Source organism: Morchella importuna (genome assembly GCF_003444635.1).
Source record: "Morchella importuna strain M04M26 chromosome Unknown Morimp01GS074, whole genome shotgun sequence".
Classification (NCBI taxonomy): Eukaryota; Fungi; Ascomycota; class Pezizomycetes; order Pezizales; family Morchellaceae; genus Morchella; species Morchella importuna.
The window spans coordinates 1-71,041 of record NW_025763470.1 but is presented as its reverse complement, the minus strand read 5'-3'; the positions used below and the strand labels follow the sequence as shown (position 1 = coordinate 71,041).

General features: G+C 47.4%; 11 protein-coding genes across 11 annotated transcripts; 7 read left to right on the top strand and 4 right to left on the bottom strand.

The window, feature by feature from the left end:
- Positions 1-4,716: 4,716 nt before the first annotated feature.
- LAJ45_11561 (uncharacterized protein) lies at positions 4,717-5,872 on the top strand (the record flags this gene model as incomplete). The annotated part of the gene is made up of 4 exons (XM_046121045.1): positions 4,717-4,781; positions 4,852-5,312; positions 5,423-5,626; positions 5,694-5,872. 4 exons carry the CDS (start codon positions 4,717-4,719, stop codon positions 5,870-5,872), a joined length of 909 nt encoding a protein of 302 aa, XP_045965766.1.
- A 14,646-nt stretch (positions 5,873-20,518) lies between these two features.
- LAJ45_11560 (uncharacterized protein) lies at positions 20,519-23,875 on the top strand (the record flags this gene model as incomplete). Its single annotated transcript, XM_046121044.1, has 3 exons — positions 20,519-21,327; positions 21,451-23,451; positions 23,656-23,875. 3 exons carry the CDS (start codon positions 20,519-20,521, stop codon positions 23,873-23,875), a joined length of 3,030 nt encoding a protein of 1,009 aa, XP_045965765.1.
- Positions 23,876-23,940: 65 nt separating this feature from the next.
- Positions 23,941-24,195, bottom strand: LAJ45_11559 (uncharacterized protein; the record flags this gene model as incomplete). Its single annotated transcript, XM_046121043.1, has 1 exon — positions 23,941-24,195. The coding sequence occupies one exon, from the start codon at positions 24,193-24,195 to the stop codon at positions 23,941-23,943; it is 255 nt and encodes an 84-aa protein (XP_045965764.1).
- A 13,200-nt stretch (positions 24,196-37,395) lies between these two features.
- Positions 37,396-38,262, top strand: LAJ45_11558 (uncharacterized protein; the record flags this gene model as incomplete). The annotated part of the gene is made up of 1 exon (XM_046121042.1): positions 37,396-38,262. One exon carries the CDS (start codon positions 37,396-37,398, stop codon positions 38,260-38,262), a length of 867 nt encoding a protein of 288 aa, XP_045965763.1.
- A 1,600-nt stretch (positions 38,263-39,862) lies between these two features.
- Positions 39,863-40,261, bottom strand: LAJ45_11557 (uncharacterized protein; the record flags this gene model as incomplete). The annotated part of the gene is made up of 1 exon (XM_046121041.1): positions 39,863-40,261. One exon carries the CDS (start codon positions 40,259-40,261, stop codon positions 39,863-39,865), a length of 399 nt encoding a protein of 132 aa, XP_045965762.1.
- Positions 40,262-42,298: 2,037 nt separating this feature from the next.
- Positions 42,299-42,787, bottom strand: LAJ45_11556 (uncharacterized protein; the record flags this gene model as incomplete). Its single annotated transcript, XM_046121040.1, has 1 exon — positions 42,299-42,787. The coding sequence occupies one exon, from the start codon at positions 42,785-42,787 to the stop codon at positions 42,299-42,301; it is 489 nt and encodes a 162-aa protein (XP_045965761.1).
- A 1,104-nt stretch (positions 42,788-43,891) lies between these two features.
- Positions 43,892-44,491, top strand: LAJ45_11555 (uncharacterized protein; the record flags this gene model as incomplete). Its single annotated transcript, XM_046121039.1, has 1 exon — positions 43,892-44,491. The coding sequence occupies one exon, from the start codon at positions 43,892-43,894 to the stop codon at positions 44,489-44,491; it is 600 nt and encodes a 199-aa protein (XP_045965760.1).
- A 479-nt stretch (positions 44,492-44,970) lies between these two features.
- Positions 44,971-45,321, top strand: LAJ45_11554 (uncharacterized protein; the record flags this gene model as incomplete). The annotated part of the gene is made up of 1 exon (XM_046121038.1): positions 44,971-45,321. One exon carries the CDS (start codon positions 44,971-44,973, stop codon positions 45,319-45,321), a length of 351 nt encoding a protein of 116 aa, XP_045965759.1.
- Positions 45,322-58,326: 13,005 nt separating this feature from the next.
- LAJ45_11553 (uncharacterized protein) lies at positions 58,327-59,481 on the bottom strand (the record flags this gene model as incomplete). Its single annotated transcript, XM_046121037.1, has 3 exons — positions 58,327-58,942; positions 59,001-59,204; positions 59,273-59,481. The coding sequence occupies 3 exons, from the start codon at positions 59,479-59,481 to the stop codon at positions 58,327-58,329; spliced, it is 1,029 nt and encodes a 342-aa protein (XP_045965758.1).
- Positions 59,482-62,250: 2,769 nt separating this feature from the next.
- On the top strand, positions 62,251-62,757 carry LAJ45_11552 (uncharacterized protein; the record flags this gene model as incomplete). Its single annotated transcript, XM_046121036.1, has 1 exon — positions 62,251-62,757. One exon carries the CDS (start codon positions 62,251-62,253, stop codon positions 62,755-62,757), a length of 507 nt encoding a protein of 168 aa, XP_045965757.1.
- Positions 62,758-63,518: 761 nt separating this feature from the next.
- Positions 63,519-63,959, top strand: LAJ45_11551 (uncharacterized protein; the record flags this gene model as incomplete). The annotated part of the gene is made up of 1 exon (XM_046121035.1): positions 63,519-63,959. One exon carries the CDS (start codon positions 63,519-63,521, stop codon positions 63,957-63,959), a length of 441 nt encoding a protein of 146 aa, XP_045965756.1.
- Positions 63,960-71,041: the final 7,082 nt, after the last annotated feature.

The window sequence follows — 71,041 nt, the reverse complement described above, 5'->3', positions numbered from 1 at the left end:
CGATCAGAGTTCTGAATCCGAACCACCAATTCCACCCAGAGTCAAAGAAAAACGTACATCAGAAAGTAGTCGACATCGATCGAACATTTCTACCATAAAATCAAAACACAAATCAACAGAAAATCAAACTTCCACTTCTAAATCAAAACCTACAGACTCGGATCACAAAAGACTTTCTTCATTATCTGATCGGTTAAATGCTCTTGATAATCATACTACACGAAAACGTTCATCGCATCAAAAATCAGATAATTATCAAGAATTTTCTTCATTCTCTATCGCAACGAGTAAGGTATTTTAATTCAATATCTATTATTGAAACTCAAAATTGATGTTTATTTTAGGATATTATTCGAGCCACCGATAATGTTCCTACAATTATATCGTCAAGGAGATCTACAACATTTAGTCCAATTTTAGGAGTCAGGCAGAATTTTTCAATAAACCCTGTTCCGGAAGAATTGCTGGAAAAAAATTCTGTCAATATTGTAGCAAACGGTTCACTGGAAAAAAATCAGGCGGTGGAAACCGAATATGAACCAAGCGAAGCAACAACAGAAATGTCGGTTAAACAAAAACGGAAAGCCAAAGATCAATCTCCAGAGATCTAACGTTTGCTTGAAATATGCGGAGACTGGATTGAAACCAACACAATACTTATGGACCCGTTTCCATATCCTGACAGATTGAATCTTATGATTACAAAGTTTTGGAATGAGACATTGGCAAGTGAAGTTATTAAAGTTCCGATGAACACTGTTCTTAATCTAATAGTAAGTGACAATTATATGAATTCAGTTTGGTATTAATAAGTTTATAGTTACGGAATACACATTCAAATGTGAAATCTCATCTTCTTGATAAAACCAAAAAGCTTTTTGCAAAAGGTCTTCTGTATTCGTTTGCAAATTATGATTCGATATCAGAAAAATCAGAAAGAATTCTATATTTGTTGGAGAACGACAGATTTATAACCGATGCAGAAAATTACGAGGTTTGGAATCTGATTATCTTAAATTATTATTAAAGATATATTAATATAAATAGACCGCTAGATGTCACTTCTGGGCACCTGAAATAGTATCGGTCATTCACGATAACTATTTTTCAGGAATAAAGACTAAAGGTGTTAAAGACTCGGAGTTTCTTGAGAAAATAACACCGATTTTTATCTTTTTAGTAACGACAGCAATTTGGCACACATTGACAGCGTGGAAGACTGTCGTATATATCAAACCGAAAAATTTCACATGTTCTAATCCGGATGTTATAAGTAAAAACTCTTACTGTTATAAGTTTTGAATTTCATTTACTAACAATACATTTTTACGAATGAAGAATACTTGGTTTCGTAGAAGTATAGCAAATCAAAACGGATTGCTCGAAATGATAGGTGATTCAATCAAAGATAAAGTAAGTAGAAATCTTTCAATATTGAAAGTAACTAACTTATTAATTTATAGATTGAATCGATACGAAATAATCAAAATGAAGTTAGTATACAAGGCTTCAGTGAAGATGATGACTTGTTGGCTCAAGCATTGTTAAACCGAAAACGTGCACGAATTACACAAAATCAAGTATAGTTCAAAATATTTGTTTTCTATTTCTTCATACTTTTGATTTTCTTTACCGTTTTTGTGTATTTTTGTTTTGTTTTACAATTTGTATTTGGGTATCTCCTAACCTTTTGAAACACTTTTTGTTTTTAAGAATTAACGAAATTACAGAATTACGAGCGTTAAATTCAAATTATTTCAAACCAATACTATTTGCTCCAGCCTTTTATACTCATTAACAGCTTCCAAATCAACTTTCACTGCTTTCGGATCAAACGAAATAATTTCAACATCCTCTAATCTTTTTGCTCGACTTAACGCTGTATACGCTTGACCGTTGGAAAAAATCGTTTCATCGAAATTGACGCAAATATGATTTAAAGACAATCCTTGTGTTTTGTGTACTGTAAGGGCGAAGGCATTTTGAATCGGCAGTTGGGTCCGAGAATATCTGATTCCATTGCTCCGAAAATATGATGTTTCGGGTTTGACCTCTACCATCTATTTCAAATTAGAACTCGAGTATTGTTTGCTTTATGGATATGGAGATAAATACTTACCCTAATTCCGTCAGAGGTCGGGAATGCAATGTTCGGGTATCCATCTTCCATTAAAGATACAATAACACTGCATGTACCGTTAGATATACCCAGCGATATCATAGTGTTATTCAAAAACATCACTTTAGCACCACTTACACAAACAACTTTCGAAGGTAAATTGGTGCCGGTTTTAAATGTTCGTGAGTTTTCCATCGAGTCCAAAACCTGTCCTTCTTCCCGATCAATTGCGATATGAGTTTTACTTTCTGTTATTGGTAGGGTATCCAAAAATAAATCGTTGATTTGGTTTGCTGTTTTGCGAAAAGATACGAGAAATGTTGTCAAATATGTATTGCGGTTGATATTGTAAGATTCAACTTTCTTTTGTAATATTTGGGAACTTTCGACAGAAATTTTTCCGAACCTTAAATCGTTTAAAAGGTTGAAAAATTTCAGATCGCTTTGCTGACGCATTGCTTCCTTTAGGAAAATTGGAATGAACAAACGCCATATGGAGGAATAAAAAACTTTGTGACCAGATACAGGTGATAGCTGGAGGAGATCTCCCAAACAAATAACATGTATGTTTCCAAATGGTTTAACTGAATCATGAATACGTGCAAACAATCCGGAGACAAAATCAAAAAGTTCGGAACTGACCATTGATACTTCATCAATAATTATAATTTGAATTTGTCTTAACTGATTTAGCCTTTCGGGTAGTTGTGGAACATTTGAACAAAAGTTCGAACTGTTTTCGCCTCCTCCGATGTTCAAAGCGGAATGTATTGTTTGTCCCGATATATTATTCGCTGCAATTCCGGTAGAAGCGAGTTTTAAATATTGAAACCGACGAGTTTTAAACCAATTTTCCAAACAATTCAGAAGAAATGACTTTCCAGTACCAGCAGATCCCGTTATGAAATATTTCAGAGAATATCCAACAGCTTGGTACGTGTCAAATGATTGCACAATCTGATTATATGCTCTATATTGATCGTCATTTAATCGAAATACCAAATCTGATCCTGAAATGGAAGGTGCTAAATTTTGCATCTCGCAGAGTTGATTTCGAACAATTTCCCTGATCGAACATTCAGCAATATTTGTGACTGCTTGAACCAATTCCTCATATATATTTGAAAAGTATAAATGAGAATCCCGCGATGCTTGCATATATGATAACTGTAGCTGACGATATATATCCGGATATATCGTGAGTACATGATCTCGGTATGTTGAGAAACCACTCAAAACCTCCTCGTCAGATCTCCAATGCTGTATTTCAAGCAATTTATTGAAGAAAAAGCTTTCGCCATCTGATAATCTTCGAAAACATGTCCGTATCAAAACAGCCTATAAAGGAGATAAGATGTTAACTGAGAAAATATTTCGAATAGAGTTTAATAAAAACGGACCTTCTTCCTTTCATATACGTAATTGCCGTATCCATCAAAATTACAATGAGAGAAGTTCGAACGATTACGACGTTGAATCTTATATAATGAATGGTATTTGAAATAAGTGAGATATTCAAATTCTTCAGATTGAGGGCGTTTATAATATTTTTCAATCGCATCGGCATAGAATATATCCTCCGAATCTGGATTCGATACCAATAACCAAGATGGCTTTACCACCGCTGCTCTATCGGATGGAATTGAAGTTGGTAGGTATAAAGTTGAACTTGACATCTGAAAAATTGGAAAACTTAATAACAACACCATGTTTTCCATCGAACCCATTCTACGGGCTAGTATATGATCACTGATTTTCTTTGTACTGTTCGGAGTAACAATTGATTTAGGTTCCGATTTCGTAACATATTTGGTAATATATTTTGCTAGCCCGCCGTTGGTGCAATATTGTACATTGCAATGTGCTTTCCATAATAATAACAAACGTGGACTATATGGAACAACAAATCGATCAGCCTCTTTTAATCGTCGATACGTGTATCGAATTTCATTTGGCTTCCGAAAAGTATACATCGATATATCGGCTGGAAAACCCTTTCGACAAATTTCATTCATATTGGAATCTCCTTTACCACAGAGGTTGACTGAACAACGATGAATCTGATTCTCTGTAACCAATTGTAACGGCAATATTATAGTTCGGCTAAGGTGATAGATTGGGTTGTGAAGAGAAGGAATCGCGCAGTTGGACTATGATTTGTAATGGGTTTTCTGTTATGTTCTTTCAGTTTCCGTTACGCAAGATATTAGTCATCAACGGACTAGGAGTTGGATATATAAGGGGGTGTTGTCTCGTGCTTTTTCATGTTTTCCTTCCTCTTCTCTTCTCTTCACGGAACCTCTTGTACTTACTCCACGAATACTACTTTGTTCTACGCCTCGTCATAGGGCTCAACTAGCTAGTCGTACTAGGCAGAGCCACTCCATAGTCCACAGTCTCGAATACCTGTTGCTACGTCTTTACCTCGGTTGTATTCCTTGGCATCATAGTCCCTACGTCCATAGACCCCCGTTACACCAGGTTCCGTCCTCTATTGCCAACCAATACAACACCATAGTCTACCATGGCAACACATCTCCTATTGATTATCAACAGCTAAGCGACGCCCTTCAGACCTTTTTCAAGAACACCCAGAGATGGATGGCAATGTTGGAATAGAAGCCTATGCACTTCTTCAACGGGCACAACATGGCCTTGCTCAGTATGCAACGGACTTACAGGAGGTGGAAAGGGAGGCTGGAAATGCGAGAGAAATTTTGAACGAGATCTAGCCGCTGCCAGGGCCACCGAGTCGCTGTTGAGGTCGTTGCCCCTGATGAAGAACCAATCGGAGAGATAATGCCCCACCGGTACCTCCAGTTCCACCTGTTCCAGTGGTACCCAACGGTTGGAAAAACTCCCAGACCCGAAGTATTTAGGGGGAGATCGCGATCGAGAAAGACTACACCTATTGAAGCAAGAGATGAAATCAAGCTATTGGGAAATGCCGACCGCTTCCCCACACTACAGTCCAAATTATCCTATGCATTCAGCCGATTGGAGGGTGTCGCCGCCAATCAGTTCTTACAATATGTCGGAGAAGAAGGCATCGCTTTGCCTTCCATGTTACGGTTTTATGAAATCTTAGATACTGCTTTGGGGATCCTGATAGAATGCGTACGGCTAGGAGGAACCTTAGGAACATCCGCCAATGAAACCGAACCTTTGCTGATTACTTCGCCGAATTCCAACGGTATGCTGCCGAGTCAGAGATGGATGAAGTCTCTCGGATTGAGGTTTTGATGGAGGGTATTAATGCGGAACTCGATGAATCGATGATACACCATGAAACTCCTGTGACAGTAGATGCCTGCGCGACACTTTTGCAACGGTTAGATAATCGACAACGAGCGGCAGAAGCTAAGCGAGGAAATAAAAAGCCTTGGAATGCTACTGCTGCTCCGACACCTCACCCCCCACCAGGGAATCCTGCCCCTATTCCTCGCGCTGCCGCGCCAGCTGTCAATGCATCTGTCCCTGAGAACCATCCCTCATTCCGCCAGGGAGGTGATGTACCGATGGATCTGTCCGGGGGACGTCGCGCCCCACCCCACCGAAAGAAATGCCCGCTTAGCTGATGCCGATGTTTCTATTGCGGAGGAGTCGGACATATGGTTAGGGATTGTCCCCAAGCAAGGGCAATGGAAATCAACCAAGGAGACCAGTGATGATGGGAGCGGCGTTGAGGGTGAGGAAATTGACGGAAGCGATAACGAGTCGGCAAAAGATTTGTCCCTGCACAAAGTGGCTTAGCCCAGGGACCATTTATGGATTTTTCTAGGATGCATATTTCTGGGTTTTCGGTATCTGAGGAGGAAATGGATGGGAACCAATTTGTAGTAACTTGTTCAATTTCACAGAATAAAAATACTTTCGTACCCACCTACGCCCTTATTGATACCGGAGCATCAGGATATGCTTTCATCGATAAATCTTTTGCACGCCATGTAACGGGGACAGTCTTTCCACGTATCGCTAGAATCCGATAGAAAGATGTGGCCGTGCAAGATAGAAATCAGGTGCAGATTTATTCAAAGATACTATCGCTTAGAACTCAATAATCTTTAAGGGCTCTGCTACCGATAATGGTCTGCTCGAAGATGAGGATCAGGTCAGTTGGGCGGGAATGATCCTGAGTACTTATACTCCAAAGGATTCTATTCTCTGCTCCTACTTCCTTACTAAGTTCCGGTGCTGCCTCCTAGTGGAAGGGAAGCAATACCATCGCTACCCCGCTTCTCTCTAAGCGTCAGCGAGTGCTTCCGATTCCGAAGGCAACCACCCTTAGTCAAAGCCTTTGTAACACCTGTAGCCTTTGTTGCCACACAACTAGGGGCCTGCATGAATGAGCTGCCGCTCAGGTGTAAGCTTAATCATTGCTGTAGAGCTTCCGCTTATTGTAGACTTCCCAGGCATAGTCTCTTCCACTGCTGGCGGACTTCCAATGCTCAGAGGATGTGGAGGATCGCTGAGCACTCAGAGCTTCACTCTGGCTAGCCTTCTAATCATTGGCGAGGCACAGACTCGTCAGTCATTGCTCCCATGAGTAGATCCTCTTCCTAGCGCTCAGAATGTAGTTACTCTGACAGTTGGTAGCTAACCACACTGCCGGTACTTGCATGTCACTGTGCAACTGGCTTCTAACAATAACTCTCAACATGTAACCGGGCCCTGTGTGTACTCATACACCAGACAGTTGAAATGGCTCCGTTACACTACTCCCCTCTTCCAGGATCTTGGTCTCCGAGATCTATAATCTGTATCTATTTATCTATGCAATACTATATGACAAGGAAACTCCTTTGGTGTGGAAGGGGACGAGAATGTTAAAGGAAATGCTACTGGCCTAGAGCCCTCTTATCTCTGGGCTTCTTAGGGTACCTCATATGGAAATCCCGGAGGGCTTCTTCAGCACTCTTCCTGAGATGTTCCCAGGGTTCCCATGTAGCGTCCTCATTCTCATATCCTTCCCACAGCACCAGGTATTCCACCCTTCTCCTCTTCTTATTGACTCGGCTATCAGCTACTTCCCGGACGATCCAGTTCTGTTCTCCTGCAATTTCCTCAGGTTCCGGCGGGGGAACTCTTCTCTCAGGGTCTATTGGCGCTCTATAGGGTTCTAGGAGAGAAACATGGAAGACAGGATGGATTCCCATTTGCGGGGGAAGAGAGAGCTTGTAGGCACGGGTACCAATAGCTTCCAGGACCTTGAAGGGTCCCATTTTCTTCTGATCCAATTTTCCCAATGGCCGCTTTGTTTGCACATTGCGCCGGTCTAGCATGACTTCGTCTCCAGGCTTGATTTCAGACGGTGCCAGGGCATGTGCATCATACCACCGGGCCATCCTTAATCTAGCCTTTCCTAAGCTTGCATTCATAGCCTGCCAGATAGATTCCCATTGAGATACCATGACCTCGCTTGCTGAATTGTTCCATTCAACAACTTCCTTTGGGGCCGGCCAATTGGTCCTGGGTTCATATCCATAGTTGGCATAGAAAGCCGATACTTTGGTAGACTCAGAGACCGCCGAGTTATATGCGTACTCTGCCAAAGGCAAGAGGTCCGCCCAGTCATCCTGTTGATATGAACAATAACTCCGCAAGTAATGTTCCAGGGTCTGGTTAACTCTTTCTGTCTGGCGTCCGTTTGGGGATGGAAAGAAGTGGACATCTTCAGCTTCACATTGAGGAGGCTCATGAGAGATTGCCAAAAGTGAGAGATGAACCTGCTATCTCTGTCCGAGACTATGTCATCAGGTAACCCATGGAGTCTCCAGACTTCCTTCAAGAACACCCTGACCAAATCTTCCGTCTGGTTGAGTGTAGGAAGTGGGATGTAGTGTGCCATCTTTGAAAAGCGGTCCACTATTACCCAAATCCTTGTAAACCCATTTGACTCCGGTAATCCCACAATGAAGTCCATAGAGATGGAGGTCCATGGCCGATAAGGTATCTCCAGCGGTTGGAGCATACCAAACTTCTTATGTCTTGAGGTCTTAGTCCTCTGGCAGCTGTCGCAGCTCCGGACATATTCCTCAACATCCTTATCCATGTTGGGCCAAAAGAATTTATTTTTCACCCGCTCTAATGTCTTGAACTGGCCGAAATGGCCTGCCACTTTAGAGTCATGGGTGTCGGTCAGGATATCCATCTGCAGCTTCTTGTCTCTCGGAATATACCATCGATTCTTATAGAAGATGAGGCCGTCCTTGACAGACAAGTTCTGGTCCAAGTTTGGTTTCCTTTCAACCAGGGAGCAGTGCAGTTCCTGCCAGATTCCATCCTCTTTAGCTGCCGCAGATAGGCGCTCTAAGAATGTATTCTGCAATTGGTTCACTCTGACAGCCGCTAGCTTAACAGGATCCAAAATCAATTGACCTGGCCTAAAAAACATCTGTGGCTCCGGCCGCAAGGTTTCACTCCCCTCTTCAGGGCGGTTATCCCAACGCCTTGATACCACATCAGGTTTGCCATTCCTTTCTCCCGGTCTGTAGACAACTTTGAAATTGTAGCCTGCTAGGTCCTCAGACCATCTAGCTTGCCGCCTAGTGAGAACCTTGGTAGAGTTGAAGTACTCTAAATTCTTGTGGTCTGTGAAAACCGTGATCTCCTGCTCGCAACTCTTGAGCATATGCTCCCATTCCCGGAAAGATGCTACAATAGCTCTCATTTCCTTATCATGAATGTCATAGTTGATCTCAGCCGGGGAGAACTTCTTAGAATAGAAAGCTACCGGGTGTAGTTTCCCATCTTCCCCATACTGAGAGAGCACCGCTCCTTTGGCAAAGTCACTGGCATCAGTTTCGACCACAGTTCTTCTGCTAGGGTCAAAATGGAGAAGGATTGGAGCGCTTGTGAATAGCCTCTTGAGTTCCTCAAATGCTTGTTCACAGGCTGCGGTCCAATACCATTTCTTGTCATTTTGCAAGAGGTCGGTCAATGGTTTGCAAACTTTACTGAAGCCTTCAATAAAGCGGCGATAGAAGTTTGCAAATCCCAGGAAACCTTGCACTCCCTTAATATTTCGGGGTACTGGCCATTTCTGAACCGCCTCTACCTTGTCCTCTGACATAGATACTCCCCTTTCCGAGATGTGGTAGCCAAGATATTCTACTTCTCGGACATGGAAGGATGTCTTGCTGATGGAGGCACACAGTTTTGCTTCTCTGAGCTTCTGTAGAACCTTCTCAACCAGCCTTTCATGCTCTTCCTCAGTCTCTGAGTAGATGAGGATGTCGTCGATATAGACAACCACTCCTTCATCCAGTAGTTCCTTTAGCACATCATTGATCATTGCCTGGAAGGCGGAAGGGGCGTTGCATAGACCGAATGGCATCACATTGTACTGATACAGTCCATAGCGGGTTCTGAAAGCGGTTTTCCACTCATGACCTTCTGCTATCCTGATCAAATTGAAGTCATTCTTCAGGTCTATCTTTGTGAAGATCTTGGCCTTGAACAACCTATCCCTGAGCTCGCTCATGATAGGCAGCGGGTACTTGTCCTTGACAGTGACCTTGTTCAACCCTCTGTAATCAACACAAATTCGCCATGTCCCATCCTTCTTAGGTATGAACAATATGGGCGCCGCTGCTGGGCTGCTAGATCTAGAGATCTTTCCTAAAGACAACTCTTTGTCCAGGTACTCTCGGAGGGCTTTCAGCTCTGGAGCGGAACATGGGTATAGTGGGCCAAATGGGGGAGCGGTACCAGGCAAGAGGTTGATCTTCAGATCATTTCGGGAGTGTGGGGGTAGCTCCTGTATCTTCTCTTGACTGAATACGTCGGCCCATTCCCTATAGCGGAGAGGTATCCTTTCAGAGATATCTCCTCCATCCTCATCATGCCATACTGAAGCGGCCAGTTGATACACTACATCTTCTTCTTCCATCAGTTGGTATGAAGAGATGAGTTCAAACTTGATCGCTGCTGGGAGACAGTTCTGCTTGCAGTAGTCACTTCGCCAGCTTATGGTATTGAGTTCCCAATTGATATCCGGGTTGTGCTTCCTTGCCCATGCAATTGGCAGGTAACCTGATATTCCTTCTTCCAAAGTAGCCACTTCCCATCGGAGTGTCTCCTTATGATCTCCCATGTTCATGTGGACTGGGTGAGTGTAATACTCTCCTCCGCCCATCATGACATCTCCTTGAGCATCATACATTGTCAGAGGTTGATCTCGCCGCACTAAGGGAACTCCATGCTTCCTGACAAAACTCTGGTTGAGGATTGCTCCTGTACAACCGGTGTCAAAGAGGAATGTCCCTTGGGCGTCTTCAACTTTGTTCTTGACCGTCCATGACAGTTCTGCTTTCAGTATTGGCCTCTTGCCATGTACTGGTAAGGATGGAAGCTTCTGTTCCATTCTTCTTCGCTTCTGTGCGGGTTCTGGGCTTGATTCTCTTTGTCTTTTCTCCATTGCTAATAGCTGCGGGCACTACTAAGATCAAAGATCCTTTGGTTCTATTCCCAAGCAATAATATAGCAAGTGTATTGTGTGGAAGTCTGGTAGCGGGCTGGAAGTGTCTTGTAGCAAATGTAACTTTGGCAGAGCACTTACAGACCAGCTGTTTCGGGTCATAAACCCATCCTCAGAGTGCTTGGAAACAATCAAATAGGCGAAAAACACAAAAATTTATTCAAGAGAAACAAAGAAATCGAGACCCAAAAGAAAACTAGTAAACATAGACTCTAAACAGACATTTCTACCAGATGATTTCATTGTCCGAGTCTTGCTCAGGCTGAAAGACGAAATCTTCTGTCACCTCTGGGAGTACAACAAGTGGTTCCTCTGCTACAACCGCAGCCACTTTAGCTTTCTTCTGAGGATTGGTCTTGCCATTTCCTCGTTTCCGCTTTTGTACCCTCACTGCTGCCACTCGGACTACAGTAGGTTCCCTGGACCAACAGTCGGTCCATTTGTGTCTGGACTTGCCGCACTATTGCACAAGTCAGTCTATGTACTCTACCAATAGGGAGTACCGGAAGGTCATACCTTCAAGCATACTTCTGCTTTCCTTCTTTCTTCTAGGATATCCCCCGGGATACCCTTCAGCTCCACCGCTTTGTCCTTGGAACTGGTTTCCTTCTGAGGTTTGGAGGAGCTTGCAGCTTCTCTCTTCCTCTTGGGATGCCGTTCCTTCTCAGCAGGGGGATCTCTCTTGGTCCTGGCGGGTGCTTTCTCAGCGGCTACCGTCTGGTACCTCTCATGGGTGTGTCCTAGCTCTCTTAGAGCAGCTATCCGCTCCATCAAGGACTTGGGCTTGGGGGTAAAGAGAGCCCAACTCATGCCTAGGTCCGGAAGGAGGGAACTAAGGATCTTATCATCCACTAACTGACCCTCGTAGCCAGTCTTCCACATCAGCTGAATAATGCTATTCAGGAAGGAGTCTATTCCTCCCTTAGCTGTGTGGGTAAGGGTGTTCCATTGGGCTACCGCATCATCCCTAGAGATGGCTTCACCAAAGGCTGCTCTGAGAGCATCCACAAAGGAATCCCAGCGCTTCCATCTCTCATCCAACACCACAGGCATCCCAGCTACCCGGTTGGCAGAAGCTTGGTCGATAGAGTTGTGGTAAGCTTCATACCACTTGACCGGAGCATCTCCTTCCATCAGGTTGCCAGCATATCGGATCCTGACCTCTTCAGAGGTAAAGGACTGGCCCTCAATGGAGAAGACGTTCTCACATTGCCGGATGAAGGTCTCCACGTTGTCTGCTTTGCCATTGAACTTGGCCGGAGGGGGTGCTTTGGGTTCTCGGGCCCTAGAGGCAGCGGAGGGTTGTGAGGGGGCCGGAGGTCTCATGAACTGTGCCATGGAGGCCAGGAGTTCTTTCTGTTGCCTCTCCAACTTCTTCCTGAGGTACCTTCGCCATCCTCTCCTGTCACCATCCTCAGGCTCCGAGTCTGAACTGTCTGAGTCCCCTCCTGGGTTGGGAGCGCCGCCAACTGGGGGGACAATTCCATCTCCTCCACCATTACCCGCTGGTTCTGGGTTCTGGTTTTCTCCACCAGGGTTTCCTTCTGGCTGGAGGTTCCTCCTAGGTGACTCCGGGGGTGGTGAGCCTCTGTGGGATTCTGGGGATAACCCCTGGCGAACCCAGGCTGGAGGGAGCCCGGAGGGACCACTCCTGACCGGTGTCTGGGAGTAGTAATCGTCGTCTCCTATAGGTTGTCGGGGGGGCCTTGCTAGGCCGCCTGCCAACGGGCTTGATGGGGCTCTCTGAGGAGGTAAAGGTGAGCCTCCAATGGCCGCTGGCATCATCAGGGGAAGTGTCCTCTGCCTGATAGACCTGACTGGAAACGCTGCAAAGGGGTTCACCCTTTGGTGGAAGGTTCTCAGGGCCGCTCTGGATGAGGCCCTGGAGTTTTGCGGAGGTGCGGGATTGGGGCAGGTGCTGGTGTAGGCATCCTGGCGATGGAGAGCCTTCCTTCATTAATGGCTCTCTGGATGTCTTCCAGGAAGTTAGGGGGCATCGCCGGGTTTGTCCATTCAATGTCCTCCATCTCATCCGCTCCTAAGTCATCTCTCTGAGCATAACTCTGGAGTTGTGCCTGGACTGAGGAGACTTGTTCTTGCATATAGCCGAAAGCATTCCGGAGCAGGACTGCCTCAGCTTCTTGTCTTTCTTGCACCAAGGCTAGCGCATTGCCGGCCTTGATGACTTCCTGTTGCAGGCTGTGTTTCAGGTAGCGCTGCAATTCCGCAAAGAAGTCCTGTAGGGTGACTTCGTCGGTATCTTGCCAGGTGGGCTCACATCCGGGGATGTAGGACTGGAGCGCCGTCCTGGGCTTGTGGATCAACTGTGTCTGTCCCTCTTGGAATTCTAAAGCTGCCGGTTGCCATTCAATCTGAAGAGGCGCTTGGGGAGCCGGGAGGGCGGACATGTTGTGAGAGGAAAGAATAATCTGAAGGTGATTTGAGCACTAAAGATTATCTGTAACGGGGACAGTCTTTCCACGTATCGCTAGAATCCGATAGAAAGATGTGGCCGTGCAAGATAGAAATCAGGTGCAGATTTATTCAAAGATACTATCGCTTAGAACTCAATAATCTTTAAGGGCTCTGCTACCGATAATGGTCTGCTCGAAGATGAGGATCAGGTCAGTTGGGCGGGAATGATCCTGAGTACTTATACTCCAAAGGATTCTATTCTCTGCTCCTACTTCCTTACTAAGTTCCGGTGCTGCCTCCTAGTGGAAGGGAAGCAATACCATCGCTACCCCGCTTCTCTCTAAGCGTCAGCGAGTGCTTCCGATTCCGAAGGCAACCACCCTTAGTCAAAGCCTTTGTAACACCTGCAGCCTTTGTTGCCACACAACTAGGGGCCTGCATGAATGAGCTGCCGCTCAGGTGTAAGCTTAATCATTGCTGTAGAGCTTCCGCTTATTGTAGACTTCCCAGGCATAGTCTCTTCCACTGCTGGCGGACTTCCAATGCTCAGAGGATGTGGAGGATCGCTGAGCACTCAGAGCTTCACTCTGGCTAGCCTTCTAATCATTGGCGAGGCACAGACTCGTCAGTCATTGCTCCCATGAGTAGATCCTCTTCCTAGCGCTCAGAATGTAGTTACTCTGACAGTTGGTAGCTAACCACACTGCCGGTACTTGCATGTCACTGTGCAACTGGCTTCTAACAATAACTCTCAACATGTAACCGGGCCCTGTGTGTACTCATACACCAGACAGTTGAAATGGCTCCGTTACACGCCACAACAATCTCACCATGACCCCACTCAAAATACCCCGGCATGTAGACGTTTTAGACGGCAGACCTATCAAGTCAGGAAAGATTACCCATATTGTGAATGTCTCGCTAGACATTCATGGCCATCGAGAGACTGCGTCATGTTTTGTGACAAAGTTGGGACATTATCCGATTGTGATGAGAATACCTTGGATGCGACGCCATGACGTTACGATTCGACCAAAGGAGAATTTGCTTATTTTTGACTCTCGAAGCTGCTGTCAATATTGCTCGCTCAGTGGAACCGCAATTACAGTTTATGGTATATCGACTCCCTTACCGGAAACCCATACCGTTACCATCTCAGCAATCGAGAAACCTACTATCGACATTAAACAACTGATACCGAAGGAGTTCCACCGCTATGTCCACATGTTTGAAGAATATGATGCTTCAGCGCTTCCGCCACATCGACCGTTCCATGATATGAAGATAGTATTAGAAGAAGGCAAACAACCACCATGGGGACCAATATATGCTTTATCCCAAACAGAGTTGAAGGCACTTTGGGACTACCTTCAAGAGAACCTACCTAAGGGAATTATCCGTCATAGTGAATCACCAGTGGGGGCACCTATCCTATTCGTCAAGAAAGTCGATGGAACCCTTCGTTTTTGTGTCGACTATCGGGGCCTCAATGCAATTACGATTAAGAATCGTTATCCATTACCGTTATTGAAGGAAACTTTGGCTAAATTGTCAAGAGCAAAATACCACACCAAGTTAGATTTACGTTGGGGGTACAATCAAATCAGAATAGCGGAAGGAGATGAATGGAAAACGGCATTCCGGACTCGATACGGACATTTTGAATATACGGTGATGCCCTTTGGATTAGCGAATGCTCCTGCTACGTTCCAACATTGGATCAATGATATCCTACGTCCCTATCTGGATCAATTCGTGACAGCTTATTTGGATGACGTTCTTATCTATTCCGAGTCTCTTATAGAACATAAGGATCATATTCGAAAGGTTCTAAAAGTACTTGATGAAAATCATGTTCATCTGAAACCCGAAAAATGCGAATTCATGGTTCAAGAAACAAAATACCTGGGCCTGATCCTCACTCCGAATGGTAACTGAATGGATCCGAAGAAAGTTATCGATGTTTTAGAATGGTCCACACCGACGAATCTCCATGATGTTCAGGTAATTTTGGGATTTGCAAACTTTTATGGACGGTTTATCTTAGGATATTCAAAGATTGTTGCCCCACTTACAGCCCTAACAAAGAAAAATGTTAAATTCGAATGGACGGATGAAAGGGAGGAAGCATTTCAAACCTTGAAAAAGATGTTCACAACAGCACCTATACTAGTTCATTTCGACCCGGATTGAAAGATTGTGGTGGAAACCGATGCATCTGATTATGTTTCAGCAGGAATCCTTTCACAACGCGATGATGAAGGAATTTTACATCCAGTCGCTTTCTTTTCCAAGAAACATTCCCCTGCGGAATGTAACTATGAAATCTATGATAAAGAACTTCTAGCGATTGTTCGATGCTTTGAAGAATGGCGACATCATCTAGAAGGAGCACAATTCCCCATTGAGGTTTTCAGCGATCATCGAAACCTGGAATATTTCATGACGACAAAATTATTAAATCGTCGACAAGCCCGTTGGTCTGAATTTCTTTCACGTTTTGATTTATTATACAATTTCGACCGGGAAAACAAGGAGCAAAACCCGATGCATTAACTAGAAGGTCAGGTGACCTACCTAAAGAGGGGGATGAAAGGTTGACGCATCAGAGCCAAGTGGTTCTGAAGCGAAAAAATTTGGATACAAAGCTAAGTTTGTTCGCGGGTTCTTTATCAATGAATCCGCTGAAGGAATGTCTACTGTGGAGGAGTTATTTTCAAAAGCTTACCAAGTTGATAGTTTCCCAAACGAGATTCTTGTTATGCTCCGGAGCGACGTTCGACATTCAAACAAAATTTCACTTGCCGAATGTACGGAAGACAACAACGGTCGGCTACTTTATCGAGGTGCACTCTACGTACCAAATGACAGTGACCTCCGGCTGAGACTCCTAAAAGAATATCACGATAAACCATCAGCAGGCCATCCGGGTAGAGCAAAGACATTGGAACTCTTAAGTCGGGAGTATTATTGGCCACAAATGCGAAAGTACGTCGATCGATATGTCAGGAATTGTAATGTGTGTGTCCGTAGCAAGGCACCACGCAATGCGCCCTATGGAGTTCTTCGCCCAATGCCAATACCCGATGGACCATGGACAGATGTCTCGATGGATTTTGTTACCGACCTCCCTGCGAGTGATGGTTATAATGCGATCCTAGTTGTTGTTGATAGGTTAACCAAAATGCGACATCTGATACCAACGACTAAAGAGGTGGATTCGAAGAAGGTAGCGATGTTGTATATCGATAACGTGTGGAAGCTACATGGACTACCCGATACTGTCGTGTCCGATAAAGGAACACAATTCGTTGCGGAATTTTGGAAATCACTTTGCAAACGCCTGGAAATATCCCCACGATTCTCCACCGCCTTCCACCCTCAGACAGATGGACAAACCGAAAGGATCAATGCCGTAATGGACCAGTATCTTCGAAGTTATGTCACTTATCAACAAGATGATTGGACCCGACTATTGGCAATGGCTGAGTTTGCAGCAAACAATCATGTGTCAGAAACAACCAAGGTTTCTCCTTTCTATGCCAACTCGGGAAGAAATCCCAGGATGACTTTTGGTCCCTTGGAACATGGCAAAACGACAGCGGAAGATCAAGCCAACAGTATTGCAAAAGAGATGAAGGACATGGTGGAGTTTCTGAAGAGCGAAATGTTTCGGGCGCAAAGGATACAAGAGGAGTCGGCTAACCTAAATCGTTCTCCTGCCCCTCGTTATCGTATAGGAGATAAAGTTTTCCTGTCGACCCACCATGTTCTAACAAAGCGACCCTCCAAGAAGTTTGATTGGAAACGGATTGGTCCTTATAGCATCAAACGAATCGTCAACCCCTATGCTTATGAGCTAGAACTTCCCCGCGCCATGAAGATCCATCCAGTATTCCACGTTTCATTGTTGTCACCTGAAGCGGGTAACCCATTACCTGGACAACAACAGTCACCACCACCTCCGGTTGAGATCGAAGGAGAGGAAGAATGGGAAGTCGAGGATATTGTGGACTCTAGGAAACGAAAGAGTGGCTTCGAGTACCTGGTACGATACACTGGATATGATGATGCCTCTTGGCAACCGCTATCGGACCTTGAGCATTCACCTGATATTGCTCGACGGTTCCATGAACGCTATCCACGGAAACCTAAGCCTACCAGGAGGTAGGCCTTAGAGGGGGGCGTAATCTGTAATGGCAATATTGTATTTCGGCTAAGGTGATAGATTGGATTGTGCAGAGAAGGTATTGCGCGGTTGAACTATGATTTGTAATGGGGCTTCTGTTATGTTCTTTCAGTTTCCGTTACGCAGGGCATTAGTCATCAACAGACTAGGAGTTGGATATATAAGGGGGCGTTGTCTCGTGCCTTTTGATGTTTTCCTTCCTTTCCTCTTCTTCTCACGGAACCTCTTGTATTTACTCCACGAATATTACTTTGTTCTACGACTCGTCATAGGGTCCAACTACTTTGTCATACTAGGTAGAGCCACTCGATAGTCCATAGTCTCAATTACCTATTGCTACGTCTTCGCCTCGGTTGTATTCCTTGGCACCATAGTTCCTACGCCCATAGACCCCCGTTACAATCCCTAGAGATGGCTTCACCAAAGGCTGCTCTGAGAGCATCCACAAAGGAATCCCAGCGCTTCCATCTCTCGTCCAACACCACAGGCATTCCGGCTATCCGGTTGGCAGAAGCTTGGTCAATGGAGTTGTGATAGGCTTCATACCATTTGACCGGAGCATCTCCTTCCATCAGGTTGCCAGCATAACGGATCCTAACCTCTTCGGAGGTAAAGGACTGGCTTTCAATGGAGAAAACATTCTCACATTGCCGGATGAAGGTCTCCACATTGTCTGCTTTGCCATTGAACTTGGCCGGAGGGGGTGCCTTGGGTTCTCGGACCCTGGAGGCAGCGGAGGGGTGTGAGGGGGCCGGAGGTCTCATGAATTGTGCCATGGAGACCAGGAGTTCTTTCTGTTGATTCTCCAACTTCTTCCTGAGGTATCTCCGCCATCCTCTTCTATCTCCATCCTCCGGCTCCGAGTCTGAACTGTCTGAGTCCCCTCCTGGGTTGGGAGCGCCGCCAACTGGGGGGACAATTCCATCTCCTCCACCATTACCTGCTGGTTCTGGGTTCTGGTATTCTCCACCAGGGTTTGCCTCTGGCTGGAGGTTCCTCCTAGGTGACTCCGGGGGTGGTGAGCCTCTGTGGGATTCTGGGGATAACCCCTGGCGAACCCAGGCTGGAGGAAGCCCAGAGGGACCACCTCTAACTGGTGTCTGGGAGTAGTAGTCATCGTCTCCTATCGGCTGTCGGGGGGGCCTGGCTAGGCCACCTGCCAAAGGGCTTGCTGGAGCTCTTTGAGGAGGCAGAGGTGAGCCTCCAATGGCCGCTGGCATCATCAGGGGGAGTGTCCTCTGCCTGATAGACCTGACCGGAAACGCTGCAAAGGGGTTCACCCTTTGGTGGAAGGTTCTCAGGGCTGCTCTGGATGAGGCCCTGGAGTTCTGCGGAGGAGCGGGGTTGGGGACAGGTGCTGGTGTGGGCATCCGGGCTATGGAGAGCCTTCCTTCATTGATGGCTCTTTGGATGTCTTCTAGGAAGTTTGGGGGCATCGCCAGGTTTGTCGATTCAATGTCCTCCATCTCATCCGCTCCTAAGTCATCTCTCTGAGCATAACTCTGAAGTTGTGCTTGGACTGAGGAGACTTGTTGCTGCATGTAGCCAAAGGCATCCCTGAGCAGGACTGCCTCAACTTCTTGTCTTTCTTGAATCAAGGCTAGCGCATTGCCCGCCTTGATGACTTCCTGTTGCAGGCTGTGTTTAAGGTAGCGCTGCAACTCCGCAAAGAAGTCCTGTAGGGTGACTTTATCGGTATCTTGCCAGGTGGGCTCACATCCGGGAATGTAGGACTGGAGCGCCGTCCTGGGCTTGTGGATCAACTGTGTCTGACTCTCTTGGAATTCTAAGGCTGCCGGTTGCCATTCGATCTGAAGAGGCACTTGGGGAGCCGGGAGGGCGGACATGTTGTAGGAGGAAGAATAATCTGAAGGTGATTTGAGCACTAAAGATTATCTGTAACGGGGGCAGCCTATCTATGTATCGCTAGAATCCAATAGAATAGATGCGGCCGTGCAAGATAGAAATCAGGTGCAGATTTATTCAAAGATACTATCGCTAGAACTCAATAATCTTTAAGGGCTCTGCTACCGATAATTCTAGGTAAAGATGAGGATCCGGACAGTTGGGCGGGAATGATCCTGAGTACTTATACTCCCAAGGACTATATTCTCTGCTCCTACTTCCTTACTAAGTTCCAGTGCTGCCTTCTAGCGGAAGGGAAGCAATACTATCGCTACCCCGCTTCTCTCTAAGCGTCAGCGAGTGCTTCCGGTTCCGAAGGCAACCACCCTTAGTCAAAGCCTTTGTAACACCTGCAGCCTTTGTTGCCACACAACTGGGGCCTGCATGAATGAGCTGCCGCTCAGGTGTAAGCTTAATCATTGCTGTAGAGCTTTCGCTTATTGTAGGCTTCCCAGGCATAATCCCTTCCGTTACCGGCGGACTTCCAATGCTCAGAGGATGTAGAGGATCGCCGAACACTCAGAGCTTCACTCTGGCTGGCCTTCTAATCATTGGCGAGGCACAGACTCGTCAGTCATTGCTCCCATGAGTAGATCCTCTTCCTAGCGCTCAGAATGTAGTTACTCTGACAGCTGGTAGCTAACCACACTGCCGGTACTTGCATGTCACTGTGCAACTGGCTTCTAACAATAACTCTCAGCATGTAACCGGGCCCTGTATGTACTCATACACCAGACAGTTGAAGTGGCTCCGTTACAGGGTGCTCTTATACCGAGTACGATCAGCTTTTTTCTTGAGCTTATCACGCTTCCGGGAGCACCCACGAATGCTCTAGAAGCACTCGAGGGTGCTCGTACTCACTGTTTGCTTCAATATATGACGTTGATCTAAATGCTACAGGCGCACTCGGGGATGCTCTGACGGTATCAATGGTGACGTCGATAACATTCTGGTGTTGGGGTTGGTGCTTGTGTTCTTGTTGGTGTTGGTACTCTGTCCTCTAGGAAGCTGATTCGGAGAGAATGTATTCTTTGAGCTCGTAGTCGATATTAGTGTTGAATTTGGCGCTGAGAACACTGTCTCGATCTGAAGAGACTCCGCGAGTGCTCAGGGAGAGAGTGCAGATGCTCAGGGCGATAGAATCTAGCATAACTGACCGCCTGATTGGGGTGGTGGGTGTTTCTTCGTGTTGGTGTTGATGTTTGTATTAGGTTGGTGATGTATGACATCAGACTCATATTGAAAATCAGCCTTGCCGACCGGGGTGCAGGTGAGAGGAGCCTCATTGGCTGACAAATCAAATCATTCAAGCACTCTGCAGCAGCACCTGCAGGAAAGAGCCTCCTCGGCCTTGCTAGAAACCAAATTTTTAGAGCACTCAGGAGTGCTTTGCTAGCATCATGAGACTTCAATGAAATCGTCTTGCCCCTTTTGCAGCAAGCGGTACAGCTCCTCCGCGAACTTCGATAAACATCTTCGAACTACACATCCATTTGAAACAGATGAATGGCTGGGAAACCAATTTTTACTCCTGGAGCGCAATCAAGAGGCACCCGATGACACTCACGACAGCCCGGAAGGCATTCACGATTCCTATTCAGATGCCAATGACGACTCGGATAGTTCGGAGAGCAACAGTATCAATTATCATGATCAAGATCCCGATAATAATTCTGATCTGGAATCCGAATCATATTTTATGATGGAAGAGACAGATGGAGATGCAAATAGGCATGAGGCAGTGACAACGATTTACGAGGGTGCTGGGGAGCGTCTCTACCGCTCGGAGGACCACGACGAATGCTCACAAAACCTTCTCCGATACCCGTGGCACCCATTCAACTCAGCATACGAGTTTAGAATGGCACGTTATTTCATACTGTTGAAGGCCTCACAAGGAAATATCGACAGTTTCTTTCTACACGCTCTGTCAAGCAGTGGCGAATGCTCCTACAGGACTGGGCGAGGTTTTATAAAGAGGTTGTATGAAATGAATGACATATTGGGAAAGGCTAGCTGGCATCATTCGGAGGTGGATATTGGGGGAGAGAAAATCCCTTACTATTACCGGGATCCAATGGTAATTGTGCGATATCTTCTAAGCCAACGGGCCTTTCGGGAGTCATTGGTGTACGCGCCAGTGGTAGAGCATAATGAATCCGGCGAGAGAATGTACGGAGAAATGCATATGGGAGATTGGTGGTGGGAGACGCAGGTCTGGTAAGCCTCACAAGTGCTCTAGAGGCAGTCGCTAATACTTTCTGGACAGAATACCTTACCGGAGGGGTCGACTGTGGTACCAATTATATGCGCGTCAGATGGCACACATTTGACAAATTTTAGTGGGGACAAGAAAGCCTGGCCAATCTATCTTACCATCGGGAACATCAAGCCATCGGCCCGGAGCAAGCCCACCGGGCATTCGTTAATTCTCCTGGGGCTACTGCCAGTCCCATCTAAGCTCGGGAAGAACTCACTCGCTAATTCCGCTTTACGACGTCAGAGTCAAATGGCGCTGCATCGCGCCCTTGGTGAGATCTTTCAGAGCATTCGGGAGTGCTCTCAGGAAGGCGAGCTAATCGTATGCGCCGACGGGTACGAACATCTATGCTTTCCGGTGTTGTCGGGTTGGATCGCTGATCAACCTGAGCATTCAAACTTACAAAATATTAGTACTAGCTCTTGTCCAAGATGCGAGGTGGAATTCCACAGTCTTGGGAGCACTCGCCGGAGCCCTACGCGCGATCACGAGGATTACCGGGAGAGGGTAAAGCTATTCAGGGAGAACCCGGGAAACCTGGGACCGGTGGAATACCTTGTCGCGAGATCAGTAAAGACACTCTTCAATGCTTTCTGGGGTATGCCGAGGGTTAATTCATACGATCTCAACAAACCGGACATTCTGCACAATATCTACCTAGGGATGTTGAAGCACATGATGGAGTGGGTTCAGGCTTTCTTGAAGAAGCACAATCGATTGGAGGAATTTGACAAGGCTTGGGCCTCGATTGCGCCTTACCCTGGACTGGCAGTACCGAACAAGACATATCGTGTCACAACCCAATGGCAAGGGAAGGAGATGAGAAATCTGGGGCGGGTCGTTCTTGGAGCACTCGCGGCTGCTTTGAGAAACCCGGGGGTGGCTGTCAGGGGCGACTTCGCAAAGGCATTGAAATGTGTACGAGGCTTAATCGACTTCCACTTAATGGCGCAGTATGGGAGTCATACGACGAGCACACTGAATTATATGGAGAGCTATCTCGAGGATTTCCATAAGCACAAGGATATCTTTTTAGAATTCCGGGCGTACAAGAGGACGGTTAAGGATGCGAGAGATCGGACAAAAGCTGTGAAGACCTCAGGCTCCCAGAGCGCTCAGCGAGGTTTGGAGGAGATTCGCGAGATACGGGAAAGGTCTCACTTCAACTTCATCAAATTGCACGTGTTAACGCACTATCGGGAACATGTCGAGCGCTTTGGGAGCATTCCCCAGTACTCCACCGACATCAGCGAACTCGCCCATGTACGTCAGATAAAAGAGGCATACGGAGCATCCAACAAGGTCGATGCTGCAACGCAGATACTGGACTATGGGGGGCGGCGGTTGGCGTTAGAGATTCGAATGCTGAATCTGAAAGACATTGTTGGAGGTCCTGAGAGCACTGACGACATCTTTTGGAGCCATCGAGATAACCTGAAGGAGTTACTTGAGATTTTTAAAATCGAAGACCGGAAAAAAACACCAAATGAACGATCCATAGTAGAAGGCCGACTGCCTCTAAGGCGTCTTTGCAACCCCTCCACGAAATCGGAAAGACTTTTCAATATTGCGGATGGACTGCAAATAAGCCATACCACGTTATATCGCCTGATAAAGGAGTATGCAGAGGATGCGGGATGCTCTCAAAGCTTTGCCGGAAGCTCTGAGAGCATTTTAGAGCGCCGGGTGGAGATGTTCACATGTTTGCAGGTTCCGATACCAATCTTCCAAAGACCTGAGGTGTACGAGGTTCACAATATCAGGTGTACGGGAAACGCGGCTTTTAGGAAAGGGAAAATAAGAAAGGATTGGGTATGGGTGTCGGTAGCGTCCTCAGAGGAGTGGGGAGTGTTTCGGGGACGCTTACCAGGACGTGTCGAGGCTTTGTTCAAGCTGCGGGACAGTGGGGGGCGAGCACATAGACTATGTATAGTGGAGCTACTCGAGGCAAAGGATCGTGGTATCGCTGATAGCTCACATGGGCTCCTGAAGGTTTGTAGGAGGAGGAGGAAGAGGATGTGGGTCGTTAATATTCGGAGTATATTGGGAATGGCCCATTTGTTTGAGGTGGAGACTGGTAATTGGTTGGTAAATACTAGGATAGACTTGCGTACGTGGAATGAATTTAGTTGAATACTTGTAAAGCCGTGAGGGCATTCTTGAGTGCTCTAGGAACGTTAGACCCAATTGGACTCTCTAATTCAAAATTCGTGTCGTTCTGCTATGCATGCGGATTGAAAGAAGGAGGTAAAGTTTCGGCCACTCAGTATCTGAGTCTGGCTATCCAGCAAGCTCCCTCCAGGAGGTCAATGCCAGTCCATGTTTGCTGCTTATGCATGGACATTGAGCTTTTCAGACGAGCCGTACCATGGCCTCAACCTCAAGGCTAATTATGCCTTTCACGAATCGACAGAAACATACACGTCCGTCAAAGGTTGGGTAGAAATCACCAGTATACAGGACAGTGCTCGTATCAGTATCCCGCGACTGACCGTACAGCGGCGTTAAGGGTACCCACGTTAAATATCTTTTGAGGGACTGGTGCGGCCTTCCTATCCTTTGAGGACGGTGTATCAATCCAAAGGAGCCCAAATGAGGGTTGCCTCACCTTGAGTGGGTATGACGAATGCCTCAGCTCTGTGAGCATTGGTGAGTGCTCTGGGAGCACTTGTGGAAGCCCTCGCGGGAGCGTTCGCGGGAACATTCGCGAGAGCATTCGCGGGAGCATTCGCGGTGCCGTGAGAGCATTCGCGGTGCCATGAGACCATTCGCCGTACCGTGAGAGCATTCGCCGTGCCGTGAGAGTATTCGTCTTGCCGTGAGAGCATTCAAGAAAACTGTGAGAGCATTGGGAAGTGCTCGCGTGTACTACTGACGTAATCAAAAGAAGCAAAAGTACCCAGGTGCTGTGGGCGGAGTCACTCCATCCTAGCGTCTACGGAGGGGGAGAGAATCTCATGGCGGCCCAGGCGACCAGAGCATTGGCGAGTGCCCTCCGGACGTGAGCCACATCTCCTGGCGGTCCCAGAGAGTGGGACGGTCCTGCGGCGGAGCCTGGCGCGAAGGTTGTACTCTGGCGGTGCCGGACGCGCTGGACGCTCGTGGCGCAGAATACCCGCCAGGACGTAGGGGCTGCGCCCTGGGTAATAGGCGGGCTTGCTGATGCACCTGTTCATTTGTAGCTAATATTGGGTCGGGTACCGAATAAACAGTGCCCAAAATGCTCTTTAGATTTACTACCCATATATCGTCAGGTTAGTTATAGCAACACAATACCCTTGTCCACCCGTGGTCAACGTTGTGGTTTCCATTTGTAACGGGGGCAGCTTATCTATGTATCGCTAGAATCCGATAGAATAGCTGCGGCCGTGCAAGATAGAAATCAGGTGCAGATTTATTCAAAGATACTATCACTAGAACTCAATAATCTTTAATGGCTCTGCTACCGATAATAGGAGATGATTCTCATAATGAATATGATGATCAGTACCGTTGGGAGGGAATGATCCTGAGTACTTATACTCCAAAGGACTCTATTCTCTGCTCCTACTTCCTTACTAAGTTCCGGTGCTGCCTCCTAGCGGAAGGGAAGCAATACCATCGCTACCCCGCTTCTCTCTAAGCGTCAGCGAGTGCTCCTGGTTCCGAAGGCAACCACTCTTAGTCAAAGCCTTTGTAACACCTGCAGCCTTTGTTGCCACACAACTGGGACCCGCATGAATGAGTTGCCGCTCAGGTGTAAGCTTAATCTCTGCTGTAGAGCTTTCGCTTATTGTAGACTTCCCAGGCATAGTCCATTCCATTACTGGCGGACTTCCAATGCTCAGAGGATGTAGAGAATCGCAGAGCACTTAGAGCTTCACTCTGGCTGACCTTCTACTCATTGGCGAGGTATAGGTTCGTTAGTCGTTGCTCCCATGAGTAGATCCTTTTCCTAGCGCTCAGAATGTAGTTACTCTGACAGCTGGTAGCTAACCACACTGCCGGTACTTGCATGTCACCGTGCAACTGGCTTCTAACAATAACTCTCAGCATGTAACCGGGCCCTGTGTGTACTCATACATCAGACAGTTGAAATGGCTCCGTTACACTAGGCCCCTCTTCCAGGATCTTGGTCTCCGAGATCTATGATCTGTAACTGTTTTATTATCTGAAATGTTATATGACAAGAAACTCCCTTTGGTGTGGAAAGGAACGAGAATCTGAAGGAACTGCTACTGGCCTAGAGCCCTCTTGTCTCTGGGCATCTTAGGATACCTCATATGGAAATCCCGGAGGGCTTCTTCAGCACTCTTGCTGAGATGTTCCCAGGGCTCCCATTTAGCGTCCTCATTCTCATATCCTTCCCATAGCACCAAGTATTCCACCATTCCCCTCTTTTTGTTGACTCGGCTATCAGCTACTTCCCGGACGATCGAGTTCTGTTCTCCTGCAATTTCCTCGGGTGCCGGTGGGGGAACTCTTCTCTCAGGGTCTACTGGCGCTCTATAGGGTTCCAGGAGAGAGACATGAAAGACCGGGTGGATTCCCATTTGGGGAGGAAGGGAAAGCTTGTAGGCACAGGTACCAATGGCTTCTAAGACCTTGAAGGGTCCCATTTTCCTCTGATCCAATTTTCCCAATGGCCGCTTTGTTTGCACATTGCGCCGGTCTAGCATGACTTCATCTCCAGGCTTGATTTCAGGCGGTGCCAGGGCATGTGAAACATACCACCGGGCCATCCTTAGTCTAGCCTTTCCCAAGCTTGCATCCATAGCCTGCCAGATAGATTCCCATTGAGATACCATCACCTCGCTTGCTGGATTGTTCCATCCAACACCTTCCTTTGGGGCCGGCCAGTTGGTCCTGGGTTCATAACCATAGTTGGAATAGAAAGCCGATACTTTGGTAGACTCAGAGACCACCGAGCTATATGCATACTCTGCCAAAGGCAAGAGGTCCGCCCAGTCATCCTGTTGGTATGAACAATAACTCCGCAAGTAATGCTCCAGGGTCTGGTTGACTCTTTCTGTCTGGCGTCCGTTTGGGGATGGAAAGAAGTAGACATCTTCAGCTTCACATTGAGGAGGGTCATGAGAGATTGCCAAAAGTGAGAGATGAACCTGCTATCTCTGTCCGAGACTATGTCATCAGGTAGCCCGTGGAGTCTCCAGACTTCCTTCAAGAACAACTTAGCCAGATCTTCCGTTTTATTGAGTGTAGGAAGTGGGATGTAATGTGCCATCTTTGAGAAGCGGTCCACTATTACCCAGATCTTAGTAAACCCATTTGACTCCGGTAATCCCACAATAAAGTCCATAGAGATGGAAGTCCATGGCCGATAAGGTATCTCCAGTGGTTGGAGCATACCAAACTTCTTGTGTCTTGAGGTCTTATTCCTCTGGCAGCTGTCACAGCTCCGGACATATTCCTCAACATCCTTATCCATGTTGGGCCAAAAGAAGTTGTTTTTCACCCGTTCTAATGTCTTGAACTGGCTGAAATGGCCTGCCACTTTAGAGTCATGGGTATCGGTCAGGATATCCATCTGAAGCGTCTTGTCTTTGGGAATATACCATCCATTCTTGTAGAAGATGAGGCCGTCCTTGACAGACAAGTTCTGGTCCAAGTTTGGTTTCCTTTCAACCAGGGAGCGGTGCAGTTCCTGCCAGATTCCATCCTCTTTAGCTGCCGCAGATAGGCGCTCTAAGAATGTATTCTGCAATTGGTTCACTCTGACAGCCGCTAGCTTAACAGGATCCAAAACCAATTGACCTGGCCTAAAAAACATCTGTGGCTCTGGCCGCAGGGTTTCACTACCCTCTTCAGGGCGGTGATCCCAACGCCTTGATAGCACATCAGGTTTGCCATTCTTTTCTCCAGGTCTGCAGACAACTTTGAAATTGTAGCCTGCTAGGTCTTCGGACCATCTAGCTTGCCCCCTAGTGAGAACCTTGGTAGTGTTGAAGTACTCTAAGTTCTTGTGGTCTGTGAAAACCGTGATCTCATGCTCGCAACTTTTGAGCATATGCTCCCATTCCCAGAAAGAGGCTACAATAGCTCGCATTTCCTTATCATGGATATCATAGTTAATCTCAGCCGGGGAGAATTTCTTAGAATAGAAAGCTACCGGGTGTAGTTTCCCATCTTCCCCATACTGAGAGAGCACCGCTCCTTTGGCAAAGTCACTGGCATCAGTTTCAACCACAGTTCTTCTGCTAGGGTCGAAATGGAGAAGGTTTGGAGCGCTTGTGAATAGCCTCTTCAGTTCCTCAAATGCTTGTTCACAGGCTGCGGTCCAATACCATTTCTTCTCATTTTGCATGAGGTCGGTCAATGGTTTGCAAACTTTACTGAAGCCTTCAATGAAGCGGCGATAGAAGTTTGCAAATCCCAGGAAACCTTGCACTCCCTTAATGTTTCGGGGTACTGGCCATTCCTGAACTGCCTCCACCTTGTCCTCTGACATAGATACTCCCCTTTCCGAGATGTGATAGCCAAGGTATTCCACTTCTCGGACATGGAAGGATGTCTTGCTGATGGAGGCACACAGTTTTGCTTCTCTGAGCTTCTGTAGGACCTTCTCAACCAGCCTTTCATGCTCTTCCTCGGTCTCTGAGTAGATGAGGATGTCATCAATGTAGACAACAACTCCTTCATCCAGTAGTTCCTTTAGCACATCATTGATCATTGCCTGGAAGGCGGAAGGAGCGTTGCATAGACCAAATGACATCACATTATACTAATACAGTCCATAGCGGGTTCTGAAAGCAGTTTTCCACTCATGACCTTCTGCTATCCTGATCAAATTGAAGCCATTCTTCAGGTCTATCTTGGTGAAGATTTTGGCCTTAAACAACCTATCCCTGAGCTCGCTCATGATAGGCAGCGGGTACTTGTCCATGACAGTGACCTTGTTCAATCCTCTGTAATCAACACAAATTCGCCATGTCCCATCCTTCTTAGGTATGAACCATATGGGCGCCGCAGCTGGGCTGCTAGATCTGGAGATCTTTCCTAAAGACAACTCTTTGTCTAGGTACTCCCGGAGGGCCTTCAACTCTGGAGTGGAACATGGGTAAAGCGGGCCAAATGGGGGAGCGGTACCAGGCAAGAGATTGATCTTCAAATCATTCCGGGAGTGCGGAGGCAACTCCTGTATCTTCTCTTGACTGAATACATCAGCCCATTCCCTATAGCGGAGAGGTATCCTTTCAGCGATATCCTCTCCATCCTCATCATGCCATACTGAAGCGGCCAGTTGATATACTACATCTTCTTCTTCCATCATTTGGTATGAAGAGATGAGTTCAAACTTGATCGCCGCTGGGAGACAGCTCTGCTTGCAGTAGTCACTTCGCCAGCTTATAGTATTGAGTTCCCAATTGATGTCCGGGTTGTGTTTCCTTGCCCATGCAATTGGCAGGTAACCTGATATTCCTTCTTCCAAAGTAGCTGTAACGGAGCCATTTCAACCGTCTGGTGTATGAGTACACACCGGGCCCGCTTACATGCTGAGAGTTATTGTTAGAAGCCAGTTGCACAGTGACATGCAAGTACCGGCAGTGTGGTTGGCTACCAGCTGTCAGAGTAACTACATTCTGAGCGCTAGGAAGAGGATCTACTCATGGGAGCAATGACTGACGAGTCTGTGCCTCGCCAATGATTAGAAGGCCAGCCAGAGTGAAGCCCTGAGTGCTCGGCGATCCTCTACATCCTCTGAGCATTGGAAGTCCACCGGTAACGGAAGGGGTTATGCCTGGGAAGTCTACAATAAGCGAAAGCTCTACAGCAATAATTGAGCTTACACCTGAGCGGCAGGTCATTCATGCGGGTCCCAGTTGTGTGGCAACAAAGGCTGCACATGTTACAAAGGCTTTGACTAAGGGTGGTTGCCTTCGGAACCGGAAGCACTCGCTGACGCTTAGAGGGAAGTGGGGTAGCAATGGTATTGCTTCCCTTCCGCTAGAAGGCAGCACCGGAACTTAGTAAGGAAGTAGGAGCAGAGAATAGAGTCCTTTGGAGTATAAGTACTCAGGATGATTCCCGCCCTACTGTCCTGATCTTGATCTTTACCTAAAATTATCGGTAGCAGAGACCTTAAATATTATTGAGTTCTAGCGATAGTATCTTTGAATAAATCTGCACCTGATTTCTATCTTGCACGGCCGCATCTACTCTATTGGATTCTAGCGATACATAGATAGTGTGCCCCCGTTACAGATAATCTTTAGTGCTCAAATCACTTTCAGATTATTCTTCCTCCTACAACATGTCCGCCCTCCCGGCCCCCCAAGTGCCTCTTCAGATCGAATGGCAACCGGTAGCCTTAGAATTCCGAGAGGGTCAAGCACAGTTGATTCACAAGCCCAGGACGGCGCTCCAGTCCTACATCCCCGGATGTGAGCCCACCTGGCAAGACACCGATAAAGTCACCTTACAGGACTTTTTTGCTGAGTTGCAGCGCTATCTTAAGCACAGCCTGTAACAGGAAGTCATCAAGGCGGGCAATGCGCTAGCTTTGGTTCAAGAAAGACAAGAAGCTGAGGCAGTCTTGCTCAGGGATGCCTTTGGTTACATGCAGCAACAAGTCTCCTCAGTCCAAGCACAACTCCAGAGTTATGCTCAGAGAGATGACTTAGGAGCGGATGAGATGGAGGACATTGAATGGACAAACCCGGCGATGCCCCCAAACTTCCTGGAAGATATCCAGAGAGCCATCAATGGAGGAAGGCTCTCCATCGCCAGGATGCCCACACCAGTACCTGTCCCAAACCCCGCACCTCCACAGAACTCCAGGGCCTCGCCCAGAGCGGCCCTGAGAACCTTCCACCAAAGGGTGAACCCTTTTGCAGCATTTCCAGTCAGGTCCATCAGGCAGAGAACTCTTCCCCTGATGATGCCATCGGCCATTGGAGGCTCACCTCTGCCCCCCCAGAGAGCTCCAGCAAGCCCGCTGGCAGGTGGCCTAGCTAGGCCCCCCGACAACCTATAGGAGATGATGACTACTACTCCCAGACACCGGTTAGAGCTGGTCCCTCTGGGCTTCCTCCAGCCTGGGTGCGCCTGGGGTTATCCCCAGAATCCCACAGAGGCTCACCACCCCCGGAGTCACCTAGGAGGAACCTCCAGCCAGAGGGAAACCCTGGTGGAGAAAACCAGAACCCAGAACCAGTGGGTAATGGTGGAGGAGATGGAATTGTCCCCCCGGTTGGTGGCGCTCCCAACTCAGGAGGGGACTCAGATAGTTCAGACTCGGAGCCAGAGGATGGAGACAGAAGAGGATGGCGGAGGTACCTCAGGAAGAAGTTGGAGAAACAGCAGAAAGAGCTTCTGGCCTCTATTGCCCAGTTCATGAGACCTCCGGCCCCCTCACACCTCTCTGCTGCCTCCAGGGCCCGAGCACCCAAGGCACCCCCTCCGGCCAAGTTCAATGGCAAAGCAGACAATGTGGAGACCTTCATCCGGCAATGTGAGAACGTCTTCTCCATTGAGGGCCAGTCCTTTACCTCTGAAGAGGTCAGGATCCGATATGCTGGCAACCTGATGGAAGGAGATGCTCCGGTCAAGTGGTATGAAGCCTACCACAACTCCATTGACCAAGCCTCTGCCAACCGGATAGCTGGAATGCCTGTGGTGTTGGATGAGAGATGGAAGCGCTGGGATTCCTTTGTGGATGCTCTCAGAGCAGCCTTTGGTGAAGCCATCTCTAGGGATGATGCGGTAGCCCAATGGAACACCCTTACCCACACAGCCAAGGGAGGAATAGACTCCTTCTTGAATAGCATTATTCAGCTGATGCGGAAGACTGGCTATGAGAGTCAGTTAGTGGATGATAAGATCTTTAGTTCCCTCCTTCCAGACCTAGGCATGAGTTGGGCCCTCTTTACCCCCAAGCCGAAGTCCTTGATGGAGCGGATAGCTGCTCTAAGGGAGCTAGGACACACCCATGAGAGGTACCAGACGGTAGTAGCTGAGAAAGCACCCGCCAGGACCAAGAAGGATCCTCCTGCTGAGAAAGAACGGCACCCCAAGAGGAAGAGAGAAGCTGCAAGCTCCTCCAAACCTCAGAAGGAAGCCAGTTCTAAAGACAAAGCGGTGGAACTAAAGGGTATCCCGGGGGATATTCTAGAAGAAAGAAGGAAAGCAGAAGTATGCTTGAAGGTATGACCTTCCGGTACTCCCTATTGGTAGAGTGCATAGACTGACTTGTGCAATTGTGCGGCAAGTCCAGGCACAAATGGACCGATTGTTGGTCCAGGGAACCTACTGTAGTCCGAGTGGCAGCAGTGAGGGTACAAAAGCGGAAAAGAGGAATTGGCAAGCCCAATCCTCAGAAGAAGGCTAAAGTGACTGCTGTTGTAGCAGAGGAACCACTTGTTGTACTCCCAGAGATTACAGGAGATTTCGTTTTCCAGCCTGAGCAAGACTCGGACAATGAAATCATCTGGTAGAAAGTGTGTCTGTCTAGAGTCTAGTTTTACTAGTTTTCTTTTGGGTCTTGTTTCCTTATTTTCTTGAATAAATTATTGTGTTTTCCGCCTATTTGATTGTTTCCAAGCACTTTGAGGATGGGTTTATGACCCGAAACAGCTGGTCTGTAAATGCTCTGTCAAAGTTACATTTGCTACAAGACACTGCCGAACCGCTACCAGACTACCACACAATAAACTTGCTTTATCACCCCTTGGGAATAGAACCAAAGGATCTTTTGATCTGAGTAGTGCCCGTAGCTATTAGCAATGGAGAAAAGACAAAGAGAATCAAGCCCAGAATCCGCAAAGAAGCGAAGAAGGTTAGAAGAAAAGCTTCCATCCTTACCAGTACATGGCAAGAGGCCAATACTGAAATCAGGACTGTCATGGACGGTCAAGAATAAAGTTGAAGACGCCCAAGGAACATTCCTCTTTGACACCGGTTGTGCAGGAGCAATCCTCAGCTAGAGTTTTGTCAGGAAGCATGGACTCCCCTTAGTGCGGCGAGATCAACCCCTGACAATGTATGATGCTCAAGGAGATGTCATGATGGGCGGAGGAGAGTATTACACTCACCCAGTCCACATGAGCATGGGAGATCACAAGGAGACACTCCGATGGGAGGTGGCTACTTTGGAAGAAGGAATATCAGGTTACCTGCCAAATCCATGGGCGAGGAAGCACAACCCGGATATTAACTGGTAACTCAATACTATAAGCTGGAGAAGTGACTACTGCAAGCAGAACTGTCTCTCAGCGGCGATCAAGTTTGAACTCATCTCTTCATACCAAATGATGGAAGAAGAAGATGTAGTATATCAACTGGCCGCTTCAGTATGGCATGATGAGGATGGAGGGGATATCGCTGAAAGGATACCTCTCCGCTATAGGGAATGGGCTGATGTATTCAGTCAAGAGAAGATACCGGAGTTGCCTCCGCACTCCCGGAATGATTTGAAGATCAATCTCTTGCCTGGTACCGCTCCCCCATTTGGCCCGCTTTACCCATGTTCCACTCCAGAGTTGAAGGCCCTCCGGGAGTACCTAGACAAAGAGTTGTCTTTAGGAAAGATCCCCAGATCTAGCAGCCCAGCTGCGGCGCCCATATTGTTCATACCTAAGAAGGATGGGACATGGCGAATTTGTGTTGATTACAGAGGATTGAACAAGGTCACTGTCAAGGACAAGTACCCGCTGCCTATCATGAGCGAGCTCAGGGATAGGTTGTTTAAGGCCAAAATCTTCACCAAGATAGACCTGAAGAATGGCTTCAATTTGATCAGGATAGCAGAAGGTCATGAGTGGAAAACCACTTTCAGAACCCGCTATGGACTGTATCAGTATAATGTGATGCCATTTGGTATATGCAACGCCCCTTCCGCCTTCCAGGCAATGATCAATGATGTGCTAAAAGAGCTACTGGATGAAGGAGTTGTTGTCTATATTGACGACATCCTCATCTACTCAGAGACCGAGGAAGACCATGAAAGGCTGGTTGAGAAGGTCCTACAGAAGCTCAGAGAAGCAAAACTGTGTGCCTCCATCAGCAAGACATCCTTCCATGTCCGAGAAGTGGAATACCTTGGCTATCACATCTCGGAAAGGGGAGTATCTATGTCAGAGGACAAGGTGGAGGCAGTTCAGGAATGGCCAGTACCCCGAAACATTAAGGGAGTGCAAGGTTTCCTGGGATTTGCAAACTTCTATCGCCGCTTCATTGAAGGCTTCAGTAAAGTTTGCAAACCATTGACCGACCTCATGCAAAATGAGAAGAAATGGTATTGGACCGCAGCCTGTGAACAAGCATTTGAGGAACTGAAGAGGCTATTCACAAGCGCTCCAAACCTTCTCCATTTCGACCCTAGCAGAAGAACTGTGGTTGAAACTGATGCCAGTGACTTTGCCAAAGGAGCGGTGCTCTCTCAGTATGGGGAAGATGGGAAACTACACCCGGTAGCTTTCTATTCTAAGAAATTCTCCCCGGCTGAGATCAACTATGATATCCATGATAAGGAAATGCGAGCTATTGTAGCCTCTTTCTGGGAATGGGAGCATATGCTCAAAAGTTGCGAGCATGAGATCACGGTTTTCACAGACCACAAGAACTTAGAGTACTTCAACACTACCAAGGTTCTCACTAGGCGGCAAGCTAGATGGTCCGAAGACCTAGCAGGCTACAATTTCAAAGTTGTCTGCAGACCTGGAGAAAAGAATGGCAAACCTGATGTGCTATCAAGGCGTTGGGATCACCGCCCTGAAGAGGGTAGTGAAACCCTGCGGCCAGAGCCACAGATGTTTTTTAGGCCAGGTCAATTGGTTTTGGATCCTGTTAAGCTAGCGGCTGTCAGAGTGAACCAATTGCAGAATACATTCTTAGAGCGCCTATCTGCGGCAGCTAAAGAGGATGGAATCTGGCAGGAACTGCACCGCTCCCTGGTTGAAAGGAAACCAAACTTGGACCAGAACTTGTCTGTCAAGGACGGCCTCATCTTCTACAAGAATGGATGGTATATTCCCAAAGACAAGACGCTTCAGATGGATATCCTGACCGATACCCATGACTCTAAAGTGGCAGGCCATTTCAGCCAGTTCAAGACATTAGAACGGGTGAAAAACAACTTCTTTTGGCCCAACATGGATAAGGATGTTGAGGAATATGTCCGGAGCTGTGACAGCTGCCAGAGGAATAAGACCTCAAGACACAAGAAGTTTGGTATGCTCCAACCACTGGAGATACCTTATCGGCCATGGACTTCCATCTCTATGGACTTTATTGTGGGATTACCGGAGTCAAATGGGTTTACTAAGATCTGGGTAATAGTGGACCGCTTCTCAAAGATGGCACATTACATCCCACTTCCTACACTCAACAAGACGGAAGATTTGGTCAGGTTGTTCTTGAAGGAAGTCTGGAGACTCCATGGGTTACCTGATGACATAGTCTCGGACAGAGATAGCAGATTCATCTCTTACTTTTGGCAATCTCTCATGAGCCTCCTCAATGTGAAGCTGAAGATGTCCACTTCCTTCCATCCCCAAACGGACGGCCAGACAGAAAGAGTTAACCAGACCCTGGAACATTACTTGCGGAGTTATTGTTCATATCAACAGGATGACTGGGCGGACCTCTTGCCTTTGGCAGAGTACGCATATAACTCGGCGGTCTCTGAGTCTACCAAAGTATCGGCTTTCTATGCCAACTATGGATATGAACCCAGGACCAATTGGCCGGCCCCAAAGGAAGGTGTTGAATGGAACAATCCAGCAAGCGAGGTCATGGTATCTCAATGGGAATCTATCTGGCAGGCTATGAATGCAAGCTTAGGAAAGGCTAGATTAAGGATGGCCCGGTGGTATGATGCACATGCCCTGGCACCATCTGAAATCAAGCCTGGAGACGAAGTCATGCTAGACCGGCGCAATGTGCAAACAAAGCGGCCATTGGGAAAATTGGATCAGAAGAAAATGGGACCCTTCAAGGTCCTGGAAGCTATTGGTACCCGTGCCTACAAGCTCTCTCTTCCCCCGCAAATGGGAATCCATCCTGTCTTCCATGTTTCTCTCCTAGAACCCTATAGAGCGCCAATAGACCCTGAGAGAAGAGTTCCCCCGCCGGAACCTGAGGAAATTGCAGGAGAACAGAACTGGATCGTCCGAGAGGTAACTGATAGCCGAGTCAATAAGAAGAGGAGAAGGGTGGAATACTTGGTGCTATGGGAAGATTATGAGAATGAGGACATTACATGGGAACACTGGGAACATCTCAGGAAGAGTGCTGAAGAAGCCCTCCGGGACTTCCATATGAGTTATCCTAAAAAGCCCAGAGACCAGAGAGCTCTTGGCCAGTAGCGATTCCTTCAGATTCTCGTCCCCCTCCCTCACCAGAAGAAGCTTTTCTTTGTCACATAGCATAAGCAATAGATATAGGTTATAGATCTCGGAGACCAAGATCCTGGAAGAGGGGAGTAGTGTAACGGAGCCATTTCAACTGTCTGGTGTATGTGTACAGACTGGGCCCGCTTACATGCTGAGAGTTATTGTTAGAAGCCAGTTGCACAGTGACATGCAAGTACCGGCAGTGTGGTTAGCTACCAGCTGTCAGAGTAACTGTAACGGGGGCGGCCTATCTATGTATCGCTAGAATCCAATAGAACAGATGCGGCCGTGCAAGATAGAAATCAGGTGCAGAATTATTCAAAGACACTATCACTGGAACTCAATAATCTTTAAGGGCTCTGCTACCGATAAAATTCTAGGTCAAGATCAAGATCAGGATTTTGGACAGTTGGGCGGGAATGATCCTGAGTACTTATACTCCAAAGGACTCTATTCTCTGCTCCTACTTCCTTACTAAGTTCTAGTGCTGCCTTCTAGCGGAAGGGAAGCAATATCATCGCTACCCCGCTTCTCTCTAAGCGTCAGCGAGTGCTTCGGGTTCCGAAGGCAACCACCCTTAGTCAAAGCCTTTGTAACACCTGCAGCCTTTGTTGCCACACAACTGGGGCCTGCATGAATGAGCTGCCGCTCAGGTGTAAGCTTAATCATTGCTGTAAAGCTTTCGCTTATTGTAGACTTCCCAGGTATAGTCCCTTCCTGTAACGGCGGACTTCTAATGCTCAGAGGATGTAGAGGATCGCCGAGCCCTCAGAGCTTCACTCTGGCTGGCCTTCTAATCATTGGCGAGGCACAGACTCGTCAGTCATTGCTCCCATGAGTAGATCCTCTTCCTAGCGCTCAGAATGTAGTTACTCTGACAGCTGGTAGCCAACCACACTGCCGGTACTTGCATGTCACTGTGCAACTGGCTTCTAACAATAACTCTCAGCATGTAAACGGGCCCTGTGTGTACACATACACCAGACAGTTGAAGTGGCTCCGTTACAGTAACTACATTCTGCGCGCTAGGAAGAGGATCTACTCATGGGAGCAATGACTGACGAGTCTGTGCCTCGCCAATGATTAGAAGGCCAGCCAGAGTGAAGCCCTGAGTGCTCGGCGATCCTCTACATCCTCTGAGCATTGGAAGTCCGCCAGTAACGGAAGTGGTTATGCCTGGGAAGTCTACAATAAGCGAAAGCTCTACAGCAATGATTGAGCTTACACCTGAGCGGCAGCTCATTCATGCAGGCCCCAGTTGTGTGGCAACAAAGGCTGCAGGTGTTACAAAGGCTTTGACTAAGGGTGGTTGCCTTCGGAATCGGAAGCACTCGCTGACGCTTAGAGAGAAGCGGGGTAGCGATGGTATTGCTTCCCTTGCGCTAGAAGGCAGCACCGGAACTTAGCAAGGAAGTAGGAGCAGAGAATGGAGTCCTTTGGAGTATAAGTACTCAGGATCATTCCCGCCCAACTGTCCTGGCCCGGAATCTTCATCATTAGAATCATCTCCTATTATCGGTAGCAGAGCCCTTAAAGATTATTGAGTTCTAGCGATAGTATCTTTGAATAAATCTGCACCTGATTTCTATCTTGCACGGCCGAATCTATTCTATTGGATTCTAGCGATACATAGATAGTCGGCCCCCATTACACCAACTGAAGATACCATATCGTCGGAGCAACCGCGTCAATCCCGCGATGCAGATACTCCGGACGTTCAACCAAGATTTTATCTTCGACATGCACGGGTTGAATATTCTTCAGATTGCCCGGGACGGATTCTCCACATCGGATCTTGTGGGAACTCTCAAGGTATTGGAGCCGAATCTAAAGAGGAGCCTGCACCGCGCAAGGCGCGAGCTGGCCAATTCCCAGGACGATCCGGCAATTCGACTGGGGCTGATCGCACCCATGGGATATTTCCCAAAGGGGGAGCCTGTGGAGAAGCGCTTGGTCAAAACCCAGATAGATTTGACGGTCGTCAGAAACGTCGATATCCCGGGCAGCAGCAAATCTCTCGAGTTTTACATCCGGAGATACTTCATGAGGGAACTCAGGCGGGATTTTGATGAGATTCCCGAGGATATTGATTTCTGGCCTGTGACGACGTTCAGGCAGCTCAAGGTGCCCGTCCTTTTGCACAGCGCGAGCGACGAAACGACGGTGCACACTCTTCACACAACGGGAACGGCAAATTACAGGAGAGGGGAGGCCAGGAATGATTGGATCTGGTTCCGTCAAAAACCCGCTAACCTGGAGCCATTGCAGGGCCTTTGCCCGGCAACTCTACTGGCGGTGTTGAAGCTGACAGATCCGGGACGGAGAGAGGCAAGGCTGTTGGCGGCGATTTTCCCGCTGAAGCCCGACTTGAACGGTACGCCCAACGCCCACCACGGCTTGATAAGGGTATCTCGCTACATCAACGCTTTTGACGATATATGGGTGGTCAATATCAAGAGCATCCTGGGTGCCGCTCATTTTGTTCCCGAATCTACCTCACCTACAAATAACCGGTGGTTTATCAACACTACAATTGACCTGTCAACTTACGGGTCAATTTACTAACCTCGCTGGCATTTGACGATGGGCATTTGACGCTGGGCATTTGACGAGGGGCATTTGACGATGGGCATTAGACGATGGGCATTAGTCGGTGTTTGTTCAGATATTTGCCTAATGTACAGTTGAATTGACGCAGATAAAATCAAAGTTCCAGTTCAATGATGTTTTCATACAACTTAAACACTTCATTTATCTCAGTCGATAATACCATATCAACTCGGGGTAGGGAAGTGGGTGGGGTAGAGCACCGAGAAACGTTTCATGCACCGATTATGCGCCAAGAATGTTTCGTTTCGGGCCTGCGGGTGCGGAGGATCACTTTAACGCGTGGTAATATTCCCAATTTATGATCCTCTGTCGTTTTGACCGGGAGTCTATCTCCGCCATACCGAATATCATTACTCAATGGGGGAATTATGCTGTGTAAAATGACGAGACTTTTTTCGTCAACTTCCCAGGCAGTTTGACGGACAGCTTTGCTTTGAGGAACAACGAAAATGCAGAGCATCGTCGTCAACTTCCTAGGCAAAATGACTGAAAGTTTTACGTTGGGGAATGACGAGAGGGCTTCCTCGTCAACTTCTCGGGCAAATTAACGGGTAGTTTTACTTGGTAGAAACTTTACTTTGTAGGATAATTAGTAATTTATATTGGCTATATAAGACGGATTACATGTGTCGAGAACGTGAATACAGTGAAATGGGCTTTTTAGTGAGAAGGGGAGCCATCAAAATGCCCGGAAAAAAGACGAGCGCTCAAAATGCCCAGGAAAAAGACAGGGATTTTTTGTCAACAGACGAAACGCTCAAAACGCCCGGGAAAAAGACGAGCCGTGAAAATGACCGGAATAAGACGGGGAATTTGACGGGCCGGGTGCCAATTTTGACGGGAAAGACGACACATTTTGCCCAAAAGACGAATCTGTATGTCTGGACGTACAATTCGTCTTGGAGGACTTTTTTTTTGCTGATGTATGTCTAAGAACTCCCGTCTAATTCCCGTTCGTCTTCCCCGTTCACGATAATTCACCCTGCCCAGAACCTATCGTCAGATCTCCACCTGTCTGAGATCTCTTGTCTGGTGTTAATGTCGTCAGTATCATTATAAAAAACTCAGTACGATGTCCAACCTTGCTTCGGTAGGTTGATCCGTATGTCGATAGATCGATCGTACTATTGAAAGACAATCTATTATTCGTAGATGACGTCGTCCCAGGCACCAAATGAGTGGGGCCCAAAATGCTTTTTATGTTTACTACCCATATGTCGTCAGGAGAGCTTGAGCAGCGTGATACCCTTATTAGCCCGTAGTCGACTTTGGGGTTTTCATTGAAGTCTGGCTTCAAAGATCGTATTGCAGCCAGAAGTCTGGGCCCCGTACGTCCCGAGTCCCTGAGATTAAAGACAGCAAGCAGTCTTGCTGGGCATAAACCCTGCAAAGCCTCTAGGCCAGCTGGCTTTTGATGAAACCAGACCCAATCGTTACGCACATTTCCCAGTCTGTAACCTGACGTTCCCGTCGTACGAAGTGTGTGAATTGTCTTCTCATCACCCTCGCAGTGCAAAATGACGGGTACGTTGAGTTGCTTGAATGTGTTTACCCACTAGCTATCGATGTCTTCGGGAATATCTTCGTATCCAAGGCATAGCTCACTCCTGAAATACCACCGGATGTAATACCCTAATCTCTTTGTAGCACCTACGATATCTACACTACCGACATTTTTTAATTTGACCGGGCATTGGACCCACCTCTTCTGCAATCTGATGTCGCTTGGTAAATGGACCAATGGCGCGATACCCTGCGCTTGAAACGCCGGGTCGTCCTGAGTGTCTCTAAGATCCCATCTTGCAGCTTGCATCCTCCTCCTCAGACGTGGCTCTAAGACGTCCAGATTGCCGACAAGGCCAGTGGTCAAAAAACCATCCCGGGCAATTTGTAGAAGATTTAATTCGCAAATGGAAAACGTATAATCACTGTTAGACGTCCGAAGTATCTGCATCGCGGGATCGAAGTGATTGCTCTGACGATACAGTATTTTGATCTGATCCCTGTGTGCTGACTCGCAAGACTCCGTCGGATAGTCCGGAATGTTCCCGAATTGTAACGGGGGCGGACTATCTATGTATCGCTAGAATCCAATAGAGTAGATGCGGCCGTGCAAGATAGAAATCAGGTGCAGATTTATTCAAAGATACTATTGCTAGAACTCAATAATCTTTAAGGGCTCTGCTACCGATAATTCTAGGTAAAGATGAAGATGAGGATTCGGACAGTTGGGCCGGAATGATCCTGAGTACCTATACTCCAAAGGACTCTATTCCCTGCTCCTACTTCCTTACTAAGTTCCGGTGTTGCCTCCTAGCGGAAAGAAAGCAATACCATCGCTACCCCGCTTCTCTCTAAGCGTCAGCGAATGCTTCCGGTTCCGAAGGCAACCACCCTTAGTTAAAGCCTTTGTAACACCTGCAGCCTTTGTTGCCACACAACTGGGGCCTGCGTGAATGAGCTGCCGCTCAGGTGTAAGCTTAATCATTGCTGTAGAGCTTTCGCTTATTGTAGACTTCCCAGGCATAATCCCTTCCGTTACCGGCGGACTTCCAATGCTCAGAGGATGTAGAGGATCGCCGAGCACTCAGAGCTTCACTCTGGCTGGCCTTCTAATCATTGGCGAGGCACCGACTCGTCAGTCATTGCTCCCATGAGTAGATCCTCTTCCTAGCGCTCAGAATGTAGTTACTCTGACAGCTGGTAGCTAACCACACCGCCGGTACTTGCATGTCACTGTGCAACTGGCTTCTAACAATAACTCTCAGCATGTAACCGGGCCCTGTATGTACTCATACACCAGACAGTTGAAATGGCTCCGTTACACGAATTCATGAATGTGCTCTGCAAAATGGTCCATGAGGTTTATTTTAGGGAAGTTGAAGTGGGATTCTGCTCGCAAGATCTCATCGGTTTCCGCCTGGACATTTAGCCTTTGGTTTGTGATAACCCTTCGTCTTTGACCTAAAGACTCGTTTAGGCCTGCTAACTGTAACGGGGGTGCTATGATGGTGCACGACCGTGACTTCGATCAGGTAGAAATGATAAAAAGGGAATGACAAGTTATGATTGGACTCGTTCGATGGAAAGATAGAGTTTATTGGTTTGATCGTTATTTGTAGTCTAGAAACTTAATAACTTTAAGGGGTCTCTTCGCTAGTCAAGATTCCCTTACCCCCAAAGGCCAACCTGGGGCAACCGAGTTCTTTTATCGAAGTTCCGCGCCCTTATTCAGGTTCTCCTTCTCCCTGGCCCTCCGCCTCTCCATAGTCAGGAACACAGCTACTATTTTCTATTAGGGGGGAGAGAAGAGTTGCTGCCGCACCGCGGGCGAATTTTCGTCCAAGTCAAATCATGCAATCTCTGCCAAGAACGGGTCGGGATTCTAGGAACTAGCGGAAACAGCTGATCAGACAGCAATTGCTTATTCAGAGTATTTAGAATAGATTTGGGTATTTGTAAAGCGAAGGTTTGCTTTGGTAGCTTGGGTCGTACTCTTACTCCCCCCAAAGATAGACCGGGCTGAAACAGGAGGGTTCCGGCGGTTCGACGCTCCGGAGATTATTTTTGGGGGTCTAAAACGTGTTTATTTTGTAGTGTTTCCTCAACTCCGTAATGCGTTGATTCAACCACCTCAAATGGACTGGAGCATCGTCAGTATCCTTTCTGACGTGGCAAAGCGTATTTTCCGGGCATCAGTTGCAAAGTTATTGCACCTCAAAGGTTGACTGCCAAGATAGGGTAACTTATGTTTGGGGTTACCCTTTCTTATTTGGCAGGCTCGTCCTTCTGCTCTAGTTTTGGTCCAGTCGCATAGAGTGACTTGTAAGACTTCTTGCTCTCCAGGATCCCTACCCTCCATACCAATAGAGATAGGGTCTCATCTGCACTTGTCTTCACCCATCGATGAAGAACAAGCTACGGTTACCCTAGGGCCGTATGGCTTGACTGGTAGTACAGGTACTCTTGTAACAGCGCTACTGAGGCCCTGTTACACCAACTCAATATCATATTCCTCGCGCAATTCCCTCCGTCGTTCTGCCACAAGTCTGTCAGTCTCTCTAGTCGCGCGATATTTCCTGAAGATATCCTTCAAGTTCGTCCTATGGAAAGCAATGAGATAGCTTTCCAACATGTCTATCATCAACTCGTTATGAGACCCATATTGGATGACTAGTCCCCAGTCGACCAATGCCCGTACGCATTGAAATGTTTTCTTGAATGGCTCTGCCTGGGTAGAAGAAAGATTTCTGAGGGCAGACACCAGGGCTGGTAGGATTGTTTTCTGAAAGTTGGGCATCTCTTTCCCCTGACATTGACTGACCGCTTGATAAGGCTTCGTCGGTGGGGTAAATCTTGGGTAAGGTGGCATGCTCGTCCATAAGGCGTTGAATTCATCCAACCGACTATGGTCCTTGAGGAAGTCCCCCAGCCACTCAATAAGATTTTTCAGGATTCCCAAGTATACAACGTGCTTCATGTGTGCCTTATATATGTGGTAGGCTCATCAGCAAGCTAGCATCCACCTCCGGGGGATTGTCCCTTTTTCCAGAGGTTGATGCCAAGACAACTAGTCTCCCTACCCCTCCTATATCTCCTCACCACCTCGCCTAACCCGTTGAGCCTGCGGAGTAACCTGGCACTCTCTGGAGAACTCTCCGCCTCAATTTCTCCTCTTGAGTCTCTCCCGCTTCCTCTTTAACCAGGCTTCTCGAGTGTAACAGAGCCATTTCAACTGTCTGGTGTATGTGTACATACAGGGCCCGGTTACATTCTAAGAGTTATTGATAGAACCCAGTTGCATAGTGACATGCAAGTGCCGGCAGTGTAGTTAGCTACCAGCTGTCAGAGTAACTACATTCTGAGCGCTAGGAAGAGGATCTATTCATGGGAGTAATGACTGACGAGTCTATGCCTCGCCAATGACTAGAAGGCCAGCCAGAGTGAAGCTCTGAGTGCTCAGTGATCCTCTACATCCTCTGAGAATTGGAAGTCCGCCGGTAGTGGAAGGGACTATGCCTGGGAAGTCTACAATAAGTGAAAGCTGTACAGCAATGATTGAGCTTACACCTGAGCGGCAGCTCATTCATGCAGGCCCCAGTTGTGTGGCAACAAAGGCTGCAGGTGTTACAAAGGCTTTAACTAAGGGTGGTTGCCTTCGGAACCGGAAGCACTCGCTGACGCTTAGAGAGAAGCGGGGTAGTGATGGTATTGCTTCCCTTCCGCTAGAAGGCAGCACCGGAACTTAGCAAGGAAGTAGGAGTAGAGAATAGAGTCCTTTGGAGTATAAGTACTCACGATCATACCCGCCCAACTGTCCTGGCCCGGAATCTTCATCATTAGAATCATCTCCTATTATCGGTAGCAGAGCCCTTAAAGATTATTGAGTTCTAGCGATAGTATCTTTGAATAAATCTGCACCTGATTTCTATCTTGCACGGCCGCATCTATTCTTGTGGATTCTAGCGATACATAGAAAGGACAGCCCCCGTTATAGGGTTCTGGCGATACGTGGAAAGACTGGCCCCGTTAGTGATAATCTTTAGTGCTCAAGTCACCTTCAGATTATTCTCCCTCTTACAACATGTCCGCTCTCCCAGCTCCCCAAGTGACTCTTCAGATTGAATGGCAACCGGCAGCCTTAAGATTCCGAGAGAGTCAGACACAGTTGATCCACAAGCCCAGGACGGCGCTCCAATCCTACATCCCCGGATGTGAGCCCACCTGGCAAGATACCGACGAAGTCACCCTACAGGACTTCTTTGCGGAGTTGCAGCGCTACCTTCAGCACAGCCTCCAAGAGGAAGTCATCAAGGCCGGTAATGCGCTAGCCTTGCTGCAAGAAAGACAAGAAGCGGAGTCAGTCCTACTCAGGGATGCCTTTGGCCGCATGCGAGACCAAGTCTCCTCAGTCCAGGCACAACTCCAGAGTTATGCCCAGAGAGATGACTTAGGAGCGGATGAGATGGAAGACATTGAGTGGACAAGCCCTGCGATGCCCCCTAACTTCCTGGAGGAGATGGAATTGTCCCCCCGGTTGGTGGCGCTCCCAACGCAGGAGGGGACTCAGACAGTTCAGACTCGGAGCCTGAGGATGGAGATAGAAGAGGATGGCGGAGATACCTCAGGAAGAAGTTGGAGAAACAATAGAAAGAACTCCTGGCCTCCATGGCACAGTTCATGAGACCTCCGGCCCCCTCACACCCCTCTGCTGCTTTATAATGGCAATAGTATATCTTGATTGGAGAGATATATTGGATCGCGAAGAAAAGATACTGCGCAGTTGGACTAGGATTTGTAATGGGTTTTCTGTTATGTTCTTTTGGTTTCCGTTACGCAAGGCATTAGTCATCAACGGACTAGGAGTTGGATATATAAGGAGGCGTTGTCTCGTGCCTTTTCATGTTATCCTTCCTTTCCTCTTTTCCTCATGCAATCTTTGTATTTACTCCATGAATACTACCTTCTATTTTACACCTGGTCACAGGGTTCAACCGGTATGTCATACCAGGTAGAGCCGCCCCATAGTCCATAGTCAAGAATACCTATCGTTACGTCTTCGCTTCGGTTGTATTCCCTGGCACTATAGTCCCTACGCCCATAGATTCCCGTTACATTAGGTTGCATTCTCTATCGCCAACCAATACAATACTATAGTTTATAATGTCGGAACACGTTCCTATCGATTACCAGCAACTAAGCGACACCCTTCAAACCTTCTTTCAAGAACACCCACAGGTTGATAACACTGTCGGAATAGCAGCTTATGCAGTTCTTCAACGGGCCCAACATGGTCTTGCTCAGTATGCTACGGACTTACAGGAGGTGGAGAGGGAGGCTGGAAATGCAAGAGAGATGTTTGAGCGAGACCTTGTTCCTGCTCGAGCTCAACGGGTCGCTGTGGAAGTGATTGCCCCTGATGAAGAACCAATTGGTGGCGATGATGCCCCACCTGTGTCTCCAGTAACACTTGTCACGACTACTACCCAACGGTCGGAAAAGCTCCCAGTGTAACGGAGCCATTTCAACTGTCTGGTGTATGAGTACACACAGGGCCCGGTTACATGCTGAGAGTTATTGTTAGAAGCCAGTTGCACAGTGACATGCAAGTACCGGCAGTGTGGTTAGCTACCAACTGTCAGAGTAACTACATTCTGAGCGCTAGGAAGAGGATCTACTCATGGGAGCAATGACTGACGAGTCTGTGCCTAGCCAATGATTAGAAGGCTAGCCAGAGTGAAGCTCTGAGTGCTCAGCGATCCTCCACATCCTCTGAGCATTGGAAGTCCGCCAGCAGTGGAAGAGACTATGCCTGGGAAGTCTACAATAAGCGGAAGCTCTACAGCAATGATTAAGCTTACACCTGAGCGGCAGCTCATTCATGCAGGCCCCTAGTTGTGTGGCAACAAAGGCTGCAGGTGTTACAAATGCTTTGACTAAGGGTGGTTGCCTTCGGAATCGGAAGCACTCGCTGACGCTTAGAGAGAAGCGGGGTAGCGATGGTATTGCTTCCCTTCCACTAGGAGGCAGCACCGGAACTTAGTAAGGAAGTAGGAGCAGAGAATAGAATCCTTTGGAGTATAAGTACTCAGGATCATTCCCGCCCAACTGACCTGATCCTCATCTTCGAGCAGACCATTATCGGTAGCAGAGCCCTTAAAGATTATTGAGTTCTAGCGATAGTATCTTTGAATAAATCTGCACCTGATTTCTATCTTGCACGGCCGCATCTATTCTATTGGATTCTAGCGATACATAGATAGGCTGCCCCCGTTACACCCAGATCCTGAGGTGTTTCAGGGAGATCGCGATCGAGAAAGATTACACCTATTCAAGCAACAGATGAGGATTAAGCTATTGGGAAATGCCGACCGGTTCCCCACACTACAATCTAAGCTATCCTATGCATTCAGTCGACTGGAGGGTGTCGCCGCCAATCAGTTTTTACAATACATCGGGGAAGAGGGCATTGCTTTGCCTTCCATGTTACGGTTCTATGAAATGCTAGATACTGCGTTCGGGGACCCTGAACGAATGCGTACGGCTAGGAGGAATCTCAGGAACATCCGCCAACGAAATAGAACCTTTGCTGATTATTTCGCTGAATTTCAAAGGTACGCTGCCGAGTCAGGGATGGATGAAGTCTCTCGGATGAAGCTTTAATGGAGGGCATTAATGGGGAACTCGACGAATCAATGATACATCATGAGACTCCTGCGACGGTAGATGCATGTGTGACGCTCTTGCAACGGTTGGATAATCGCCGTTGGGCAGCAGAAGCTAAGTGAGGAAGTAAAAAGCCTTAGAATACTACTACTGCTCCGGCCCCATGTCCCCCGCCAGCGAATCCTGCCCCTGCTCCCCGTGCAGTTGCCCCAGTTGCCAATGTACCTAATACTGAGAACCATCCCTCATTCCGCCTGGGAGGTAATGTACCGATGGATCTGTTTGGGGGACGTCGTCGCCATACCCCTACCGAAAGAAACGCCCGCTTAGCTGAGGGCCGCTATTTCTATTGCGGAGGAGTTGGACACATGGTTAGAGATTTCCCCCAAGCAAGGGCAACTGGGAACCAACCAAGGAGACCGGTAATGAGGGGAGTGGCATTGAGAGTAGAGGAAAACGATGGAAGTAATAACAAGTCGGCAAAAGATTTGTCTCTGCACTAAGTGGCTTAGCCCAGGGACCATTTAAGGATTTTCTGAAATGCATATTTCTGGTTTTTAGGTATCAGAGGAGGAAATGGATGGGAACTAATTTGTAGTAACTTGTTCAATTTCACAGAATAAAAATACTTTTGTACCCACCTCCGCCCTTATTGATACTGGAGCATCAGGATATGCTTTCATTGATGAATCTTTTGCACGCCATAACAATCTCACCATGACCCCACTCAAAATACCTCGCCACGTAGACGTTATAGATGGCAGACCTATCAAGTCAGGAAAGATTACCCATATTGTTGATGTCTCGCTAGACATTCATGGCCATCGAGAGACTGCGTCATGTTTTGTGACAAAGTTCGGACATTATCCGATTGTGATGAGAATACCTTGGATGCGACGCCATGACGTTACGATTCGACCAAAGGAGAATTTGCTTATTTTTGACTCTCGAAGCTGCTGTCAACATTGTTTGCTTAGTGGAACTGCAATTACGGTTCATGGCATATCGATTTCCCTACCGGAAACTCATACCGTTACCGTTTCAGCGACTGAGAAATCGACCATCGATATTGAACAACTGATACCGAAAAAGTTCCATCGCTATATCCACATGTTTGAAGAATATGATGCTTCAATCCTTCCACCACATCGACCGTTTCATGATATGAAAATAGTACTAGAAGAATGCAAACAACCACCATGGGGACCAATATATGCTCTATCCCAAATTGAGTTGAAGGCACTCTGGGATTACCTTCAAGAAAATCTACCCAAGGGTATTATCCGTCATAGTGAATCGCCAGCGGGAGCGCCTATACTATGTGTTAAAAAAGTTAATGAAACTCTTCGTTTATGTGTCGACTATTGGGGCCTTAATGCAATTACAATTAAGAATCGTTACCCATTGCCGTTATTGAAGGAAACCTTGTCTAAATTGTCGAAAGCAAAATATTATACCAAGTTGGATTTACGTTGGGGATATAATCAGGTTAGGATAGCGGAAGGAGACGAATGGAAAACGGCATTCCGGACTGGATATGGACATTTTGAATATACGGTAATGCCCTTTGGATTAGCGAATGCTCCTGCTACATTTCAATATTGGATCAATGACATCCTACGTCCCTATCTCGATCAATTCGTGACGGCTTCTTTAGATGATATCCTTATCTATTCCGAGTCCCTTGCAGAACACAAGGATCATATCCGAAAAGTTCTAAAAGTACTTGGTGAAAATCATGTTCATCTCAAACCCAAAAAATGCGAATCCATGGTTCAAGAAACAAAATACTTTGGCCTAATCCTTACCCCGAATGGCAACAAGATGGATCCGAAGAAGGTTATTGATGTTCTAGAATGGTCCACACCGACGAATCTTCATGATGTTCAGGTATTTTTGGGATTTGCAAACTTTTATCGACAGTTCATTTTAGGATATTCAAGGATTATTGCCCCGCTTACAGCTCTAACGAAGAAAAATGTTAAATTCGAATGGACAGATGAAAGGGAGGAAGCATTTCAAACCTTAAAAAAGTTGTTCACAACAGCACCTATACTAGTTCATTTCAACCCAAATCGAAAGATTGTGGTAGAAACTGAAGCATCCGACTATGTTTCGGCAGGAATTCTCTCGCAACGTGATAATGAAGGAGTTTTACATCCGGTCGCTTTCTTTTCCAAGAAACATTCCCCTGCGGAATGTAACTATGAAATTTATGACAAAGAACTTCTAGCAGTTGTGCGATGTTTTGAAGAGTGTTGACATCATCTGGAAGGAGCACAATTTCCTATTGAAGTTTTCAGCGAGCATCGAAATCTAGAGTATTTCATGACGACAAAATTATTAAACCGCCGACAAGCTCGTTGGTCTGAATTCCTTTCACGTTTCTATTTCGTTATAAAATTTCGACCGGGGAAACAAGGAGAGAAACCAGATGCATTGACTAGAAAGTTAGGTGACCTAAGTAAAGAGGGGGATGAACGGTTAACACATCAGAGCCAAGTGGTTCTGAAGCGAAAAAATTTGGATGCAAAGCTAAGTTTGTTCGCCAAATGAATCCACTGAAGGAATGCCCACTGTGGAGGAATTATTTTCAAAAGCTTACCAAGTCAATAGTTTCCCAAACGGAATCCTCGTTATGCTTCGGAGGGACGTTCGCCATTCAAATGAAATTTAACTTGCCGAATGTACTGAAGACAACAAAGGTAGTCAATTGTATCGAGGCGCACTCTACGTACCAAATGACAATAACCTCCGGCTGAGGCTCCTAAAAGAATATAATGAGAAACCATCGGCGGGCTATCCGGGTAGAGCAAAGACATTGAAACTCTTAAGTCGGGAATATTATTGGCCTCAAATGCGAAAGTATATCGATCGATATGTCAGGAATTGCAATGTGTGTGTCCGTTGCAAGGCACCACGCAGTGCGCCTTACGGAGTACTTCGCACTATGCCAATACCCGATGGACCATGGACGGATGTCTCGATGGATTTTGTTACTGATCTCCCTGAGAGTGATAGATATAATGCGATCCTAGTTGTTGTTGATAGATTAACCAAAATGCGACATCTAATACCAATGACTAAAGAGGTAGATTCAAAGGAAGTAGCGAGGCTATATATCGTTAATGTTTGGAAGCTACATGGACTACCCTGTAACGGGGGCAGCCAATCTATGTATCGCTAGAATCCAATCAAATAGATGCGGCCGTGCAAGATAGAAATCAGGTACAGATTTAGTCAAAGATACTATCGCTAGAACTCAATAATCTTTAAGGTCTCTGCTACCGATGAGGTCAAGATTCTTGGACAGTTGTGCGCGAATGATCCTGAGTACTGATACTCCAAAGGATTCTATTCTCTGCTCCTACTTCCTTACTAAGTTCCGGTGCTGCCTTCTAGGGGAAAGGAAACAATTCCATCGCTACCCCGTTTCTCTCTAACCGTCAGCGAGTGCTCCTGGTTCCGAAGGCAACCACCCTTAGTCAAAGCCTTTGTAACACCTGCAGCCTTTGTTGCCACACAACTGGGGCCTTCATGAATGAGCTGCCGCTCATGTGTAAGCTTTAATCATTGCTGTAGGGCTTTTGCTTATTGTAGACTTCCCAGGCATAGTCCCTTCCACTGCCGGTGGACTTCCAATGCTCAGAGAGTATAGAGGATCGCCAAGCACACAGAGCTTCACTCTGGCTGGCCTTCTAATCATTGGCGAGGTACAGACTCGTCAGTCATTGCTCCCATGAGTAGATCCTCTTCCTAGCGCTCAGAATGTAGTTACTCTGACAGCTGGTAGCTAACCACGCTGCCGGTACTTGCATGTCACTGTGCAACTGGCTTCTAACAATAACTCTCAGAATGTAAGAGGGCCCTGTGTGTACTCATACACCAGACAGTTGAAATGGCTCCGTTACACTACTCCGCTCTTCTAGGATCTTGGTCTCCGGGTTCTATAATCTATATCCATTGCTATGCTATCTGATAAAGCAACTTCTTTGGTGGCGAAGGGGACAAGAAATGGAAGGAATGCTACTGGCCCAGAGTCCTTTTGTCCTTTGGCTTCTTAGGATACCTCATGTGAAAATCCTGGAGGGCTTCTTCAGCACTCTTTCTGAGATGTTCCCAGAGTTCCCATGTAGCGTCCTCATTCTCATAACCTTCCCATAGCACCAGGTATTCCACCCTTCTCCTCTTCTTATTGACTCAGCTATCAGCTACTTCCCGGACGATCCAGTTCTGTTCTCCTGCAATTTCGTCAGGTTCCGGTGGGGGAGCTCTTCTCTCAGGGTCTACTGGCGCTCTATCAGGTTCCTGTAACAGAGCCACAGTATAGCTGTTACAAAAGTACCTGTTCTACCAGTCAAGCCATACGACCATAGGGTAATCACCGCTTGTTCTTCATCGATGGGTGAAGATAAGGGCAGATGACCCCTACCTCTATTGGTATGAAGGGTAGGGATCCTGGCGAGCAAGAAGTCTTATAAGTCAAGCTAGGCGACTGGACCACAACTAGAGCAGAAGGACGAGCATGCCAAATAAAAGAAGAGTAACCCCAAACATAAGTTACCCTACCTTGGAAGTCAATCTTTGAGGTGCAATAACTTTGCAACTGATGCCTGGAAAATACGCTTTACCACGTCAGAAAGAATACTGACGATGCTCCAGTCCATTTGAGGTGGTTGAATGAACGGATTGCGGAGTTGAGGAAACACTGCAAAATAAACACGTTTTAGACCCCAAAAATAACCCCCGGGGCGTCGAACCGCCGGAACCCTCCTGTTTCAGCCCGGTGCACCTTTGAGGGGGAGTAGGAGTACGACCCAAGCTATTAAAAGCAAACCTCGCTTTACAAAACACCAAATCTGTTCTAAAACAAATTGAATAAGCAATTGCTATCTGGTCGGTTGTTTCCGCTAGTTCTTAGGATCCCGACCAGCTCTTGGCAGAGATTGCGTGATTTGACTCGGGCGGAAGTTCGTCCGAGATGTGGCAGCAACTCCTCTCGCCCCTCATAGAAAAGGGTCGCGGTGTCCCCGGACTAGGGAGGCACGGACGGCCTAGAGAAAAAAAGCGGGAAAAAAGGGGCGGAACTTCGATAAAAAAAGTACTCGGTTGCCCCCAGTTTGAACTCGGGGAGTCATGGAATCTTTACTAGCGAGGAGACTCCTCAAAGTTATTAAGTTTCTAGACTACAAATACGATCAAACAAATAAACTCCATCTTTCGATCGAACGAGCCAAATGATAACCCATCGTTCCCCGTTTGCCATTTCCATTTTGATCGAAGTCACGGTCGTGCCCTATCCTAGCACCCCCGTTACAGTTCCAGGAGAGAGACATGGAAGACAGGGTGGATTCCCATTTGCGGGGGAAGAGAGAGCTTGTAGGCACGGGTACCAATAGCTTCTAAGACCTTGAAGTGTCCCATCATCTTCTGATCCAATTTTCCCAATGGCCGCTTTGTTTGCACATTGCGCCAGTCTAGCATGACTTCATCTCCAGGCTTGACTTCAGACAGTGCCAGGGCATGTGTATCATACCACCGGGCCATCCTTAGTCTGGCCTTTCCCAAGCTTGCATTCATAGCCTGCCAGATAGATTCCCATTGAGATACCATGACCTCGCTTGCTGGATTGTTCCATTCAACACCTTCCTTTGAGGCCGGCCAATTGGTCCTGTGCTCATATCCATAGTTGGTATAGAGAGCCGATACTTTGGTAGACTCAGAGACCGCCGAGTTATATGCATACTCTGCCAAAGGCAAGAGGTCCGCCCAGTCATCCTGTTGATATGAACAATAACTCCGCAAGTAATGCTCCAGGGTCTGGTTAACTCTTTCTGTCTGGCCGTCCGTTTGGGGATGGAAAGAAGTAGACATCTTCAGCTTCACATTGAGGAGGGTCATGAGAGATTGCCAAAAGTGAGAGATGAACCTGCTATCTCTGTCCGAGACATGTCATCAGGTAACCCGTGGAGTCTCCAGACTTCCTTCAAGAACAACTTAGCCAGATCTTCCGTTTTATTGAGTGTAGGAAGTGGGATGTAATGTGCCATCTTTGAGAAGCGGTCCACTATTACCCAGATCTTAGTAAACCCATTTGACTCCGGTAATCCCACAATAAAGTCCATAGAGATGGAAGTCCATGGCCGATAAGGTATCTCCAGTGGTTGGAGCATACAAAACTTCTTGTGTCTTGAGGTCTTATTCCTCTGGCAGCTGTCACAGCTCCGGACATATTCCTCAACATCCTTATCCATGTTGGGCCAAAAGAAGTTGTTTTTCACCCGTTCTAATGTCTTGAACTGGCTGAAATGGCCTGCCACTTTAGAGTCATGGGTATCGGTCAGGATATCCATCTGAAGCGTCTTGTCTTTGGGAATATACCATCCATTCTTGTAGAAGATGAGGCCGTCCTTGACAGACAAGTTCTGGTCCAAGTTTGGTTTCCTTTCAACCAGGGAGCGGTGCAGTTCCTGCCAGATTCCATCCTCTTTAGCTGCCGCAGATAGGCGCTCTAAGAATGTATTCTGCAATTGGTTCACTCTGACAGCCGCTAGCTTAACAGGATCCAAAACCAATTGACCTGGCTTAACAAGCATCTGTGGCTCCGGCCGCAAGGTTTCACTCCCCTCTTCAGGGCGGTGGTCCCAACGCCTTGATAGCACATCAGGTTTGCCATTCTTTTCTCCCGGTCTGTAGACAACTTTGAAATTGTAGCCTGCTAGGTCCTCAGACCATCTAGCTTGCCGCCTAGTGAGAACTTTGGTAGAGTTGAAGTACTCTAAGTTCTTGTGGTCTGTGAAAACCGTGATCTCATGCTCGCAACTGTTGAGAATATGCTCCCATTCCCGGAAAGAGGCTACAATAGCTCCCATTTCCTTATCATGAATGTCATAGTTGATCTCAGCTGGGGAGAATTTCTTAGAATAGAAAGCTACCGGGTGTAGTTTCCCATCTTCCCCATACTGAGAGAGCACCGCTCCTTTGGCAAAGTCACTGGCATCAGTTTCAAACCCCGTTCTTCTGCTAGGCTCAAAATGGAGAAGGATTGGAGCGCTTGTGAATAGCTTCTTGAGTTCCTCAAATGCTTGTTCACAGGCTGCGGTCCAATACCATTTCTTGTCATTTTGCATGAGGTCGGTCAGCGGTTTGCAAACTTTACCGAAGCCTTCAATGAAGCGGCGATAGAAGTTTGCAAATCCCAGGAAACCTTGCACTCCCTTAATGTTTTGGGGCACTGGCCATTCCTGAACCGCCTCCACCTTGTCTTCTGACATAGATACTTCCTGTTCCGAGATGTGATAGCCAAGGTACTCTACCTCTCGGACATGGAAGGATGTCTTACTGATGGAGGCACACAGTTTTGCTTCTCTGAGTTTCTGTAGAACATTCTCAACCAGCCTTTCATGCTCTTCCTCAGTCTCTGAGTAGATGAGAATGTCGTCGATATAGACAACCACTCCTTCATCCAGTAGTTCCTTTAGCATATCATTGATCATTGCCTGGAAGGCGGAAGGGGCATTGCATAGACCAAATGGCATCACATTATACTAATACAGTCCATAGCGGGTTCTGAAAGCAGTTTTCCACTCATGACCTTCTGCTATCCTGATCAAATTGAAGTCATTCTTCAGGTCTATCTTTGTGAAGATCTTGGCCTTGAACAACCTATCCCTGAGCTCGCTCATGATAGGCAGCGGGTACTTGTCTTTGACAGTGACCTTGTTCAAACCTCTGTAGTCAACACAAATTCGCCATGTACCATCCTTCTTAGTTATGAACAATATGGGCGCCGCTGCGGGGCTGCTAGATATGGAGATCTTACCCAAAGACAACTCTTTGTCTGGGTACTCTCGCAAGGCCTTCAATTCTGGAGCGGAACATGGGTATAGCGGGCCAAACGGGGGAGCGGTGCCAGGCAAGAGATTGATCATCAAATCATTTTTGGAGTGCAGAGGCAACTCTTGTATTTTCTCTTGACTGAATACATCAGCACATTCCATATAGCGGAGAGGTATCCTTTCGGTGACATTTCCTCCGTCCTCATCATGCCATACTGAAGCAGCCAGTTGATATACTATATCTTCTTCGTCCATCATTTGGTATGAAGAGATGAGTTCAAACTTGACCGCTGCTGGAAAACAATTCTGATTGCAGTAGTCACTTCGCCACCCTATGGTATTGAGTTCCCAATTGATATCCGGGTTATGCTTTCTTACCCAAGCAATTGGCAAGTATCCGGATACTCCTTCTTCCAAAGTAGCCAACTCCCAACGGAGTGTCTCCCTATAATCTCACATGCTCATGTGGACTGGGTGAGTGAAATATTCTCCTCCGCCTATCATGACATCTCCTTGAGCATCATACAATGTCAGAGGTTGATCTCGCCGCACTAAGGGAACTCCATGCTTCCTGACAAAACTCTGGTTGAGGATTGCTCCTGTACAACCGGTGTCAAAGAGGAATGTCCCTTGGGCATGTTCAACTTTATTCTTTACCGTCCACGACAGTCCTGCCTTCAGTATCAGCCTCTTACCATGTACTGGTAAGGATGGAAGCTTTTCGTCCAACCTCCTTCGCTTCTGTTCGGGTTCTGGGCTTGATTCTCTTTGTCTTTTTTCCATTCCTAATAGCTGCGGGCACTACCAAGATCAAATGATCCTTTGGTTCTATTCCCAAGGGATAATAGAGCAAATATATTATGTGGTAGTCTAGTAGCGGTCGGAAGTGTCTTGTAGCAAATGTTACTTTGGCAGAACACTTACAGACCAGCTGTTTCAGGTCATAAACCCATCCTCAGAGTGCTTGGAAACAATCAAATAGGCGAAACACAATCAGAAATTTATTCAAGAGAAACAAGGAAAGAACCGAGACACCAAAGGAAGACTAGTAAATATAGACTATAAACAGACACACTTTCTACCAGATGATTTCGTTGTCCGAGTCTTGCTCAGGCTGAAATACGAAATCTTCTGTAACTTCTGGGAGTACAATAAGGGGTTCCTCTGCTGTAACAGCAGCCACTTTAGCTTTCTTCTAAGGATTGTGCTTGCCATTTCCTCGTTTCCGCTTTTGTACCCTCACTGCTGCCACTCGGACTAAAGTAGGTTTCCTGGACCAACAATCGGTTCATTTGTGTCTGGACTTGCCACACTATTGCACAAGTCAGTCTATGCACTCTACTAATAGGGGGTACTGGAAGGTCATACCTTCAAGCATACTTCTGCCTTCCTTCTTTCTTCTAGAATATCCTCCGGGATACCCTTCAGTTCCACCGCTTTTGTCATTGGAACTTGCTTCCTTCTGAAGTTTCGAGGAGCTTGCAGCTTCTCTCTTCCTCTTGGGGTGCCGTTCCTTCTCAGCAGGAGGATCTTTCTTGGTCCTGGCGGGTGCTTTCTCAGCTACTACCGTCTGGTACCTCTCGTGGGTGTGTCCTAGCTCTCTTAGAGGAGCTATCTGCTCCATCAGAAACTTTGGCTTGGGGGTAAAGAGAGCCCAACTCATGCCTAGGTCAGGGAGGAGGGAACTGAGGATCTTATCATCCACTAACTGACCCTCATAGCCAGCCTCCCATATCAGCTGAATACAGGAGAAGCTCGCTAGAAGAATACTGCGAGTAAGAATAAACACCCTATAAGAATAGGAGTTTGTAGTCCCATGAATATATGTATGGTAAAATAAGAATAATGCCCATAAGGAATATTCTTGTGTGTTTTGATTGGGTTTCTTAGTGTATTCTCATAGAGTGGGAAGGGTTAGGGTTGTAAGAGAGGGTTGTAAGAAAGGGTAATTACATTCAAACCAGCGGAGTCCCAGACTACATGTATATAAACGTCACTTGCTCAACCGGTACCGTACCATGTAAACTTCAACAATCGACCATGGATAATACAAATACAGCACTAAGAAATGCCTTCACCGATACTGAGCGAAAGGAACTTTGTGAATGGGTAAATACTGAGAATGAAAAGAACGGATCTCGTCCAAAATGGCAATCCATTCAAAAGTGGTTTGCCGATACACACCATAATAAAATAATTTCGCAGTCTACAATTAGCAAAACCCTGAAGCGATCCTCTGATTTTTTAGAACAACAGCTAGCGCACCCACAGCAAAAGAAACATCGGGAGCCCAATTATCCAAAGTTAGATGAGGCTCTGTTTATATGGCATAAGAGTGTTCAGAAGCGGGTTCCTGTATCAGGCTTGATTTTAAAAGAGAAAGCGGCATTTTTTTTTTCCTACACTCTATCCAGGTAAGTGACATGAACACACCGACACTTCAAACACTGGCATAATTCTGACGGCTTAACTGGCAGATGAGTGTCCGCCAAAATTCTCAGATGGGTGGCTAGCAGCATGGAAGACTCGGAATGGAGTCAAAGAGTTCCGATTTCATGGCGAGTCAGGCAGTGCAGATATAGAGAACGGACAAGCAGAAATGGAGGAAATACGCTTAATCCTATCACAATATCATCTTCAAGATACATACAATATGGATGAAACCGGATACTACTTTGGAATGCAGCCCGATCGATCACTTGCCACAGAGCAATTGGAAGGTATCAAAAAAGACAAACGGCGAATTACAGTTGCTTTAACTTCAAATGGCACTGGTACTGACCGTATGCCCTTATGAATCATTCGAAAATCGGAAAATCCTCGTTGTTTTAAGAACATCAATCGTGCTTCACTTGGTTGCCATTATCGATTTAATAAAAAGGCATGGATGAAGTCAGATATTATGTGTGAATATCTTGCTTGGTTTGATAAAAAAATGGCTGGCCGGAAGGTGGTGCTTTGTTTGGACAATTTTTCAGCGCATGAGAAGGGAGTACGGGAAATGGGGGGAGATATAGGTCTTAAAAATACGAGGATAATCTGGTTACCTGCCAATACTACATCGAAATGGCAACCGATGGACCAAGGCATAATTCAAACATGGAAGGCTTATACTCGGCGACACTTTATCCGGTATCTAGTCAATCAAATCGACACCTTGAATTTACAATCTAATTTGAACGAGATACTTCCTCAGCCAACTATTCTTCAAGCCATTCGGTGGGGGGTGGAAGCGTGGAATTTTGATGTCAAACCTTCTACAATTTTCAATTGTTTTATAAAGAGTGGTATCAAATATATTGGACCAGTTCCGCCTCCACCCATTGAGGATCATGATAACTGCGATATGAACAACATAAGATCGGAGGTTCATACCTCCATTGATATTTTAAGAAATGCAAATCTCATTGGACTCGGACTTGAAGAGCCACTAGATATTGACGGATTTTTTAACCCTGAACGGGAAGCAATAGAGGATTCACCTGACATTCTAGAGGTAACTCATAGCTTTACCCGGGCCTCTATTCAAATTTATTAAATGTTTCTAATATGTGAATTTAAATAGAGCCAAATACTCGACTCCTTTCTGCCTGTATCAGAGTCCGCTGAACCTGACGAAGACAACAGTGACTTAATGCAAAAAATAGAGAGAAAGGTTACCATATCAGAAGCCATTGAAGCGTTAGAAACCCTCCAACTATTTGAAAGCCAACAGCCTGAAAAGGAGAGCTCTGCCGAGACTTCCATGTACTTGATTAAGTATAGGCGGGAGATGGAGGACAGAAAAACTCGGATTTTAGGGGATCAAGTTCAGCGCAAGATAACCTTATTCTTTAACACACTGGAACCATGTCAATGATAGTATATGGTCTTTTTGTATTCAATTAGATATAAGAATAAATATGCTATAAGAATATGATATTCCGGTCCCGTCCGTATTCTTATAGCGAGTTTCTCCTGTAATACTATTCAGGAAGGAGTCTATTCCTTCCTTAGCTGTATGGGTAAGGGCATTTCAATTGGCTACAGCGTCATCCCTAGAGATGGCTTCACCAAAGGCTGCTCTGAGAGCATCCACAAAGGAATCCCAGCACTTCCATCTCTCGTCCAGCACCACAGGCATCCCAGCTATCCGGTTGGCAGAAGCTTGGTCAATGGAGTTGTGATATGCCTCATACCACTTGACCGGAGCATCTCCTTCCATCAGGTTGCCAGCATAACGGATCCCAATCTCGTTGGAGGTAAAGGACTGGCTCTCGATGGAGAAAACATTCTCGCATTGCCGGACGAAGGTCTCCACATTGTCTGCTTTGCTGTTGAACTTGGTCGGAGAGGGTGCCTTGGGTTCTCGGGCCCTAGAGGCAGCGGAGGGATGTGAGGGGGCCAGAGACCTCATGAACTGGGCCATGGAGGCCAGAAGCTCTTTCTGTTGTTTCTCAAGCTTCTTCCTGAAGTATCCCCGCCATCCTTGCCTGTCTCCATACTCAGGCTCCGAGTCCGAACTCTCTGAGTCCCCTCCCGGGTTGGGAGCTCCAACAACCGGGGGGACTATACCATTTCCTCCACCATTACCAGCTGGTTCGGGGTTCTGGTTTTCTCCGCCTGGATTTCCTTCAGGCTGGGGGTTCCTCCTAGGTGACTCCGGAGTGGTGAGCCTCTGTGATATTCCCGGGATAACCCCTGGCGAACCCAGGCTGGGGGGAGCCCAGAGGCACCACTCCTGATTGGTGTCTGGGAGTAGTAGTCTTTGTCTCCAATAGGTTGTCGGGGGGCCTAGCTAGGCCACCTGCCAATGGGTGGCTGGGGCTCTCTGAGGAGGGAGAGGTGAACCTCCAATGGCCGATGGCATCATCAGGGGAAGAGTCCTCTGCCTGATAGACCTGACTGGAAATGCTGCAAAGGGGTTCACCCTTTGGTGGAAGGTTCTCAGGGCCGCTCCGGATGAGGCCCTGGAGTTCTACGGAGGAATGGGGTTGGGGACAGGTACTGGTGTGGGCATCCTGGCGATGGAGAGCCTTCCTCCATTGATGGCTCTCTGGATATCTTCCAAGAAGTTTGGGGGCATCGCCGGGTTTGTCCCCTCAATGTCCTCCATCTCATCTGCTCCTAAATCATCTCTCTGGGCATAACTCTGGAGTTGTGCCTGGACTGAGGAGACTTGTTCTGGCATGTAGCCGAAGGCATCCCTGAGCAGGACTGCCTCAGCTTCTTGTCTTTCTTGCACCAAGACTAGCGCATTGCTGGTGTAACGGAGCCATTTCAACTGTCTGGTGTATGAGTACACACAGGGCCCGGTTACATGCTGAGAGTTATTGTTAGAAGCCAGTTGCACAGTGACATGCAAGTACCGGCAGTGTGGTTAGCTACCAGCTGTCAGAGTAACTACATTCTGAGCGCTAGGAAGAGGATCTACTCATGGGAGCAATGACTGACGAGTCTGTGCCTCGCCAATGATTAGAAGGCCAGCCAGAGTGAAGCTCTGAGTGCTCGGCGATACTCTACATCCTCTGAGCATTGGAAGTCCGCCGGTAGTGGAAGGGACTATGCCTGGAAAGTCTACAATAAGCGAAAGCTCTACAGCAATGATTAAGCTTACACCTGAGCGGCAGCTCATTCATGCAGGCCCCTAGTTGTGTGGCAACAAAGGCTGCAGGTGTTACAAAGGCTTTGACTAAGGGTGGTTGCCTTCGGAATCGGAAGCACTCGCTGACGCTTAGAGAGAAGCGGGGTAGCGATGGTATTGCTTCCCTTCCACTAGGAGGCAGCACCGGAACTTAGTAAGGAAGTAGGAGCAGAGAATAGAATCCTTTGGAGTATAAGTACTCAGGATCATTCCCGCCCAACTGACCTGATCCTCATCTTCGAGCAGAGCATTATCGGTAGCAGAGCCCTTAAAGATTATTGAGTTCTAGCGATAGTATCTTTGAATAAATCTGCACCTGATTTCTATCTTGCACGGCCGCATCTATTCTATTGGATTCTAGCGATACATAGATAGGCTGCCCCCGTTACAGCTGGCCTTTATGACTTCGTGTTGCAGGCTGTGCTTGAGGTAGCGCTGCAATTCCGCAAAGAAGTCCTGTAGGGTGACTTTATTGGTATCTTGCCAGGTGGGCTCACATCCGGGAATGTAGGACTGGAGCGCCGTCCTGGGCTTGTGGATCAACTGTGTCTGACCCTCTTGGAATTCTAAGGCTGCCGGTTGCCATTCAATCTGAAGAGGCACTTGGGGAGCCGGGAGGGCGGACATGTTGTAAGAGGAAAGAATAATCTGAAGGTGATTTGAACTCTAAAGATTATCTGTAATAGGGACAGCTTCTTCCATGTATTGCTAGAATCCAATAGAATAGATGCGGCTGTGGAAGATAGAAATCAGGTGCAGATTTATTCAAAGATACTATCGCTAGAACTCAATAATCTTTAAGGGCTTTGCTACCGATGATGGTCAAGATGAAGACCAGGATCAGGACAGCTGGGTGGGAATGATCCTGAGTACTTCTACTCCAAAGGACTCTATTCTCTGCTCCTGCTTTCTTACTAAGTTCCAGCGATGACTTCTAGTGGCAAGGGAAGCAATACCATCGCTACCCCGCTTCTCTCTAAGCGTCAGCGAGTGCTCCCGGTTCCGAAGGCAACCACTCTTAGTCAAAGCCTTTGTAACACCTGCAGCCTTTGTTGCCACACAACTGGGGCCTGCATGAATGAGCTGCCGCTCAGATGTAAGCTTGATCATTGCTGTAGAGCTTTCGCTTATTGTAGACTTCCCAGGCATAGTCCCTTCCACTACCGGCGGACTTCCAATGCTCAGAGGATGTAGAGTATCGCCGAGCACTCAGAGCTTCACTCTGGCTGGCCTTCTAATCATTGGCGAGGCACAGACTCGTCAGTCATTGCTCCCATGAGTAGATCCTCTTCCTAGCGCTCAGAATGTAGTTACTCTGACAGCTGGTAGCTAACCACACTGCCGGTACTTGCATGTCACTGAGCAACTGGCTTCTAACAATAACTCTCAGCATGTAACCGCGCCCTGTGTGTACTCATTCACCAGACAGTTGAAATGGCTCCGTTACAGGATGACCGTTTGATTAGCTGTATACCCATGCTAAATAGCAGTAAAGCCCGGACAGGAAGCGTACGGGATCGAAGCCTTTTTCGTCTCCTGCCATTGCACACCCTCTGGGAATGCGAGTTTGCTGGGGATGCCAGTGTTAGTAACACGACTGAAACCGACGGATCATGAAATACCCTCTGTATAGTAATATAACATACCAAGGTTATTGCGTTGGGGGGATGGGACGACTCCGTTCAAAAAGCTGTATACCAATTTCATTAGGCAGTGAACCCGGATGGGGGTGGTGGTGCGGGATCCTTGCCTATCATTCCCCACCCTCCAGGAGCGCGAACTTGCTGGGGATGCCAGACTCGGACTTGAGAGGGTTTTGACTTGACCACCCTCGACTACCTGTACACGATTTAGTGAAACGGCATGAATCTGTATATTGGTGGACTTTTTGGACTAACCTATGGATTCCAGAAGCTCGGGACACATCGCGGGAAATATCTCCTAGCGTCTTTTGCCTCTAGTTATTGGTTCATGTACATATCAATGACATCATGGGAGAAGTCGCCTTCCACTCCCCCCCTCCCCCTTCCCAAAACTCTCTTATAAAGTTGGTACGTTGCACTGCCCATTCTACCGACAAAAACATCCTTGACAATGCCTCAGCGAGAGAGTCAGTTTCATTTGTCTAACTCCTTCCGTCCCTCGCAAAACATCTACAGAGAAACTTCCTCCCGTCGCAACACCTGATTGTTTAGTAGAGACAGACCACCGACCACCCAAAGACATGTACCATCTTCACAGGAAATTTCAAGCACCTTTCCACATTAGTCAACCAGACGATTGCCTACGAGATCATCACAGGCGCGAGGACGAGAAATGGAGTCTGAAGACGATCTCTCCAAATACGAGGACCCATCACAAGAAGCTTCACAGATTGATTTAGAGCTTCATGGCGAGATGTATTTGACAAAAGATGGGAGAGTCAATGCCCGACAGCCTACGAGCCCACCACTCTCAAGGCTACCACCCCAGGAGTCTCAATTTCAGCAAACCTCATCGAGAGATACGTTACCGTCAGCCACACGAAATAGAGAATCTGACGCGAACCAGTCGCATGACACTTTTTATGCCTCCCCCGGGGGTGGTAATAGGTCTGCTACCCGTCGAAATGCCCTAACTAGTCAGACACATACTCACTCCGGGCGTCAAAGCTCCGAGTCGATTAGACCATCGTCAGCGAGAACCTATCCTGAAGCCCGTCAAGATTCACAGTCTTCTAGGCCATCTTCAATAAGAGTCCTTCCGAAGTCATCAGGAGTACAGATTATGCTGGTAGCAGCAGCGGTGGGTATTCTGAAGAGTCGTCGTCACAAAATCCACTAGCGCCGGTAGACCCTACCGATGCCAACAAAACTAGTGCTCTCTGACATCGTAGCTTAGGGCAATTTGACATCGAGCTGAGGACTCTAATCAAAAAAGCTGGGTGGCATCTCACCAAAGAGACACTATTCATAAACCTGATGCCCTCGGTATTGGAATTGCCGTCTATGGTCAGAAATTCATGGGATTTTGACAGGGCGGGAACTGACTTTCCAGCGGAGTTGTCGACCGTCGTTTCCTGGCAGGTAAGGTTTTATCATCAACGGACTCGTTCACACATGATGGAGAAGGCAAAGGCGGGAATCGCATTATATTATGGCCTAGCCGCCATGACCAGCGAGCAAGCAAAAGCCCGCGTCGATTATCTCCTGACAGATGACCAGTTTAATTGTGATCCCGATCATCATGATGTATATATACTGTTGATCCAGAAGGCGCGATTTAGTACTAACGTCTGTAGCCTGCACAATGGCACTTTGCCGCACCTCAAATACCGCATTTTATTTTCTACGCCTACTATAAGACCAATCGTGGGATTGCCGTGAACCATCCGGAATTTGAGAGTTGTATCAAGCCCTCTTTTATCTGCTTGGTTTCTACTGTACTTTACCATGCACTGAGAGTTCACATAATTGGAGGTGGCAACTGGAAGAATAGTGTCTTCAATAAAGACAATTGCGGTGGTGAACACCCCGTCTTTAATCTGGTCAGGTTATTGATGGGCGTCTTTATTGGCGGTGGTGCTAGTAATTTTCGAGAGGCACATGCGCACATGGAAGAGGTCCTTCCCCGACGATGAGACGTTAAATCTAGTGTTGAAGGGGATTCGAAACAAGATATTGAAACGGATTAAGAGGATAAACTGCTGCAGGATTACCGCTACGGAGAGCAGGGAGGCAATTATTGACCCTGGAGTAGGCAGCTTTTTGGAAGGTCTCCAACCCAAGCTCAGTACGGAGACTGACGACGATGATATGGGGTCCGACGAGGCAGGCGACCCGCCGTTTGACAATGACAATGGGGAGGAGAGCAATGTCACTCCACCTACAGTCGGGGACTACATAGTCGATGCAGAAAGACAAATAGATGGGACTATTGGAACAATAACCAGAAATAATATAAATATTGAAAACGATGTAGAGAGAGATCATGTCACTATTACCCAGGACGGAGAAGAGCGTTCAGGAGAAGTAGTCAGAAGATAAAGAGTGAGATCGCGCAAGAGCAAAGTACGAAAGGTCAGATAGCTCTCACCTAAATAGACGAACTAGCTAGAGCAAGGGGTGTCAAAAGACAATGGATCAATAGACAGTATCATCCAAAGTAAATTCAAACGTAGAATCAAGGGACGCAAAGACGAAGAGTTTAGACCAAAAGACGAGATATAGTTGTCGTAAGACGAGATATAGTTGTCGTAAGACGAGATGTGCGAACGAAAAGACGAAGAGTGTGAATCAAAAGACGGAATAGTTGTCGGAAGGCGCAGATTAGTGAAAAAAGACGATATGCAACTGTCAAAAGACAGAGAGTGCGAGCAGAAAGACGATATGTGATGGTCGAGGACATGAGTCAGCCAATATGACTTAGGTAATTTGACTAAAGGCGAGGTGACGAGGGTGTAGGATGAGTTTCATGTACCAAGATTCGAGTGTAATAGTAAAGGATCTACCTCCGATTTCCAGAAGACGAACTCGTCTTTAGACGTCAGGACGACGTCGTTGAGGATTGGGAGAAGGTTTTCGTCTTTAGCCTTCGCAATTTCGTCAGTTGACCAAGAGACACAGAGCTCTCGTCGCGGGGCACCCAGGTGTCGGTATGCCGGTAAGAAATCGCTTTGTATCATTTGGGGCATCTGGGGCGTCAGGGGCGCCCAGGCATCACAAGACGAGACTTCATTTTTAGCTGATGGAGTTTCACGGATCGGTTGGTGGAGTCGTTGGGTTACGCGGAGTTGGATTAGTCAGGAGAATTCTATCGTGTTCTTTGGGTTTCTGTTCGGTTGCGCGGCGTGAGTCATTGGGATTAGTCATCGCAGGATTTTCTTGGGTATAATAAGGGGGCTCTCCCTCGCTTCGTTCCTGTTTTCCTTTCTCTTCTTCTTTTCTTTACGCAACGTCTTCTGTACTCCTCGCAACACCAAAACTTTCGAACAACAACAACTTTTGGCCTGCCTTTCCGATAAAACTTTTACTCGAACACGATCCTGTATGTCAATAGACCGCGTAATCTATTGGTATCTCATCGAACATCTGTTCGTACGCGAAGTTATTCACGCTCTAGTTCCTGAGTTGTGATCTCCTCACCCCTCAACCCTCGCTTAAGCCTCGCGACGGTAGCAAAACTACAACCTGGCCTCACCAACCCCACCAAACCCACCAAACTTTGCGGGAAGAAAGAGAACTTTATCAGAAGTCTTCCCCAACCCAACCCGAACTGGAACGTCAGTGATGTCCCAACAAGCCTCCCTGAGCTCCTGGTTTGCAGGAGCCCCCCCCCCCCAGGAACCCCAGCCCCCCCACGCTTCCCCGACACCCAATCCACCCAACCCACCCAACAAACGCAATCTACCACAATCGAACAAACCCAACTCAGCGGCGAACCCTTCTCTATCTTCGCAGAATACACCCAATACAACGAACCATACGCACCAAAATATGACTACATCCACCCCAGCATCGTCCCCCAAGAAACCCACGCCAGAATGGACCTCAATTATATCTCATGGGTCATTAGAAATGCCCTCACCGTGGCGCTCGAACCCCTCAACCAAACAACTGAGCAGATCAACAAGGACCTAAAAGCCACCATTGAAGTCCTATCCACCCAAAACGAAACCCTCAAGCACACCGTCGATGTCCTGGCCAAACAAATGTTCGAAATGACAAAGAACCAAGACAAAACCTCCGAAAAGCTCCACCGGCTCCAACAACAGCTCTCCAACCTCTCCGTTAACAGATCTAGCAACCAAGCAGTCAACGAAGGAAAAGCTTCCGCAACCGCCGCCGTCGCCGCTGCCACCATCCCCGCCCCTCCCCCTGCACCCATCAACAAGGTGAACCATGCCCAACAACTAAAAGGAAAAGGAAAAGAAACACCAATCCCACCAGCACCAAAATCCTACGCATCTATCGCAGCAGGAAACAACAACCCCGAATATACCATGGTCACGAACAGGAGGAAACCCAAGCCCAAAGCGGATCCACTATTCAAACCAGAAATCACCAAAATCAACGGGGAAATAGTCATCGAAACAAACAAGGAATCACCAGTCACCCCCTCCGACATCAGAACAAGAATCAACACAAAAATCGAAAACCCAGACTGCCAGCTGATCGCCGCCAGGAAAACCTCGAAGAACAATATTGTGCTAGAGACCAAATTCGCTACCCCCGCCTCGAAAGTCTTCGAATACAAACAGGAAATAGAAACAGCCCTTAGAGAACTCAAGGTCCCCTTTGTGGACATCAGGGTCAACTCCAAATGGTCCAAATTCATCGTACATGGAATTCCAACAACAATCGGAGACGGCTATGAAGCAGGACAGGTCATGGCCTCAGAAATCAGAAGCAACTACGGAACCATATTCGAAATGGCACAGATCCCCAGATGGCTCAGCAAACCCGAAGCCAGAATAGGGAAGTCACACTCGTCAATAATCATCGCACTCCCAGGACAATACACAAAGGATAACCTCGGACTGAGATACCTCACCCTATTCGACCGGCAATGCAAAATCGACAACTACCTCCCAGCCAACCCAGAAACCCAATGCTCCAAATGCTTAGAATACGGTCACCGACATGAAAGATGCTCCCACCAAACCGGGAGATGCGGACACTGTGCAGAGGACCAACAAACAAGAGAACACCCATGCTCAGAATGCTCAGGAGGCACTAGATGTATCCACACACCCATCCGGTGCTATCACTGCAAGGCCCCCCACAAAGCAACAGACGCCAACTGCCCGGAACGTACCAAAGTCCGCATCACAAACAAACTTGGACCAGATACAAACCCAAGCCCACTACCAATACCCATTGTCATCCCGGCCCAGGACCCCCCCAAGAAGACGCAACCATGGATAACAACCAATGAGTCACACCAAAAGGACAACGGCTATCGCACAGCAACTGAACTGCGCGAAAAACGAGCTCACAACAAAGTCAGTAGTGGAGGAAGCAGAACAGGACCACAACATACTCTTTCTTTTGTTACAAGAACCATGGAACAATAAAGACGGCCACCCACCGGAATCCCCTCTCTTTTATCTATTCACAGCCAGCAATAAAGGCACTAAAGCTGCCACATACATCAGAAAACACGCCAACCTAAAACCAAAACACCACTACACCCATAACAACTTCATCGTCTCCGTCACGGTGGAAATCCAAAACCAAAAAACACAAATCCTCAACATATACTCACCAGGGCGGAGCGGACCCTTCGCGGAAATCTCCCGACAAATAACCACCATCCAAAATTGCCTCGTCATGGGAGACTTCAACAGCCACCACCAACTATGGTATGGACACAGATCCCATGACTACACCAACACAATTAGAGCAGACAAACCCGGATCCAAGAAACTAAAAAGATGGATTGATCGACAAAAGTTATCTCTACTCAACGAACCAGGCGAATTCACACACTTCCCCAGAAATAATAACAGACCAACCATCATCGATCTAACACTAGTCAAAGGACCAATCCTGGACCATGACGTCCGCTGGAACATCGACCGACATGGAGCAGGATCCGACCACGGGAAAACCATCTTACAACTACGAGTAGAGAAGCCACCTCACATCCCCAGGAGACTATGGCACCGAACGAATTGGGGAAAACTGGAAGAAAATATCTCAGGCCTCCACTTTCCCCCCGAAGCATGGGAAAGCCAGAACCACACAAAGCAATCGGTCGACTTCATACTCGAACATATAGACAACCTGATAGACCAAATAACCCCATGGAGCCAAGGACACCTTAAATCCAAGAAATGGTGGACCCCAGAGCTGAAGGAAATTAAATCAACACTCCACATACTAGAAAGGAAAGCCAGAAACACCCAAAAGGACGAGGACAGGGAATCTTTTAGGAAGACCAGCAGGAAATGGACGGCAGCAATCCGGAAAGCCAAGGCAGAACAAAGGGAAAAAGAACTCATGGAAGCCAAGGGGAGCGCCATTTGGAAACTAATCAACACGGGGAAAAGAAGGGACTCTACAATCCCAACTATACAAGGTGAAGAAACGTTTGCGGGGAAGTGCCAAGCTCTAAGAGCCCAACTCTTCCCCACAAATTGGACGTCCCCCAACAACCCCCACTCCAAATCAGACCCCCCTCCTTTGACCTTAGTGACGATTTTCAGGAAGTAACAACAGAAGAAATTACATCCGCAATCAGAACATGCCCAACACACTCGGCCACCGGACCAGATAGCATCCCATATCCATTCATACAGGCAACAATAAAGGCAAACACCCAACTCTTCCAAGACATGTTCTCGGCCATGCTCCGACATGGAGTCCAACCGGACCGATGGAAAGTGGCGAAATGCATACCAATCCCAAAACCAGGAAAATCCGACTATTCCTCGGCCAAAGCCTACCGACCCATCTCCCTGTTGCAATGCTTCAGCAAAGTACTGGAAAAGATAGTGGCAACAAGACTATGCACCGCCGGAACCATCCTGGAAACCCTTAGCAAAGACCAATTCGGAGGCAGACCAACAATCTCGGCAATCGATGTCTTACTCCGTACCCTCACGCCCATCCAACAAAACCTCCTGATCAAACGACCACAGGAACCGACACCCCAGACAGACCAGCGCTCCTTACAAACGATATACAAGGAGCTTTCAACTGTGTCGACCACCTCCTACTCGCCGAGATCATGACCCAACAAAGATTCCCGACCTACCTAACCAACTGGTGCAAGGAATTCAACACCAACCGAACACTCCAATTCCAATTCAACCACGAACTGGAACCACCACAACCATATGCCTCAGGACTACCCCAAGGCTCCCCCCTCTCCCCAGTATTATTTATGATATATGCCGGGGTGATAACAGACCCCACCAACTCCCCCAAAGAAACCAACACCACCTATATCGACGATGATGCACTCGTACAACTCGCAAAGTCCCCCCTCTACATCACCAAAAGACTCAACGAAAGAATGGCGAAAAGGGTCAAGAAAGCAGCACCCCTCAACATCAAATACGAACCTCAGAAATCCGACCTGGTCTTCTTCAAACCCACATCGTCGAACATTCCAACTCCCAGAAACTCGGTAACAATCGCAAAAGAAGAAATCCAACCTAAAGATAGACTCAAATACGTCGGAGTCTGGCTGGACTCAAAACTCTCCTTCCGACCCCACATCGAAGAAACCATCGCCAAAGGCCTAAAAGCCCTAAGCAGAATCAGGAACATCGCACACCTCCCCGGAACAACAGTAAAATCCATCCACCACCTCATCGTCCAAGGCTTCCTCCCCACCATCCTATGGGGATCAGAGGCATGGTGGACGGGAGCCGACCACATCCTCCGATCACTATCCCCACTCTATAACGAAGCTGCCAGCATAGTAACAGGCCTACCCCGCTGGACAAAAACCGAAAGACTGCTGAAAGAGGCAGCACTCCCCCCACTCGAACACCTCCTCAACCACAAATCACGAAAATACGGGACGCGCATCCTTTGCCACCCTGCCGACCGCCCACTCAACGAAGGACTTATACAGCTCCTCCCCACCAGAATAAAAAACATAAAAGGCACAGGCCTACACCGGATAGCATCACTCATGCTACCCTTCCAAGAACCAGGCAACCGCAGAGAGCGATGGATCCAAAACGACACCTTCACCAAACGCATGCTGGAAGAATGGAACTCCATCCCATGCACCAATTACCACGAGCCAGGAACCCTCAAGATTCACCCCAAACGAGCAAAACTTCCCCGATCCAAAGCGAAACTCATACACCGCATACGATGCAAGTCACCCGAATAGACAAACACGCAGCATTCACGGAACCCAAACCCTGCCAATGTGGCTCGGAACAATCCTCCAAACACACCATGATCGAATGCCCGCGATGGGCTCAAATACGAAGGCCACTTATGGATAAAATCCCAGGACCGCACACCTGTGAAAACTGGCTATTCACCAACCTCAACGTAGACCTGATTCTACAATTTGCATCAAAAACCAACCTACTCGACTGGTACGAAATGGACGAGGAGGACCCGGAGGAATGATGATAGGTTCCTTTGTTTTCTCTTTCCCTTTTGTACCTTCCTTTGATCTTCGTTGCTTTCCGTTTTCTTTTCCTTTTCTGTTCTGTTCGGTCTCCTTTGTTTTTCTTATGTTTATGGCGGTGGATCCGGCGTGCGATAAGTCTTGTACTTCAAAGCAATATAAAAATATCTATCTATCTATCTTCTGTACTCCTCGCAACACCAAAACTTTCGAACAACAATAACTTTTGGCCTGCCTTTCCGATAAAACTTTTACTCGAACACGATCCTGTATGTCAATAGACCGCGTAATCTATTGGTATCTTATGTAACAGAGCCACAGTATGGCTGTTACAAAAGTACCTGTTCTACCAGTCAAGCCATACGACTCTAGGGCAACCACAGCTTGTTCTTCATCGATGGGTGAAGATAAGGGCAGATGACCCTACCTCTATTGGTATGAAGGGTAGGGATCCTGGCGAGCAAGAAGTCTTATAAGTCAAGCTAGGCGACTGGACCAAAACTAGAGCAGAAGGACGAGCATGCCAAATACGGAAGGGTAACCCCAAACATAAGTTACCCTACCTTGGAAGTCAACCTTTGAGGTGCAATAACTTAGCAACCGATGCTCGGAAAATATGCTTTACCACGTCAGGAAGGATCCTGACGATGCTCCGGTCCATTTGGGGTGGTTGAATGAACGGATTGCGGAGTTGAGGAAACACTGCAAAATAAACACGTTTTAGACCCCAAAAATAACCCCGGAGCGTCGAACCGCCGGAACCCTCCTGTTTCAGCCCGGAGCACCTTTGAGGGGGAGTAGGAGTACGACCCAAGCTACTAAAAGCAAACCTCGCTTTACAAAAACACCAAATCTGTTCTAAAACAAATTGAATAAGCAATTGCTATCTGGTCGGTTGTTTCCGCTAGTTCTTAGGATCCCGACCAGCTCTTGGCAGAGATTGCGTGATTTGACTCGGGCGGAAGTTCGTCCGAGGGGTGGCAGCAACTCCTCTCGCCCCTCATAGAACAAAGTCGCGTGTCCC